At 34.6% G+C, this 72,089-nt stretch overlaps 2 protein-coding genes across 8 annotated transcripts in view; one reads left to right on the forward strand and one right to left on the reverse strand.

Annotated features, from left to right (window-relative positions):
* LOC129789968 (RCC1 domain-containing protein 1) overlaps nucleotides 1–1,315 on the forward strand; it is a 2,758-nt gene extending 1,443 nt beyond the window's left edge. The window contains exons 2-4 of the mRNA XM_055827120.1: nucleotides 19–167; nucleotides 230–716; nucleotides 781–1,315. Coding sequence (XP_055683095.1) covers nucleotides 77–167; nucleotides 230–716; nucleotides 781–1,282 — 1,080 coding nt within the window. The 5' untranslated portion in view covers nucleotides 19–76 and the 3' untranslated portion in view covers nucleotides 1,283–1,315. The remainder of the gene's footprint in view (nucleotides 1–18; nucleotides 168–229; nucleotides 717–780) is intronic.
* A 5,529-nt stretch (nucleotides 1,316–6,844) lies between these two features.
* Nucleotides 6,845–59,658, reverse strand: LOC129788414 (mushroom body large-type Kenyon cell-specific protein 1). 7 transcript variants are annotated; one of them, XM_055824465.1, is made up of 8 exons: nucleotides 58,678–59,658; nucleotides 42,165–43,753; nucleotides 25,413–25,535; nucleotides 25,029–25,187; nucleotides 23,940–24,205; nucleotides 23,650–23,875; nucleotides 23,097–23,325; nucleotides 6,845–16,227 (listed from the first exon to the last, which is right to left on the reverse strand). In XM_055824465.1, the coding sequence occupies exons 2-8, from the start codon at nucleotides 42,256–42,258 to the stop codon at nucleotides 13,794–13,796; spliced, it is 3,531 nt and encodes a 1,176-aa protein (XP_055680440.1). In that variant the 5' UTR covers nucleotides 42,259–43,753; nucleotides 58,678–59,658; the 3' UTR covers nucleotides 6,845–13,793. The 7 variants fall into 7 exon arrangements, with proteins under 7 accessions (XP_055680440.1, XP_055680487.1, XP_055680449.1 ...); XM_055824512.1 differs by lacking the exons at nucleotides 42,165–43,753; nucleotides 58,678–59,658 and adding exons at nucleotides 35,068–35,554; nucleotides 36,924–37,542; XM_055824474.1 differs by lacking the exons at nucleotides 42,165–43,753; nucleotides 58,678–59,658 and adding exons at nucleotides 35,068–35,574; nucleotides 36,924–37,542.
* Nucleotides 59,659–72,089: the final 12,431 nt, after the last annotated feature.

Below are 72,089 nucleotides of genomic sequence, written 5' to 3' on the forward strand. Positions count from 1 at the left end.
GTTATCACACAAACACAGTACCTGTTACCTTGTCTCTCTACGAGCAACTGAACAACACTGCGACTAAGGGGAACCAATGGGGAGGCTTTCAAACGTACTCTATGTTGGTCAAAACGGATTTAAGCAGTTCCGTGACGACACTAGATTGCCATCATTCGATTTTGCCGGTGAGATTCTTTCTATGGAATTAATGACGTGCTCCATAATTAATTGCTTCTATCCGTTTTAGAAATCAATATTGAGCCACAATGTGAGAATTTCGAAGGAAAGTCCATCAAAGTGGACGCAACATTGGCATATAGTGTTGTAGCGGTAGGATGTAGGGTGATTTTCAAAGGATTCCTCGAGGGCAAAGAAATGACGAAATCTCATAAATTTTTGCACGATATACGCGACATTTCTTGCAATTCCAAGCATTGCTTGATTTTATTGGCAAATGGTGAGCTTTTTCGGTACTCCGTGGAAAGGAACCACATGTTGCTGCTAAATTTTATTGCGACTGAGGGAGATTTGAAAACTGGTGAGCATCTAATCACCCACATTGCCTGTGGAGAGACGAAAAATATCGCTGTAACTAATCAGAATGTAATCTACGATATTCCATCTAAGATTTATAAATTCGATAAGCACATTAAAGTTCAAAAAATATCCTGTGGCCATGAACATGCAGTTCTTCTTACGAAGAATGGAGATGTCTTTTCTTGGGGCAATGGACTGTAGGTTTTCTTTTTAATTGCAATTTTCAAAATTAAATTTTATTAATTTATTTTCTCTTTTTAGAAGGGGTCAATTGGGTCATGGAGATCTGGAGAACCGTACGGAGCCTGAATTAATTGAAGCCTTGGCTGGGATAAAGATCATTGATATTTCGGCTGGAGGTTGGCATAATGCAGCTGTATCAGCTTTTGGAGATCTGTACACGTGGGGGTGGAATGTTAATGGACAATTGGGGATTGCTGTATCGAATCCTTCTCTCCCATCTGCAGAATTTACCCCAGTTGTCTTTTCCCTTCCTGAAATTATCGAGCTTCCATGCAACAATGAAGAACTTGACTTGGATTCTCAGTTTAAAATTATTTCCGTTGCATGTGGCAATCAGCATACATTCATCAAGACTGAATGTGGAAAAATTCTTTCATCAGGCCTCAATGCATTCGGTCAATTGAGCGTCCCAAAGAATAATAAACGTAAGTTTCAAGATAAATTTTTAATTGTAAAAGAAGATGCCAGTAAGTGGTCCATTATATGTGGCACCTACTGTACAATTTTACTCTCTCCATGAAATGCAACACATTTTCTATATAATAAAGAATAATAATTGTATTATAAGCTATGCATTTCTACACCGTTGGTTCGATTGCGATGAAATTTGGTACAGAGGCTCCTTATATCAGGCAGTTTTTACCAACGACATTAATTTTCGCCCCAGAGCCCCCCTTCGTAGCGCCCCCATATAAAATTCATGCATTTTTGACTTCTTTTTGAAATTGGCGCCCTTTTTGGTACATTTTGTTGAAGAGAAAATGAAATGGATGCAATTCACCGCTATCTGTCTCCCTCACACATTTAGTTTTTCGCAATTTTCTCGCGTTTTTCCCCTTGTACTAAATTGTAGTACCGACTGAATTTTGCGCTTTTTCAACGGAGATGGCGCGTTCAGAATAATTTTGAATAAAAAGACCGTTGAGAGTAGGGGAGACCGGGGTTAAAAATCGAAATATATAGCTCATTTCTTTAGGAAATTTACTGCCCTATAACTCTTTCTCAGATCATTTTGTTCTATCTAGTTAGGAAATATGATATTTTAGGCTTTTTCCAAACCCTTAAGTGACTTTATTAGCCCCGCCCTCCCCTAAACATAATAAAATCATTGACCGATGAAAGAAAAACGCATGTTCTTGATCCAATTCATGGTCGTTTTGCATAACAAGTGGCTTTTGTTGGCCTGTGGTGTATTACTAGTAAGCGTCGTCGAGCATGAATTTTTTAAGTGAATATAATCATATTTAAGCTGATATTGTTTATAGTTAATTAAAAAATAAAACGATTTTCATTTTTTCAATTTATTGAAAAAAACTCAATTTATTTTTAAGTCTGTCTGAGAAATTACTAGGCAGAAAAGGAGTTCATTCGTTTCTGTTGGGAAAATACCTTATTCAGGGAAATAATTGGGATACGTGTAATAATAATTGGAGAGAATCAAAAGAGAATAAGAAATCGCATAAAAGAATTAATATTTTCCATGGACATCAGCTGAAAAAAGCAGGTATGTACAGATTTGCCAAAACTCATAAACGAAATAATTAATGCGACATAATTTTTGAGAAAATCTTTGATAGCTCAATTGTTATTAATTAAGTCTCTTCTTCTCTTTCTTTAATCATTCAATTTTTGATTCCCTCAAGATAAAGCTTATTCTAAAAAACGAATAAGCTCCTTTGTTCTATATTACTTTGAATTAAATGTAAAGAGTTACTACATATGTAAGTTAATATTCTTCCATATCCTTAAGAAATTGGCAATTTGACAAAAAAAAACAGATCAAAAGAAATAGGTGAGAGAAGAGCAAAGATATGAATGAGAGCCACCACATGGATATTTATGAATAATGCATGAATTATCTCAAGTTTTAGTGAGTTTTATCCACAATATCGCTGATAATGTAACCAATTTCGTCTTATGGAGTTTACATGAATGGAATTTAAATTTGCTGGATTTTGCATATTTTTGCACAGCGTACGCGGGGACCTCAAGGAAAAATGAAAAATTGCTATACGCCAAGAGGCATATTATTCGTACATATTCAAGTGCATAAAAAAAGAGGTGAAATAACGCGTATATATGTGAAAATATACAAGTAAACAGTAATTTTCGATACATATACAGTACACTTTAATTTATTTAAATTACACGTTTCTGGATAAATTTTACATGCTTGTCGTCTTCCGTCTGTGGATGGAAATAGCCAGTAGGAAAAAAAGAGAGGTATTGGACGCATTTCAGTTTTTCATGATTGCCCCAGCTCGTCAGGTCTTGGTGCAGGTTAGTGTCTTCCTCTTTCGATGTTATATATACCTTCTTCGTAGCAGCTAAACAACAACAAAAAATGTGAAATTCCGACGAATTCAGGAGGTCGTACGAGAAAACACGCGCAGATGATCACCATGCAGATCAATCTCAATGAATTATCGCAACACCTCAAGAGGAAATTAACGTTTCAGCTTGAGGTTGACATGAAATTAAATTGGTGCAGCAGTTTGAGCGCGTCTCATAGTCAAGTCATGATGCGTTGACGAAAAATGCTAAATTCCACAACTGATGAGAATTTTTTTCCTATTGACCTTACCTGTTTTTTTTTTAGTTTGTAAAATGTAGTGATACAAAAAAATTAAATAAAATATTTTTGAATATGAAATCTTAATATAAACTTCACATAAAACGATAAAAAATTAATAAAACGAAATTTCTCCATTTATCATAAAACGAAAATTTGGAAAAAATCAAAATTAGAACTTTACACAAAAGACCGAAAGATATTTTCAATTTCTTTTTATTTGATACAGTATAATAAATACTGGTTATTCCAAATTCACATTATAAATATATTACAATATGTTTTTTTTGTTTTAATGTTTAATAATTTATTTATCTTATAAGATTTGTTTTTCATATCTTTTATATTTATTTTTTTTCTATAATTTCTTTCTCATATCAAGACATTGTATTACATGTTTTTTAATGTAATATTATTCTATTTTTTTCTTCCTATGTTTTTTTTTTTTACATTAGCTGTTTTTTTTCTGGAAGAAACCATTCGTCAAATGTTTATAACAATCCCACTAAGCAATGTTCTTATACATTTTTTTTGAATATCTTTTAGTTGATTTTTTTTCTTTAAATTTCCCTTCCGTTCTCCTGTTTTTTTTTTATCTCTTTTTTTTGAAAATACAAAAAGGGGAAAACAATTTTAAAATATCGGCCGTTTTTATGTTAAACAATTTCATTATGTATAATATATTACAATTTTTTTTAGCAATTACATAAATACTTTGATTTCTTTTCCTTACTCTCATTTCAATATTTTTTTAGTGAAAGTTTTGAGTACAAAAATAGGGGTAATTTTACAATAATTTCATTACATATCTTTTTTTTTACTTGACTTTTCATCAAACAGGTCATTTTCATCCGTTTTTTTGCTGAAAGAAAATTAATATTTTATGCTTCTTAATTTGAACAAAAAGGTAGAAGGTTTTCGGAACAAAATCTTACTAAAAAGTCATTTTTATGTTATGAAGTAAAGCCAAAAAAAAATGCTGTCCAGTTCCATCTTAATAATATCTACGACTAAATTTTACTCCGAAGCATACCACAGACATTGAGTTCTTATATTTTTTTTCCATTATAAATTGTAAAGATGATTGGCCGATTTAAAGCAAGAAATGTTGAAAATCAGTGTACCGAACCCCCAGAATTTTCAATTCTTTGCATAATTTCTCTTCTCAAATAGATTATTTTATCTATTTTTTTTTACTGTCCATAATGCAATGTTTTTTATACCTCTTTTTAACACATACTGTGTGAAAAATCACGTCAATTTCATTTCTTAAATGTTGGTTCCTAAATATGTATATTTAAATATGTAAATTTTTTAATATTTTTTTTTTCTTACAATATATCTAATAACAATCCACGATTTTTTCACTTTCATATTAAATATATGTGACACTTAAAGGCAAATATAGTCACCATATAGATATTTTTTTTTATGTATACACTATTTATAATGATATTTATGCAGATGTTTCCCCATAAAATCATTATAATTACCCAAAATAAAAATTTTCCTAACAAAATAATGTCTTTTTTTTCATCTAAATTAAAGAAAAAGTCTTTAATTTCATGGAATGGCCCTGGATTTTAAGAATGGAAAATTCACAAAACAATTACATAAAATTATTTTTTTTACACATTGTGAACTTTGTCCGTTTTTTGTTTCTTTCATACAAAAAGAAAGAAAAGTTCGGGTGAAAATTGAATTGGAAAATGCCGAAAGGTTATATTCTTTCTCTCGTGTTTTTTTTGGTCCCAACTATAGGTAATAAATTGTGTTACTTTTTCTACTTAAGTTTTTCTCATGTAGTTTTTTTTTTAAAGATTTTGTGGTTTTGAATTTAATACCTTTCGCAAAAAATAGAAAAGAAATTTGATAAGTTTTGACGATATGATAAAACTATTTGTTTTTTTTTTCAAAAATAAATGGAGAAATATCGTTTGTTTTTTTTTTCAAAATCACCCTCTTTTTGTTTTATATGTGGCTGTTGAATGTCCTAAAATTATTGGCTTTCTTAACAATTGCATTATGTGTTTAGATTGTTATTGAATGATGTTTTCTTTCTCAAAACTATTGTTTAATTTTGTATTTCCTTTACTAAATGTCATAAAATTTAATATTTTCCAAATTCAGAATGCAACACAAATCTTTTAATTTATTGATTTTTAGCTTTTCAGGTAAAGAAAACAAAGTAATATTTTTTTCTAATAATTTAATTTTTTATCTAATTTTTGTGTTCTTTTAAAAAGGAAGAATTGATATCAATAAAAAAAATGTTTTGCTTTAGTTTCATTTGAATAAGAATAATTTCTGAGATGGCATTGAGAATTTGGAAATATTTTCTTGCTGTTGCTGTAGTTGTTGGTGGGTTTGTATTGTTATAAAACTATTGCTGAATGATGAACTTGCTTTTCCTTCACAGTTTTCTTTATTTCCTTTTTTTTGTATATTAACCAGTTTTTTTTTTGCTGTTTTGTCCTTAAAAAGATTAGTAATATTATAAAAACAATCAGCTGATGTGAAATTTTTTAATGCAAAGGTTACAATAAAATCTTAAAAACTTTTGCAATTATTTTGTGTATGAGTGAATGATTTTCATGATGGATTTTTTTGCGTTTATTTAATCTGCTGCTTTCTGTTGTAATTATAATAATTTACTTATCCTTTTTGTTTGCTTTCATTAAAATATTACAGAGCTATTTTTAAATAACTATTGTTTGGTTTGGTTTTTTTTTATTTTACTTCAACATTTGTGTGGGGGTGTATGAAAAACATAAATTGTATGATAATTTCTGAGGGGGATGACTGTATGGGTGGGTGATTTAAAAATGGGAAAAATGTGTGTTGAAATTCATTTTAAACCTGCTATTGTAATTTATTTTATTGTGAGTTTTGTAACATTTAATAATTATTCTGAGTGTTTTTTCTGCTATGTAGTCATAATGCTGGATGCAATAAAAAGTCCAAAAGTGATCTTCAAAACGTGCGCGAGTTAGATTTTTTTCTCTCAGTGCTATTGGGGCACATTTAAAAATTTCGTTTCTATCACTTTCTGGACTCTTATATTGCTTAGATTATTTTTAGAGTTTACTATTTTAAATTTTATTGTGGAAATTCACGGAAGGAAATTCTGTTTTATTGCTCATCAATCTTTCGTATTTACCTCATTCCGTAACATTTTTTTTCGGAATCTTCGCAATATCAAGACAGAAATTTCCTTAACCGTAAACTTTTTTTTTCTGTATCCTGTTATCGGCTATTGTGTTAGTTATTTTATGGAAAAAACGATTAAAAAATGTTTGTGTGAGTGATAAATTTAATAAAACTGATAAAGATTGAAAAACTTAAAAAAAGAAACAACAATATACATACAGTTGATGCTTAAAATGTAAAAAAAAATCTATGTATAATGATATATTCGCATTCAGTAAACGCACTGTAAATTTTCACCTTTCTACTCTTTCGCTTTACTTCCTTTGGAAAAAAAAATTCAAACGAAAAGGAAACACAACATAAAGGAAAATGTACTTTTATTAACTGATTTCTCATGTAAATGTCTTTTTTTTTCATTCTATATCCATCGCTTTTTTTTTCATCTTATTATAAAAATTTGTCACCTGTATAAATATTCATAACATTATCATCCATTCTTATTTCCTTCTTTTTTTTGTAATATTTAATATACATACATCATGTACATAAAGTGATTGCATGTATGTATATATGTATAATATATAAAAACTCAATAGAGCCAATTACACTGTAATGCCTTCATTTTTTTTACCTATCGACCTGAAAAACTTCTTTAATATTTCTCTCTTTCTTCCGCTTAATCACTCTTTCTCTACTTAATGTAAAAAAAAAATTAAGCAATAAAAGACAATAAAAGTTTTAATTTTTAATTATCTATCATTTAATTTTCTCCTATATACACTATATTAAAAAATATTCATCTTAAAGAAAGTTGATTTTCTTCCGTTTCATTATACATCATCGCGCTATATGTTTTTTTCTGCTTAACCATTCTTTTAATATTAAATTATTTTTATACTACAGATAGTAATCATACTAAAACTTTTTTTTTTACTTTTTTGTTATTTCAATACACAATTATTTCATTCACTTTCACTATTTCATTGCTCAATGCCAACAATAAAGAATGCAAAATAGTTGTTTTTTTCATCTTTCATTAAAATTTATTTTAGCTATAAAAAAAAGTCATTAGAAAAGAAAATTTTATCATTTTCACATTTATAATTAATTACAGAGGTTCTGTGGCATTTTTTTAAAGATATTTTTCATTATTAAATTTTATTTTCACAAAATAAAACAATATATTTGTTTTTACTATTAAGGAATACATTATTGATATCAATAGAGTGTAGAAGGAAAAGTTTTCAAAAATAAAAACAACATTGAAAAATGGAATGAGCAGAATTGAAGAGAAAATAAAATATCCAAAAAATGAAAATATTTGTGTAGTATGTACAATGCTATTTTTTATATCATTTGCCGTAATAGAGATTTTGGACCACGGGTTAGCTTCTTTTTTTTTCTCTTAAATTTTGATACGTTCGATCTTGGATAGAATTTAACTTGTATATGAAAGTGTCCTGCTATGTTTTTTTGGGTGATATCGCTAAATTAGACACATTTTATCAAGTGTTTCTTACAATTTGTTTTTTATACGTTTATGTAAATTGAAATTTAAATATTCTTATTAAATTTCTCAATACATAAGATATTACATGTATCACATAGAGCACATATTTATAAAAATAGAAATACATTTCGGACAGTTTCAATATTCTTACACAGTAATCTCTTCTACAATTATGCCCAAAAAAGCCTTATTTTTGTATGACGGTGGTCACATATAGCTTTTCCTCAACCATAGGGAATAAACAAATTTCCAAAAATTTTCATAGAAATCAAATATTCAATTTTTTTTGGCTAAAAAATATCACAATTCCAAAATGCACTGAAAAATGCTTTATCACAATTTTGAAAAATAAAAATATCACGCCAATTGGTTTGAATTTGGAAAGAATTGAAAAAGTGTGGGAACAATGGAAAATTTTGGTAATTTTCGAATTTCCAAAAATTCTCCTAATTCAAAATGTCCCACAAATTTTCTTGTTCGACTAATGTGTATATCACAAGAATATATAATAAAATTTTGAATTTTCTTTTTCAATTTTAATTGCCATGTGATCACTGTCATTGACAATTTTTTTCTTCTTTAATTTTTAATACATCTTTTTGTTCTATTAAAACAATTGCTACCAAAGAAAAACATGTCCTAGTTCACGATTTAGTTCTATAAATAGTTAAACACTGTTTTCAGCTAAAATGTGTTTTTTCTTTTGTTGTTGTATAATTTTGAGTGTAAAAGATGATCGGTTTGATGATTTTTCTTAAATGTTTTTTTTCTTCTTTTGAAACCGCAATATTTTAAGACGTTTAGTTTGTGTTCAGATCTAACAATCCATTCTACGGAGAGATTTATTAGTTTACTAATAAAATTTTTTAAGTAGGTAATGGAGGTTCTTTTCTTCTTTAAACGTTTTACTAAAAAAAATCCGATTTACTAGATAGCCAAATATATTTCTTTTTACATTTTAGTATACACTTTGTTTATTTTTTTGTCAAGTTTTATTTTTCTTAAAATTCCAAAATGCACAGAAGTTGTTGTGTTTAAGGCGAATAGACCTTTTCTTACTTATTTGGAAAATCTTTTTTTCAGGGGGAGTGGGGGTGTACTGCGTTTGTTTTTCTAATATGGTAATCTGGCACACGGAATATCGTATTTGTTGGAAAAAACACTGCAAAATGTGTGGAATTTATTGTGAAGCAATGTTCAAGTTAAATTCTGCTTATTGTGAATGAATTGCCTTAATTAATTTGTCTATAAAAAAATTCTGTGAAAATGTTAGCTGAGGGTTTTTGATGAATTAAATTGTTTTTGAAATATCCTTTGTGGGGAAAATGAGATTTAATTTTCTGAAAATAGAAGCATTTGGAAATTTTCTTTTTATATGAATTTTTAAAATTGTAGACAATTTTCTTTACACATATAGTAGAGCTGAACGACATTTTCCTCATTCTCTATTCATGGCATGAGGCTATTTCTTTTTTTTTTTTTTACAAATCTTTTCACATCTATCAATTGCTACTGCATTTTTTGTAATCCTGGTTTTCTTGTTCTGTTTGCTTTTTAATGTGTAATTATTTTTTATGAATAATAATTAAAATTTTACGGGCTATTGTAAAGTGGAATTTACTATTTTTATTGATATTCTGTTTAATACAAGTTCTGTTTTTTCACTCTTTTAAAAACTTTCCTTTAACGTAATTATTGTAGTATGATTAAATTGTACTTTTTGTGATTTTTCTTTCTTTAAAAATTATTTTATTGATTTTAATCCTACGTACATTACTCTTTCTCTCAATGTCGTTCCGTGAAATATGTTTTTTTCTTTAAAATTTTATTTCTTTGTCATACTATGCAACAGTTTTTGTCAGCTCATTCAATTGTTTTTTTTAGCTATTTCAAAATATTCCTTTTTTGTAATTTTTTCCTGTGAAATGCATTTTTTTTTGTATGAAAGAATCGCGTGTGTTTCGTTATCCTTTTAAATTAATAATATTTAATTATTTCACCAGCTAAAAATTGAAAACTTTCATTTTATTTTGCTATTTTTTTCTGTGATTTACTTCTTGTAATGTGTTTTGTTATTTAAGATTAAAATTATTTATGTTTAAGTATGAACTGTGTTTTGACTATGAGTCATAGCAAATCTCAATATCATTATGGAGAAACACAAAGTTTATGTGTATGCAATGTTGTGTATGTGGTTCTATTACTATTGTTTCCTTTATATTGTTTAACAAAAATTGTGTATTATGTGTGGTGCTATGTGGAACCTTGGCATGGGAGCCAAGTTTCTTTCCGGTTCTATTTCAGTGTTTTTTTGTTGTTGTCTGTTGAATATGTTTGGTTTCGGTTTAACAATCGACTGTCGGCGTAGATTTATCTGAGGGAGGGTTGTGGTTTGTAGTTTGCAGCTTCTTCACATGATCTTGAAATCTTGTATGTGTTTTTATTTCTTCCTTCTCATCTGTAACTATAACAATTCTGTGGCAAAATTTTTGTTTGTTATTTCCTTTGATTTCTTTTAGGTTTTTACTTTCTTTTCTTCTTTTTTTTTTCTTTAGAAATATTAGCAATTTACCGATAAAAAAGATTTTGGGGTACCATTCCAGTATTTTATTTATATTTTCATTTCTATCTTTCCAAAATTAAGCTTTAAGGAAAAAAACGAACGGAATATAAAATTTTGCAATTTTATTTATAAAATTTCATTTGAAAGAAATTATTAGAAGTATAACAGCAAAAGTAAAATGAAAGAAAATCTTTCTGAGAGAATCGTATGCTTTTTTTGGGTTTTCTTCGCTCTGGTGTCACAGTTATCTGATATGTTTACAATTTTAGTGCCAGGGTATCTAAAAGCGCAATTAAAAAAAAAACAAAAACAGAAAATTATAATTGTAATCATATTTGAAGAGAAAAAATAATCAATTCTGGATATAAATTGATAAAACAAACGTAATATAGGAAAAAATAAATATAAATTCAATTTCTTTTTAAAAGAAGAAGACCTCTCTTTATAATAAAGAATTCAATTGCACTAATTATATCAACTGGACCTATAAATTTGATAAAAATTTGTTTCATCTTTTTTGTGATTTCTTTTCATCATTTTTTTAATAGTCAATCTTATTTCTCTCCGAATATAAAACACATACCCCAAAGGTGATTTTGTTGTTTACTTTTGTTTTTTTTGGGTTTTGATTTCCTTTAAAAAATCTGTCACTTCATTTTTTAAAGTATATTTTTCTAACTTACAACTGCTAATATTTTTTTCATCTTTCACTTATTTAATAAATGTAAATAGAATAATTATGTCTTCCCTATTATTTCATTTTTCATTTTTCTTTTTAAATATTTTCTTTTAACGAATATGTTAGCGTTAAATCGTTCTAATTGCACTTTAATTTTCTTTTTTTTGTTTTTAAACTAAAAAATTTTTATTGTTATGATTTTTTCTCAATACATAAAATTTTGTTGTTTTGTTTCCTTTCTTCTTTTTTCATATTTTATATGTTCTTTTTTTCTTCATTTTAAATATATATAAGAAACTTTAGAAAAACCGTTTGATGTTACTCTTTTTTTTCTCCTATTCTTCTGTTTTGAAATTTTTCTTTTTTTTTTGAATGAATATAGAAAACTTTTTTGTGTCTGATAGAAATATTATATAGCAAAAATATTTTCAAAAATATATCGGTATGTTTCTAAACATAAAAAATATGAAAGAAATTTGTGATAATAGATAAAATTTTGAAGTCTTTTATTTCATCAGACATTTTTTTCTTTTAAAACTTCTTCAAACGTCTGTGCCTAAACAGTTTTGCCCATTTATCTTTTTTGCTTAAACTCTTTATCATTTTTTATTCATCTTCTTTTTTTTGAGAAAATATACATCAAAATTTTGGATTAAAAATCACAGATAGTGTATAATATTTTTATAAATTTTCTTCCCGCTAATCTATTTTCCAAGATTTTTTTGACACTCCATCTTTTATGTTTTCATCAAAATATCATCCATTGAATGTGTTGTTCTAAAATTTTGGGAGATTATTCTCCCCCATTTTTTTTTCTTCCTTTTACTTTGAATGTAAAATTGTGATAGGGTTATGCAATAAGATAAAGATAGAAGAGTAATTTTTTCCGCATTTTACATTCAACACGAATATAGCAAAATTTATAATTTTGTGTTCAAAATGTATATTACCAGTAGTGATAAATGAATATTTTTTTTATTTGTTGGTTGGTTGTTTTTTCATCTTTTTTTTCCTTTCATTAATAAAATTGTTTATGTATACATATAATTTTAAGATTTTGATTTTTTACACTAAATATTTAATAAAAATATTTTTGAGGTATACGCGACGTGAAGACACACACATATATTTTAAATGTATGGATAGTAAAGTGTAAGTTGTCTTTTTTTTTGATAATTTTTTAATTTAGTGTTTAAAATAGTAAATGCGATTTTCCTTGACAATTTTTTAGTGATCATTTTTTTGCTAAATATTCCATGACTTTTATGCGAACATTTATAATTTTTCTTTTAGATATTATTTTCTTACAATCAGTTTTTTTCTTTCACTTTTTTCGTGACTTTTTTTTTTTGCTAAATATGGTTTCAACATCAAATGTGTATTTTTTTGCATAAATATAGTAAACGTCAAACATATAAATGTGTATATTGGAATGCATTGATTACGTTTAATATGTAATATACTTTAATTTCTTGTTTTTTTTTTGATAAATTTTGAACACCAAATTTTTATTTTATATTTTTATTTTTATATTTTATCATTTTTTTCTTTAAATTTTAGTCCTCGAGTAGTAAATTTTGTTTACCAGACGTTCAGGTTTCCGAGAATTCCTAAAATAATATATATTCTTATCATTTACTGCTTTGCAGTTCCTTTTTTTCTCAATAAAACAAATGTTGTCGAATGAAAAACATGCGAGTGTCTTGAGATCGCATAACTAATTACATGGCCAAATGTTGCAAAAATACTAGAAAGTCTACTTTCTTAATAATTTCCTTAAAAATTAAATAAAATCACATAAATACACATAAAATGTATTGTATATAATATAAAAAAAAGATCTCATGATTGGGATTTTCACACAAAAAAGTTGTGACGAGAAAACAATGTTGCACGTTTCCTAGGAAAAAAAATCTATCCTTGCATAGAAGTTACACTCAATCCTTGGGAGATGTCTTGAAGTTAAAAGTTTTTGCTTAATCCGTTTTATTTGGAATATGGAGTGTTTGGTTGTGACATTAAATGTTTGTCATGAGATTGGCAAAATCTACCCTCCTCTTGTGATTATGTTTGATTCAACGCTGAATCTTATAAGGTTTATTTGTCGGCTTATACTCCTCATATTTTTTTTATTGTTTTGTTACTGATGGTTTCGCTTTAGTTTGATTTCTTAATATTTTTGTTTGTTTCCTTTCTATCTTAAAGATTTTTCTTTGATTTTATATAGGTTTCTTTTAAAATCTTTCTTCTTTCTTTTTCTCCAGAAGGGGCCTATGTGTCGATTGTCAGAACGAAAGAAAATATATGTTACTATAAATATAAAATATTCCTCTTAAGTCAACACTTGTACGTCTTATCAGCTAACGTATACGAAAATATATACCTATATATGTGAATAATGTTCTTACGATTAATTTCTTGTTTTCTGTTTCTTTCAAGTTTTTTTTTCATTTATTTTCTTTTTAGCTTATTATTGTGAATTTCTGAGTCACACCGAAGAATGTAAAGATGCTGATTAAATACACTGAATGCAAGGGTTTCGTCCCTGGGAGTGATCCTACGAGCTGTCCTCATTCTCAGATGACATTATCTTTAGTTTATCATCCGTCGACGTTGTACTACCATTGTGGTCTTCGGTTGAACTCCGTCGCAGCGACAGCCCTTCTCGCAGTTTCAACAAATTATCAACAGACTCTTTAGATATATCGGAGAATATGGAGGAATGGTCTTTATCCTGAATTGAACTACCGGGACCACTCATGAGTTGCAGAGGGCTCTTCCGTTCCTTCTTGATGTCGTGCGGAAATGCAGCGGGGCTCGCACTTCGTTTCGTCGACCCACCACCCTCATCGCTCATGGATGTACTTGGTAAACTATTTTTCACTAAATGATCTAATAGGGCTCCGTGTGACATCTCACTGGGCTTCCGATCCAAGCTGTGACGTATAATACCATCCAAGAAGGAGCCATTGGCATTGGCACCATCGTAGAGACTTTCGGCCAATTCACGCGCCGTCTTGGGTACATTGCCCGCAGCTGCTGCTGTTGTAAGGACATTTTTGGAGCTGATACTGGGTGTCGAAGAACTACTGGCCGTAACAGATCCGCTAACATTTTGGTGTCGCACAGATTGCTCCTGTATTCTTTGTATAATGTGTGATGCATAAAAATTGTCAGCTGCATTCGGTGGGAATGATGAGGGACCAGGAGACCGTGTGAAGTCCATTGGGAGACCACTAAAGCTAGATGGATGTGGCCAAAAGAGCTGTGAGGTATATTGAAACTGGGCGGCCATGGCTGGATCCATAAATGGCATTTTCAGCCCATTCGGTGATCCAGTGAATGGTGGTGTCTTCAGGGGTGGCTTTGTTGTTGGAAGGACTTTACTCTTGTCGACACCACTTCGCATACTTGATGCACTTGGAATGTCTGAAGACTTTGTATTTGACGTGGAACCACTGCTAAGTGTGCGATCGTCAAGTGGCTGTGGTTTGGGTTCGCGCTTCCGTGGACGCATAAGATGTCGCTCCTTGACTTTGTACTCAAGAGTGGAATGTGGCACACCGTAGTAGCTACCAGCCCGATGTACGGACATTTCGCCCCGCTGCACCGCTTTTACGGCCTCAACTAAACTATCGCGATCGTAGTTGCGATATTTGCCACGCTTTGGTCGGGTACCTTTTCCACCGGTTCCAGTTGCTGATTGCGCAGCAGCACTGTTAGCCATTAAATTGGCACCACCACCAAAGCGACTCATATCTCCACCTAGGCTCTTAATCACCGAAATACTCGGTCTCTTGTAGTGATCTGACGGGGAGCCTAGGTCGCTGTGATCGGTATGCTTGAGCAGGGGTGGTGGTGCAGGTGGTTCAACGGGCATGTGCTGTTGGAAATTCTTACTGATACTCTGCGCAATAACATCTCGCAGAGATAAGGTACCTTTGGCGGCCATTGGCGGTGACTGTGATTCGCTACTTTGGCGCACAAGCGGAGGCGAAATTCCGAGATGGCTCTGCTGTGGACTCCTTGAGTGGATTGGTGTGGTGGCAGCTGTTTGAGACTGAGGCGTGCTGTCTCCATTCTTGCCTATGCTGGTGATTGGCGTAGAGGAGCCGGCTACAGGTTTGAAGGACGGAATTTTCAATATCACAGCAGAGTCATCTACATTATCATTTGCACTGGCAGCACTTTGGATGGCCGACTCTGGTGGTTCGGTCTTTCCTGTGCGATTTAAGTAAGGACTTGTTGGCTGATGGGTTTGCGGCATTGGCAGATTTTGCATTAGTAGCCGTGGATCGGGAACCGGTGGTTTACCATTATTCAAATGATCACTGGTACCCTGACTCGTACTCTCCATTTGCTTCTTCAGCAACTCCTGCTGCTGCAGCATGAGTGTTCGCAGCAGTTCAGGTAGAACTGCAGCTGCAGCAGCACCATCCTCCGATTTCATCTGCATTAAACCTGGTAGTGCGCCCAGTCCACCGGTGAGTAGTAAACTCTGCAGTAGCATGTGCGGATCTAGCCAGGGTGCCGCAGGGAGGCCCATTTGTGGTGTTGTTGGCGCCTTATTCATCTCACTTGGCATTTCGGGATTTTTCGAACTCGATGCACCATCGTACATTTTTCCATACTTTTGCATCGTTGCCGCCGCCAAGGATTGTGTCTGTGACAAACGAAGAAGTTCCTCTTGTGTCGATGGCAGTGAACTCAGTGCTTTCTCCACCTCCTTCTCGTCCTCACCACCCGACAGATCCTTGTCTTCGTCCTCCAAATCTAGCACCGGACCCACCAGTGGGTGTATATTAGCCTCTCGTTTTTGTTCCATTGCCAACTTATAAACTTTATTCCGAAGTGTAGACCTCGGAATGCCATAGAGGACCGCAGCCCTCCTGGTGCCCAACTTACCGCTTAAGATATCCTGCAAAGCATTTTGCAATTCATCCTCTGTGTACGTTCGCCTACCTGCCACAGCAGACATTCGAGGTTTAGCTCTGTAACAAAGATAAATTAAAAGACGTTACGAGTCGTCAAAGCGATCATAGAAATAATTTCTTAACAAAATTTAAGGAATTGTTACCATTTTAGGACAAAAGGATTTTTCTTATGTACCAAAGGCATTAAAAATTTAATGATGACTTTGCTGAAGCTTTGTTAAAAAAAATGAGGTCAGATATAAGGATAACTTTGGAGATTTTTTTTATTCATGTAAATGTTAGCTTGCTTTTAATACAAAGAAATGTTTATGATAAAGAAAGCATTTTGTAAATAACAATTTATATTAGTCGTAAAATATAAAAGGGAAATCCCATTATTGGGATATTAAAGAAAAAAACAAATTATAGTTCTAACTGTGAGTAACAAGTTTAGCCTCGAAATTGCTTTTATCGCTCCAATACATAGCCTTCCTTTTGGAGAAGGTACGCTGCCCGACGGTCTTTAGCCGCTCGATGTTTCTTAAATAAATATTGTTTAATTTGATAAGGTTAATCAATCACATTCGATGTCGATTTATTCGTGCAAAATATGAGTTCATTGTACTGCATGGATTGTTATACCATAATGTAACATTGTCCTCTAGAATTAGCACAACAATTCCTACAAAAAGATGTATTTTCTATTTTTACTTAATTTATTGCAGTAAAGATTGTATTTCAATAACTATATTTTGTGCCCACAATGCCCAAGACATCCCACTAATATATAATGTCTATATTCGTAAAGATAAATGCTTTTTACCTACAAATACCTACATATCTGCTATATATTTTAGTGAAGATTTACAAATTGTGAGGTTTTGTGCGTTATATGATTTGCATTAAATAATTTGCAGGTACAGCTATATGTATATAAATTGTATTAACAAAATGCAAACAATTTAATTAGCTGAATTGGATTGTATTATTGCCTGTTGCTTCACGAAATGTATTTTGTGGGTATGTAGTGCAAACTACACACGGAATTCTCGGTAGTGTACCCCACTTTTGAGGGGAATGCTACACACTATGACCTTCTTGGCGCAGGCGCTTCGTTGCTTATTATATACTTTCTATGTAAAATTTTGAATTTTTCTTATACTTTTTTTTTCGGTCACCACTGAAAAATTTGCAGTTGATTGCATCCAATAAACTTTGCGATAAGATGGGGGAAAATACTACGAATTTCATGCACAGTTTTTTAATTAAAAGCATACACCTTCGGGTTAGGAAACGTGCAATATTTTTTCGATTCTTAAATGAATTATAGGTGTGATGAAGTTTACAAAAGTGGGTTACACTCATCCCTATGGCTAGGGCGCAAAAAAAAGCTCGCTCGCTCACTATATATGTGTGTGCATTTGCGAGGAAAAATCCCAAGGATAGTGGGTGGCGTTGTGGCTGACGCTACAAAGTTTTCTATAAAATTTTACTTGAGAGATTTGATTAAAAATAAACACACAAAAACTCATTTTGTTGGTAGAACTTTGTTGCAAAAGATAAAATGCAGAAGATTCCTCATTTATGCATTTTTTTTTGCATTGTATTATGCGCATTTTTCTTTGAGAGAGGCACATCATGGAAGGGAAATGAATACAAAAAAGAATCACAGCTAAAAAAGGCATAATATAAAATATATAATTTAAAAATCCTTTGCTAATTCCTCAAATATTTTATCTTGCTCATTTTTTTGAATATGCATGGCAGTTGTATATTATATTTCTTCTGTTGAAATTCACGTCTCGACACTGTTCTTTGAGGTTCGTTAACATTTCACATACAAATATTTGCACACATTTTTGTTGTAAGTAAAATGGGAATGATGACAAATTTCACGTCACCCCTAGAGTTCGAAGAGCGATAAGAATTGCGATATACATACGCTTTCATTGCTGAATGGGCTTTCTTACATTTTACTCAATGTTGTGAAGGAAAAAAAAAAGAGAAGCGAATGAATTTTATTATTGAAATACCCCACACACAAAAAAAAACGGTGCGTAATTCATTTTCTTGTAATATGTACTACAATTTTTGTTGAGCTGATTAGATGAAAGAATTCTTGCAAACTCATGAGAAATACAATTAAATGGGGGGAGAAGATTAATTTAAAGTGAATTATCAACGGGTATAGATGTTGCAATTTATTATAGCTATCATAAAGTAAATGGCGGCATGAAACTGTGAAAAGCATCTTAGTTTCTCGACTTTTCCAACATTAGAATTCATAGATCATTCCGCAAAAGGCTGTGACTCTGCGCAAAAGCTTATTCTTTTTTTTATGCCGTTGCATTCAATCAAATTAGAACAATTTAAACGCTCAACGAAAAAAAAAATTCAATGGTGCATCAGGTAAAATGCGCAATAAAACAAAACAAGAAAACAATCCTGCTATGTATGTTGATACCCGGAAATATCAATTAATTTAATATAGGTAGGTATACTACCAAAAAACACTAAATAAATGATTGAATTTTATAAAAAAAAGCTTTTTTTTTCGGTACATGGATTTAAAATAAAAAAAATAAATTAATTCATGAAATGAAATTCTGCTCATATAAAGCTTTCATTAAATTTTTAACTGAATACCTAAAGAGTTTTAAGAGAATTCTCACAACCAAGTCTTCAAAAACAAAAATAAAAACGTCGCTGCAAAAGTGCATAATGTGGTTTTATTTTCCTTTAAGCATTTTTTGGGTCGTTCAAAATAAATATGAATTAGGGAACATTTAAGACAGTATACAGAACAATCTAAAATTTCAATCTAATAAACTTCATGTGAATACTTTAAATATAGTTCAAATACAGGCATAGTGGTTAAATTGATGGGAAAAGGGATTAGAGAGAAAGATGGTTCCTGACACTCCCGAGTTCATCTCGCAGATGGGAGCTTGAGTGATTTTTTCCCAAAACGCCAGTGTAGAGATGGTGTATAATTGAATTTCAGACAATTTCAGTTCCGCATTTATTGGCAAAAAATCCAGTCATATTTGAGAGCAACGACCCAATCCTGCGCACGTTCTTCTGTCGCGGTTTCCAGAGTTGGAACTTTAGGGTAGTTGCACAGGAAAAAAAGAGCGTGGTGCGCTTTTATCTTCTCTTTCGCCACCTTTCGCAAACCCACCCCCAAACACTCCCTCATCTATCAGTGTGAGCACAAAATAAAACCCAGAAAAATTGGCAATTATTGTGCGCGAGCTCAGATGCTACTGGGGCTTCTGGGCCGGGTCTCTCGCCCCCAATTCCTCATCCCATGAATGAGTGCGAACTCCTCTACACAATCATCCCATTTTCTTTTCACCCAATATCGCCAGAAACTCCCGGTCAGTGACCTGCACCAGTAACGGCGTCGGCAGCTACTATACCGCTCACAGCATTTTCTCTTTCAGAACCATTTCGTCCGCCACTTGTATGCGCGCTAGTCGCTGTTGTTTTAATTTTTGCGGACGATAAAAAGACGATAACCCACCCCATAAACAAAAAAAAAGAGAAAAAGAGTGTCTATCGACAAAAAAAGAAGCGAAGAATTTGCTAGACTTCCGTGAATTTTTATCCTCCTCTCTCACTCTATCTCTTATAGTTGATGTGCCAGTGAGAGCTTTTTTTCCACTACTATATACCAGCCATATATAGCGCTAATTAACAATTCTTCTGAATAAATTTTAATTAAAATCGTGAATTAATTAATTTTTCCCACCCCCATTTGGTGAAATTTTTCAGGCATCCCTCTGAAACCATGGCCTTCCCGAAGGATTCTCATCTTCGTCGTTCCTTCTGGCAGTCAAGGAGTACGAGAGGGGTTTACTCAAAGGGGGGTGTTGTTTATACATACATTACATATATGGATGTATGGCCGAAGAAATGTCTCTCAACACCTGAAAATACCACTACCCCGCCCCTACCCTCACGTCAAGCTCAACCCTTTACCCCAAAACTCCCAGAACACATGAAATATTTGCAGTGTCCGAGGCGAAGTGTATTGTTGGAGAAGCCCAAGTTGGGGTTTTAGAAACCCCAATTTGCACCGAGGGGGTGAGTGTTCTTGGTGACTTGACTTTATCGATCGGTTTTCTTGACACAATAAGGTGGGAGGGCGTCTGTGGGTGGGTTTGGTGGCGTTCTGATGGGCGGGATAACTTCGTTTCTGCTGATCTGGGAACGACCACGTTGGGTGGCGAAGGCGATAGATGGTGAATTTGAGTGACTCTGTCCTATTATGCTCCAAACAACGAGGGATGGTGTTACATAGAATTAATTCTATTATGTGTGTTGCACTATTTTTTTCTTTCACCCATGTCACAAACTCACAGCACTATGTATGTAGCTCATCAATAATCTCATGCCTAAACTTACATCAATTTCCATGAAAATATTAAACAAAGGAAGGAAGATTTTTTATCTCGGTTCGAGAAGTTTTCTTAATCTTGATTTTTTTTAGTGAACAATATTCGATCAATTGCAAATCAATACATGAAACGAAAATTTTCGAAACAACGGATATTGGTAAATTTCCTTGATAATTAATTCTTGATAAAGGTTTAGTAAATTTATTTCCCTTTTATCATTATCCTGCGAGAACAATGCAAGTTAATGAATTATGATTGTTTGTAAAGGAAAGGTGTAAAAAAGTTTTGGATAAAATATGAATTTCTTTATTCTTTCGGTCTAAAAAATATATTGGACAAAATTCTAATTAATAATAAAATTGTATGACATATTCTTTGCTACAACATTTTACCTAGAATAGATACTTTTCCCTAGATCAAAAGGAAAATAATTTTCCGAGGTTATTCGAAAATTTTGAGCTATTTTTTCACAAGAATTTAACCCACTTCTTTCTTTTTTTCCAAGAATCCTACTAGTTTCATATTAATTTTAATTTGGCAAAAATATTGAAATATTTTTTTGTACATTCAATCAGAATAATTGCGTTTTATTAAGAAAAATCTACATATTGATTTAAATTGAAAGTGTTTCTTGAAAATAATTATTTTTTTTCATGGTAAAGCACAGTGTTTGAAATCAATTTTAATTGGAAAGTCTTCAGAGTCATGGCACTTACTGCAGAAAGGTCTTTTTGACCCAATATCAAATGTACTTGCCTAAAAAGTAGAACACAGCTCAAGTGCAATTTGTCTAATCGAAATGCAATATATTGATATACTGCACCCATCTTATCTTTTGGCGACAAATTTAATCTTATCAAATTTTAAAATTACTTTATTTCTCCCCACTAGAAGCCTATATGAGTTCTTGTAATTGGATTTCGGAATATCGTACACCCTTTTAGCTGTGTTTCTTTCAGACACAGCTTTTGTGTACCGAGCAAAATCGAAAGTCGTCAGATCGGGCTCAAACTTGGGATGAGCACGAATTAGGGTCCCCACATTCCAAAAAACGTATGCGCCAAAAAAAAAAATTGTCCGGCCGGCCGGCCGTCTGGCCGGCCGTCCGGCCGGCCGTCCGGATTATAAACTTAAATTGCAAGAGAACGGTAATAGATAGAGACTTGCGGTAAACGGCAAAGTTTAAATATCGACTGGAAGAAATCCGATAATGAGGTCAAATCCACCCCCCCACCCCTCCGTCCGCCATTTTGAATAACCTCAAAATTTTGTTTTCGCTATATCTCAGCCGCTATTATAGCTAGAGGGCTGAAATTTTGATATGTTGTAGGGGCCATCAAGACCTTTCCAACGATACCTCATTTTCGAAAATCGGTCAAGCGGTTTAGTCAATATGGCCGCCACAATTTTTCATCGAAAATCGACCATAACTCAAAAACGGCTTGACCGATTTTGATCAACCCGGGGTCAAATGAAAGATCTCAACAAACCCTACAACTCTCTAGAATATCCGAAGTTTCGAAAGTGACCGCTAGGGGGCCAAAAATCAAAAACAAAATTTTCGATGAGTTTTCGATGAATATCTCGAAAACGCCATTATCGATTTGCTTCATTTTTTGATATGTTGTAGCTGACTATATTATCTAGCTCCATGCCAAAAATGAAGAAAATCTATGTCGCCGTTCTTGAGATATAGCCTTCCAAAGTTGTCATGTCATATCTCGGGTTCTACAAGTCCGATCTTGATCAACTCAAGCGCAAATGAAAGGTTTCGAGAAACCCTACAAATGTCTAGAACATTGCAACTTCGAGAAATGACCGCAAGAGGCGCTAAAGTCAAAAACAAAGTTTTCGAAAATTTCAAACTCGAATTTTTCGAAAATGGCGACATAATTTTTTTTCATTTTTCGATATGTTATAGCTGACTTCAAGACCTTTCAAACAAAAAAAAAATTTATGAAAATCTATGGATCCGTTCTCGAGATATGGCCTTCCAAACATTTCTTAGGGTATGACTTTTCAACTTTTCCCGACTTTGCGCGTATTTAAATTAATTCGCGTTCTAGTTTGCTCTCACAAAATTGGTACACTGAAAGAAACACAGCTCCCGTAAGCTTGGTCAGCTTACCAGTACATTTTTATCATGCAGCTACATGACGAATTATTTAGCAATAATTTTCAAAAAGAAGATTAGCAGCTATATTGTGTCATAAACGGAGTGAAAAGTCATGATTACAGATCGTACACGGATGGGCACGAGCGTTGGAAATACAGATAATATATTATTCCTTTTTCCCATCTCACTTTATCATGTCAGGCACTATCCCAATAGAAATGGGAGAAAAGTTGAGGATTTGAGACGGTCAGAATGTAGGTTAATGATATGAGCAAAATGTACACTGTCTGCGAGAGATAAAAATGGCAACAATTCAAAAATGGGGATTGTAGGAACAATAAAAGGAAAATAAGAGCTATACAATTGGCGAGTGCCAAGTGCAATTCTCAAACAGATATATACACACATAATTGCATTTAGTTACTCACTTGAAAATGTGCTTGGGATCCAGGGCCACCGAGGACGACAGTGATGATTTTGCACTTAAGTCTAACGGCTGCTCGCTATTTGTGATCGTCTCACTGGGGCTAGACGAGGGTTTTATCGTGGGGCTTGTTGTGGCACCACTTGCGGACGATCCTGAAGCCAGCATTTCTCCTGAGTTACCTCCGGAGCTCGTATGAGGCATATGTTGGGAAAATTGTTGGTACCAGAGACCTATAACCGGAAAAAAGAATAATTATTTAGTTTGTTGGCCGATCCTTTATTTCAAACGCATTTTTTGATTTAAGAATATTCTGAATTCCGTTTTTGAAAAAAATTTTGCATTGATAGAAGCTGAATAATTTTTAACAGCAGTAAGAATTAAATTTAAAGGATTTATCTATGAATTTTGTCAAAAAGTTCTAAAAGAATTAAATTTTTATTTATTCAATTTCACGTTTTTTGCGATTGTCATGAAAGGGTTAAATGTCTTTAAAATTGTTAATATTCATAAAATCTTTTATCTGTCTTATCTTCAATCCTACTGCTAGTGCTAACCTGGATAGAATTGAGCTAAACCCGGCATTGTAGGTAGCCCTTGGAGAGACGCTACAGCTGCAAGTTGGGCTGCCATCGACTCCAATGAAGTCATATTTGGAGGTATGGCACCTCGCAATAAGGCAGCCACTGACTTTTGCGTGGCCGCTGCGAGAGCAGCCGCGGGATTTTGTACTTCAGCCTCGGAGCAGCTCTCGCTAGACTCACTATCTGACTCTAGGGGTGTCTGCAAATAAAAAAATTAATTTAGTTTTTTGTACCACGAAAAAATGTGCCAAAAAGTAATTTACCGTGTTGGCGAGATCTGGCTCGGCGTTAACCGGGCCGGACTCAGCCACCAGCTCTCCCCGTTCGTTCACTGCGAGCAGTTTTCCGTCCACACAAAAATAACACTTGTCCTGAGGCCGCCAATCTACCGGCTTTGGCGGTCTCGTGTCCAGTAGCTCCTCTTCAGGTCTAACTGTGATGCCTTTGATATCACTTGAGTTGCTCTCTGATTTCTTCACCTCGGTGTCCGCAGCTGTGTCGCCCGTGGCAAATTGTGCCTGATGATTCTCTGCAATAGCACGAAAAGGTAGCAACGATGAGAAAATGCCACCCCCTATGTAGCCTGAATAACATATATACAGCCCCAACAAAAACTATCCCTCTATAATTCATAGTTCGTGACAAAATTGGAAAAGGGATGTCTCATTTGCATTTCACATATCATTTTCTGAGTTTGTATTGCAAAAAATTACAGGGAGTTGTTGAATTTACGTGGAAGCAAAATTACTTCATAAATGAGAAAATATGCATTTTGTAATTTTTGTCCTCTATTCTGCCTTGGATACATGTTGTTTTTAGATTATATAATAATGAGGAGGATATTTTACGACAAAAGTCCTTCAACATTTTTTTTGTGATTCAGTATTGGATATTTAACTAATTTATGTATAAGTTTTTCAGTAGAATTGTGGATAGAGAATCTATCATTTGGCGATATGGGTAAATCAAACAATCCATAATAGATTTTACAGTGCATTATTACACTGAAAAAAATTTAAATAGTGATTTTTCTTTAGAAAATTGTTTAATATTTTTACGAAATGAAATATTAGGTTTCAATTTATAGTCAAATAAGTACATAATGTCCATCCATACATATAAATTTTACCTATACTTGTTCATAAAATAGAGAGAAATCATAAAAATGACAAATCCCAATAGGAGTTTGTTGTTTAAACAGAAATTTAATTTTACTGTGTACAAGGTGCACACATTATACAGAAAATTTCGTTAAACTTCCTACTCTGTGGGTCTCATTTTCCAATGCAAATTGATGAAAATGCAATATTGTACTTATCCCCATACATACAGGTTTTAAGGCATATATTTACCTGTTTCGTCCTGACTCGTAGTGGTCTCTTTGATTTGGGTATTCTCCGTTGTGTCCCCAATGTCTTTGGAATGATTCTCCAAGTTGGATTGCGTTTGAGAACCCAGTGCTGAATCTTTTTCCACTTGCTCCTGCTTTCCGTTGTTTTGATTCGGAGAATCTATATCATTTTGTGGGTGAAACACACAAGAGAGGGATATATATTGTATAAAATGCATGAATAATAGACGAGCTTGTTATATACACAAAAATAAACTACGATTATATATGTATGTTGTATTATAAACACAGATGCCAAACGAAATGTTCTGCCTTGTTACATGACTTTGTGCAGAAGTTTGCTTTGGAGGAAAACTTTTTCCACAAAATTAAATTTTCCACCCACCTGTTGATGTATTGTTTTGCGCTAAACTTGTTGAATTTGTATTTATATGTGATTGGGCAAGAACTTCTTGGTACAGTTTCCATTTCCTGCGTCCCATCAATTCTTCAGCGACTCGTTCTAAACCTGAAATTAAAACCAAAAACACACAGGAATTTTAGTAAAGGTATATGACGAACTACAAACAGTTAAAATAAATAAGAGGGTTTTGGGGAATTTTCTTGGTTTTCCTTTATGATCATTCGAGTAGCAAAATTTTTCTTAAATTTTTTCTTCTATTTATGCTACATTAAATGTTTTCTTTGCAATTTTGTGTGGTTGTGACTCATGAAAGTGACTTAAGTGGGCACATAAAAAGATTACTCAGTTGGAAAGAGCAGTGTTATATGTGATTTGGTCAGCCGATAGCAAAACAAACTGTTGAAGTGTGATAGAAATCCTTAATTCACATCTATGTACTTGGATACAAATTGTTTGCACCTCTCACCAGCCCACAATACCTTTCCCAATCATATTTACACATATTCAGAAATAACCCTCCCAACAGCCTTTGATGATGGCCTTTGTGTGGTATTATTCAACTATTCCCACCATCCCAACCCTTATGGCTGTCGTCAATTTCAACATATATGCAACTTACAAGGCATACATGTGTACATGGTAGATGTCGGTTCACGCAAAGTCTATAAATGGAAGGAAACAATCAAAATTTAATTCAACCTAACTAACTCCTGCTGTCCCTCGTCCAGTTTATGGATCAACAGCAGAGTGCATGCAGTGATATATGATCATATGCTATACGCTTGCTGATGGCTATACGTATCCTTTGATCCTGCCTCCCGAATACACATCCGCCAGCACCAAATTCAGCACCCTGGCCCACTCTATGTTCTCCTTCTTAGCCTCAAAGTCTCCCCCGGCATGGGAAGTAAGTATGAGGATGAGGAAATAGGAGCGAACCCCCGAAATATGGTTGAACATAGAGCAATTACGGTGCTTCGTATCAATACACACTATACCCCCCTTTTTGGAAATGAAATGTATATACATATCGACGTGCCCGAAGATTATGAACCATATTCCTATCTTTTAATACAGGAGTATGGTTCATAATCTTCGGGCGCGTCGATATGGAAGAATAGAGATACACTTTGGCAAGAAATCCCAGCAGTACCTTTTACTCAAAGTTAGAACTGCACCCAACAGAATTATTCAACACAGTTCGTGAAATAAGAAATGCACAAATCGATAGTTTGGATATTCATTTTTGCCGACCAATAGATAAGCAATACAGCATGATTGTGACTATCCTCTATGTTTTGTGCATTATGTATTTTATGCTATGACATTTTTGTTATTACCTATTTTAGTAACCCATCATTGAACTTTATGAAATTGTTTAAAGAATTTAAACTTTTTAAAATTTTTATTTAGCTTGAAGCATGAATTCATACAGGTATGCAGTGGAGACGCCTGGTAGCTTGATAGCCCTGGTGTTTTTGCGTATTACCGTGACCAAACGATTGATGAAAAAAATATAATCTATCTTTAGACTCAATGGAGGCGCCTAGTTGAGAGGTTCAGTAGGTTTTTATTAAAATTTGCACTTTACAGGTGCAAAAAGGATGAAAAACTGCATTTAAAATTGCATCTTCAATGTAGGCTTATGCATTTTTAGCTGTATTAGTGGTTTTTCCACAACAATTTTCCCTCAGGAGGGCACCAGATAATGTTGACGATGATGAGGACGAGCGAGGAATGAAAAGTTGAAGTGTGTTGAGAGACAGTCCCATAGCTGTGTTTCTTAGCCGGAGCCGGAGGTGAGTGCTATGTACGGCATTTTGTACATGCACGAAGGAGGGAGAGCACTATGTGCAGAGGGAATTCAGTAGTTAGTGGCTGTTCGTATTCACCCCCCGACAATATTTTCCCCATCCCTTGGGGGTTGCCCCATCTTCTTGCCTTTCACCTCGTGTACGTGGAGTGTGTATTCGTGTGGTTCTAAATGGGGGTATTTCTGCCAGTTTTCGTGCGGAAGGGGCACCCTACCGTGCGGGAGGACAGGGAAATGGCCCACGAATCAATACTAGTGCATTTTTTATAGTTCGCGCACCTACTTCAAGAATGATTTCAAAAGGAGTCTCTTAAAAGTTTTCGCTTTTGACCCTCAATCTTCATATGCACCACCACATAATGCTTAATACTTTCGTCAAAGAATTTTTTTTAAATCAATTTTTATTATTTTTTTATCTCAGCATAAAAAATATTAAATATTTAACTGATTCATACAGTGAGTTGCTTTATCATAGAAATTTTCTATTTTTAATTTCTTAAAAATGCATTAGAATGCTTCTAATTTTTATGTGATTATACTTCTTTTTTTTTAAGTAGTTTGTTATAAACTTCTTCATGAACAAAGAATTCTTCTAAGATTTCAAAAGGATCAGAATGTTGTAATCCCGAAAGGGTTCAAAGTTTTTTCTGCAAAAGGAGATCAAGTGTAGGGCTTTAAAAAAATGCAGTTAAGGAAAGTTACGCAAAATTATCACACAAACGTCATTTTATGTTGCACCTTCCACATTCAGCGTCGTTATGGCATGCTTGTACCACAGGCAAAAGTATGCAATTGTAGATGCGAAAAGTTCATGGTGCTACCTTTCATAAATGAATAGAAACCCACTATATAGTTCCTGTATATATGTTTACATAATCATTTACCTCACTTGCGTTTCCATCTGTGTTCGTATATTGAAATGCACGAGAGTTGTATTTATGCGAGCGATTATCAAAAAGCAGTTTTTGGTGTGTGTGCATATTTTTTTCCTGGAAAAGTTCTTCTACGAGGGTTTTCAGAATCACTCTAAATCCCACAAAAGCAGAATATTGTTAATTATTGTGCAGATTAGCTCCACAAGCATAACCGAGAGTAGGGGAATTTTTTGTGATGATGAAATAATTTTTGCAGTATGTTTAAATGATGAGTGAGTTATTGTTTTTGGCATTTTTAAACCAAAAATAAAAACAAAAAAATAGATCTGACTATCAGAAAATGAGTAATATGTTAAATTTACAATATCAAATAAAATATTATAATCTCTCACTAATTTTTAATCCACTCGTCGAGTCATAAGGGGAATCCACTTTGTTTTTAACGGATATTTTAATACAAATAAAAGCAAAAAATAGCGAATAAAACTAACTTAAATATAAATCTTCAGCTTTTAAATTTTCTGGGCTTTAACAGATATGTTTACTTTGAATCTTGAGAGCTACAAAAGCTCTTCATTTATAGAGAATACTAAGACTAGGCATTGCATCAACATAATCCTCATTCAAGTTTTAGGGAGAATTAGGTATGTATGTGAAAATTGAAGTCTTTGTTTTCAAATTTTCGGCACTGATTGCGATGAAAGCTGAAGAAGAATATCTTTTTTTTCTCGATTGTGACCTAATTGAAAAGCAATAAATTTAGTTCAGGCACATTTAATTTCGATCTTTATTTCACTTTTGATTTTAAAAGTTGATTTATGGGTTACGCTTAAGATTTTTCTGTTGAAAAATAATATCTGGCCACTGCTCGATGAACATTTGATTTATCGGTGCACCACGTCGATGTGCGAAAGTTACTTCAAGATCACATTTGAGTGAAAACTCTTGTTTTTCCCGCTTTTCAGCTTCCAACATGATGCCAAAATGCTCAAGTGCTACTTTGCATAATTATTGTCATGTATCTGCCACTGAAGTCCATACATTACTATGTATACCCACAAACGGTACCACATACATACCCGCAGTGTGCAAGAGTAGATACACACCAGAGCGGAGATAAACAACACAAATGCACGCTCGTCCGGTGGGATTTGCCTCACTGTGTCGTGTGTGTCTGGTTTCACATCGCGCGTCGTTACCCCATTGATAGTAACCATGACCTGCCCAAATTCGCGCAGAGAGCCCAGGCTAAACTGGTTAGTAAAATATGCGTGCTGCTACTCGCCATGCTGTGTGTGTACAAATGCCCGTGGATGATGCATTAAATTTGGCGGCATAAACCGTCTGGCTGGGCAGAAAGGAAGCAAGAGAGAGAGAATGGCCGGATTGCGCCAGCTAGAAGGCTGTCTGCCTTTTTTGCGATTTGTTTTGGTGATTATTTTTTGCGAATGATTCATACTACGCGACGAAAAAAAATTTTACGAATGAATTGGATGGACTTATCAAAATTTGCGTGTGGTTCAGTGTGTGGATTCAAAAGCATATTGTATATGTGTACTTGCACACTGCATCGTCGTTAGCGGTACAATGTGAATATCGAGTGAGAATAAAGAAGCGATTGTTGACGGGGAAATGCGTGAATTGGTCATCAGTCGATCATGGAGTCAACGGTCTCGTGTGGGAATCAATGTCTCCGGCAAGGAGAGACAAAGGAAAATATGCACACACTTTCTTATCATTACTTTTTGTTTGAAATTTTGTAGCTTCCTCGCACAATTTCAAGAGTAACGCTTTTGAGATTTTCCATTGTAAAATTCTGGAAAAAAAGTGTCAAATTTGAATTTCCGTCTTTAAACTACTGTCAAATAAGTAATGTCAAAAAAAAAAGATCCTGTCAAATCCTACAGTTAAATTTCCATTTCAATCACTCCTCGTTATTAGATGATTGCTTTATGAAAGCAATGCATTCCATAATTGTCTTATATTGTTGTTAGAGCTTTGTGCAAGCAAAGAATATCAATTTGTATACACATGTTATTAATTGAACATTGTGAAGATTTTATGTGGAAATCCGCAAGATGCTATACATACTATGCGAAATACATAATTGCCACACATTGCAATGCAGTGTAAATTTTTAGGACAATTTCTATACACAATATTCTTGACATTGAGATTATTATAAATGTGGGAAATGCAAAATGCAAACGAAAGAGGGGAAAAACAATTAAATTCAATTTAATGTTAGAATCAGAGAAATTCGAAGTCTCAAACTCACACAATACAATACCAATAATTTGCATTAACAATAAACTAGCAAATTGCACGTAGTTTTTCTCCAAATACCAAATAGCTCCCTTCGTTCAATTAATCAATCGGTATAGCAATTGGCGCTAAATTCAATATAAAAATTTCCTGTATTTTTAATTAAATAAAAAAAAAACTATTGAAAATACGAGAAAAATAAGTGCGTTTTGTGAAATTTTCCATCTTGTTACAGTTATGCATATATTTTCCTTGGCACTCTTTCATCTATTTTCACCGTTTTCACAATGCGTGAATAGTTGTCTGATGTTCTCGGTTGGGAGTGCAATAATGATGAATTTATAATATTTATGGTGTTTTGATTTTGGAATTCCTTCCCAAACTTTTAGTGTCATTAGAATTTTTCAAAAAAATATTTCTTTTTTTTAAATTTTTCCATTATTGGCATTGTCCATCTGCACGTCATATAAATGAAAGAAATAACAACAAAAACTCCTTTGAATAATGTTAAATTATGGCGGAAGAAATGTAAAGAATTAGGGGAAGCTCACAAATAAAAATTGCACTCTCAAAATGAAGTGAAAATTAACACTAATTCATTCTCTTCATACAAAAAGCACTGCAACATTTTTGTGCAGCTCCATCAATTTTTACGAGCACCTCGAAGGAAAATGCTTTTAATTTTCATGGTGCTCTGGAGTAACCATTGCACATTAAATAGATTCTTGTAATAACTATGGTCACGCGAAAAAGACTTTGAGTCTCCTTATTCACCTAAAAATTACTTCTCTCAAAAGACTTGGGCATTCGTAAAGTTACATACATAGTCGAAAAAAGTCCCAAAGAGTGCTGAACATTAATTATTTCGCGCAATAGGGGACGAATGGGTAAGAAAAAAATTCACATGAAAATAAAAATTTATAATTGGAAAAAATTTGTATTTTTATGCAAATTCGATATCTTGTCTTAAACCAGCCATTTAACTAGACAATATCAGAGTTAATTACGTGTGTATTTCGATTTAAACTGTTTCACTGTTTTTTTTTATTTTACTTTTCACAACAATGCACCATAGCATCTCTACGCTGAAAATATTTCTCGATTCAAACTGTATTACAATGTATCTGGAATACATAATTCATAATTTTTTTTCCATTTAACTAATTTCTGAATTCGCACAGGTAAAATGACGATTAAAAATTGTTTGAAAAAAATATATACATATATGGAAAATGTAATGAAAAAAACACGTTTCTTTAATATATAATTGTGCGTTTCCCCCATTATTCGAATGCGTAAGCATAAAAGATGATGTGCATTCGGATGACTCCCCTTTTTTTCCAACAATATCATAGGTATGGTAGGTACCTTCATTATGTTCACAATACATTTATTTTCAGTGTATGGATGTGTGATATTTGCGTCTGCTACCGCTGTGCACTTTTACGCATTTATGGAATTGAATTAAATAAATTATGGAGGCTGAAATTGTTAATATAAAACAAAAAAAAAAACTCCGCGTACACGTTCATCTTCTTCACGTTTTATCTACATAATTTTCACGACTCGCACTAAATAAAAATTGCATTATGATTTGACGGAGATGGTGTGAATAAGGGATGGATGGAATCCATAAATAAATAAATCTCACTAAATAAGAACCTTTATACAATTCTTATATGCGCTATTTTTCTCTTAATATTTTCCTTCAATGAAAATTTTATTGTTTTCGTATCCTTAGTGCTGACGGATATAGTGAATAAAAAAACATATAATTTTATGCTAATTCAAGACAAACAAGGTGAACTAAGGTATTATACAAATAAGTAGTGCCACTTGAAGTTTCGCGAGAATATAATTAAAATAGACATGAATTTATTTTCATCTTAAGTAACTATTTGAAACAAAATTAACACAATGTGCCGATCCTGATGTTGCGGACAATTTCCTTCTGTGATAAAAGGGTCAACCTTTTGAAAAAAATTATGTCAGACTCAATGAAAAGTATTATTAATTTCTTGTTATTCGAGGGGAATTTCTCAAGACAAAAATAATTTTCATTCTACATAAATTTTAAATAAAATTGTATGTTCTTGATACTTTTAAGATGTTGAAAATTCTTGATAATCTTCGAAATATCATAATTAGTAAAAGTATAAAATTTAGAGAAAAATTAATAATTTATTTTTAAAACACCTGCATTTGATGCATTAGTGCATAAAAATTTTTGTTCACAATATTCTAGCATTCTACATTGAAAAAAAAATATGTGAGGCGAGTGCAATAGAATCAATTGGAAAATTCTTATAAAAGTCTAATTAGAGAATAGTTGGAATTTAGCGATGTTTGATGGCCGTGTATGGGCAATTTTATTCAACTTGAGTGCACCTTTTTGCATCTCATGTCAAGCCAAATGGCCACAGTGTTAAGGTGACGGTTGTTAGCAAACCATGTGATTATCTGTTCCTCAAACTGCACACGTAAACACACAAAGAATATTTTTCTACCTCGAAGAAACCAGATTATTTAATTACACAAGGAAACGCAAATTGATCGTTGGATTTCAAGTAAAATTATATTGCAAGAGTTGAAATGCTTAAATGGATTTATTGCAATAATTTGGAACGACGACACAGAAATTTCCTCAATACGAAGGTCATACTATAGAAAATTGCAGCAAATTCAATTTTTAAGACAGTTTTTTCTTTATTTTTTTTTAAATTTTCAATTCCTCCAAAACTTTCTACTTTGTAAAAATATTACAAATTATACTCGTTAACCATTAAAAAAATGAAAGATAACACAGTACAACAATCTTTATAATTTATTTACGTGGCAAGGAAAAGAATACATCAAGACATTCTAAAGTCTAGAGTGACATGTTTTCCGAGGATACAAATATTTGTACGTGATATCAAGTTTCTAATGCTTTTCAATACTCCATTGACTGAAAAATATTTTTCAGTACCAATCTCTTGAATGGGTAAAGTGTGTGAAAATGAGTCTACTCACTATTTTTTACGTAAAGTATCTGGGATTTTGAGGAAAAGACATTTTTGACATTGTTATTCGTATATAGCATAAGATGATGAAAATATTATCGAACTTAAACGTATTGATGGTGTAAGTAAAATAAATAAAATGCGATTTTTGTACTAAAATTTCTACTATTCTAAAGAAGAAATTGCATTTTATTTAATTCTTGTTTTTTTTTTGCATTTTCTTATTGAAAACTTTAAAAACTAAAAAAAATCAGTTATTAGAAAACTTTAAAATATTCTCAATTTATTTCATCTAATCTTTTTTTAAAGATGAAGATGAAAGTTATGGCAACGTTATATTATATTCTAAATTAAAAAAGCTTATGGGATTTTGCAAATGAAATATGTCTACTACCTTCAAGCTCATCTACATATAAAATATTAGTTATGTTTGAAGCTGTTTGATGACGGAAGCTTTAGTAGCGACAACTTTCAGAATGATATTTATAGAACTAACATTTAAATTTATGTATATATCTCTTCAAAAGTTGTTTTCTGTCACCTGGTGAATATTTTTTTCAACATGTGCAAGAGGTATTATAATAATAATTTATTTCACCCTTTTACAGACTAGTGTTTTAGGGACGCAAGAGGTATTATAATTGACGTGAAAATCTGGCGAAAATGTGAGAAAATTTCGCATAAAATTTTCGATTGGATGGTATTGCGGAAAGCTCCAAAATAGCGAAAGTCGTTTATGTGGAAAGGCTTGAGCATTTGAGTGTGGCGATAGTAATGAGAAAGTTACTCCTATATCCTGGAAAATACAGTGTGGCAGTGGAAGCTTCAACATCACAATAATATCTCTTCTCCTATATAGTGCACATGAAGTTCTATATACGAATGCGGTGTATTTACCTAGGAATATTACATATATGTATATGGGGCGTCAAGCAACAAGTGTCACCATACACTCACTATCTCGTCCGCTTTTCTCATTTGAATTCACAAAATCTCAACTTGAAACTACTCTCAAACAGCAATTGTATACAAATATGGGGATACACAGACTGGTGAGAGGGGGTTGAGGAGTGTACCATTTAAATCATTTGTTGATTGATGGGTGAAATATGTTCACTTCTGTTTCTGCCACCCCAACACTCAAAAGCACCATCATGGAACCACTAGACGTCAGGATTCCACAAACTTTCCGCGCTGAAAAGAGGGGCTGAAAGACATTGGATGCCTGTTCGATTGTTGAGACACGAAAATGTCTTCTGCGGACGCATCAAACAGTCAGTGTGATTCAGTGTGGTGGATGATTTCAATGCTGTGAGAATGTGGCTCTTGAGAAATGAGGTATAGGTACAGGGTACATTACATAGCAAGGTAAGTATAGGTATGATTCTAATAAAATATTAATGCGAACATATCGATTGAGAGGGGGAGATAAAAAAAATCCCATTAATTGTACAGAAAACAGAATTGCATGCATATTTTGTATAGCTCTATTTAGTCAGTAGTGTGGTAGCTACTGGATTTTTTTGTCTATATGGAATTGAATGTGATAAATCTATTTGCAATTTGTAGTGTTGATATTTAAGCTAATAATAAGCAGTATATGTAAGTGAATTGGGGAATGCATTTTCGCGATCGAGACGATCATATTCATGAACATTGATAGAATAGTAAAGTAAACATACGTTGCACGTCATGGATATCCATGAACTGGTAAACCTTGGGCACTTGGAATTAATCGCCGTCGTTCGTCGTTACTTGGGCCTGGGTGAAGCCGCCGTTGGTGCTGCTGCAATTTCTGTGATATTGATCGAGAATCGACCGATCGATCTTGGGGATTTTGTCTCGCGATCACAAACTGCGCTGCAACGTTCACAATTTTTATGGTTGATATTCCTCCTCTTGTGCAAATAATATCGGCGAATATTGCAATTTGTACAAGATATTTTTGTTGTTGTTGTTGTTGCTGTTGTTGTATGTAATAATATTTTAGCCGTTCACATCGAGTATTACATTCGTATTATGGCTTTCTTAATTTATTGCAGAAAGAAATCTCTCGCTGCCAAGTACACCACATTAAACTTCAACTTTATTCCGTTCACGCACTGATAACAATTTTAAAGATTTTAGCTTCTTTATCAATTAAGTTTTCTCGCATTTTCCATTGATTTCCTGTATTATATTTTCAATGGCTGCTCTTGGAAAAATGGAAGATTATTGAGAAAAAATAAAACATATAATGTACCGATTGCAATCAATAGATGCATAACACTATCAATAAAATGCAGTTTTCCAGCAATGAGCCGTCACAATTAAATCTCACTTTAATGAATCTCCACGCCTTTCGCAACTATCACCGCTGAGGTTCTGCGCGAAACTAATCAGGTATTTCAGAAAAAATTAACACTTTACGTGGAATTGTCATATTTTGTTGGGAGGAAGTGCATCTGTATTGGGATATTGCAATTTACTTTTCGCGCGCTTACAATCATCGCACATACATGGATGTGTAATTAGATATGAAATAGCAACGAGAGCAATATTGTGCAAAAAAAACTGAAGAATTTATCAAATGATATGAGTGGTTATATAGACGTACGATATATATATTTAAGGCAGTGTCTACACACAAAAAAAGTCGCGAGTGAGGAAGGCGCGCAGAGTGCAAAAAAAAAGAGCCACACGAGAGAAATTGCAATTGCAATCGAAACGCACTTCGGGGATGAGATAAGAAAATGCACAATTTCTGCTGTCGTCACGAGAAAATTTCATATACAACTGCCTTGTGTATCAGCAGACAAATTAAATATTTAAATAAATGTTATCAGGGTTGAAAAAATTTCTTCAACTGCATTTTCGAGCAATTTGACACATGGCACTTTTGTGGGACATTCATACAGTTTATTGCCACAGAACGAGATGCGATGTGGTGAAAACCTTCAAGAACCGCCCGAGATAAGTCGGCGTTATGTATATGTTGAACATTCGCGGGTATTTATTTCAATTTGAGGAGTCATACTCCAGTGGGGCTTTTTTTCTGCCAATTTAAATTTATGAATTGCCCTCCTTGCTCGTCCAATGACCACACACACTCTGGAAATTAAATGCGATCCTCAACGTCTGATGTGTGGTGTATACATTAAAAATTAACTGATAAGAAGGCAACATTGTTAATAAACCCAAACAATGCACTGAGGATAAAATAAATTCTCCGTCTCACAAGGTGATGGACAAAAATTTACCAGGCGCCCCCATCTCACACCCATACCCAAACATATGGTGCCTATCAATGAGCAACCCATAGAATGGGCAGTTTGTCAACTACCAAAGTTAAAAATTATACAAATTCACAGAAAATAGTGAAAAAAACCACAAAACACCCACACAATTTCTGCACTCTGCAAATTCTTAACTAGAACTGTGAAAATTTCGTCTCAAGAATCTTCCAAATGCCAGTTGATTGCAATTTTCTTTTTAAATGCAACTCTGTCAAAGTAATTTTGTCCCCCTACTAAAGCTCCACGAAAATGTCCATATATACCATTAAAGAGCCCTAAGCTCCGTGTGTGATTTTTCCGACAACTTTGTGCTTTCGTGAGAACCGGAAGAAAACTCAAAAACGGTTTTGTATTTTTTTTTCAAAATTTCAAATCACGCAAAACTATGGCCCGGCGGTATGTTAAAATCTCTTCGGAAACGTTCGGACGCACTCGGATCGATTCGGGGCGCGTCCCGAAAAACGTCCCGTTGCATATCGGTGCGTTGCGTTTATGCGACTGAAAATATATCGCATCGACATTCAATTCGGAGCGAAAATCATATAAAAGTGTGTATAGTTACATCTACAGCAAACACTCTTGGCCAACAATACATTGCCACCAACCATATGCCTGTATGCTAAAGTCATATACAAACTGCATCTTTTCCCCAACTCTATCTCCCAATACACTCGCGCATATCAAGAGCAGGACAGACAATGTCGAGTTGACCAAAGTCATAACCCCGCGCGAAAAGGGATAAACATTCATGATTATGCCATAGGATGGGATTTTGGTTAACAAATCCATAGGGAAGACAGGACATCAAAAAATCTAATAAAACATTGGAATTTTCATAATTTTTCTCTCATTAGATTATGTATAATTTCCTTTCTTGTTAACTCTAAAAAAGCTCAACTTTTTATGGGAGCTTTTAAATAAAAATGCATATAAAAAAAAAAGAATTTTTTTAAGAACCTTCCAAAACTTAAGAACTGCATCTATACTTGAGAATTCGTCACACTTCACGCTAGAGGTGAACTCTTCTAACCCGTAGCTTTTTAATGTTTTTTTTTCGCGTTCGCACAGAGTGAGATGACTATAGAAGCTTTGCGCATATGATTGCAAAAATTGCATACTGCAAGTGAGTGGAAGTGCATCGATTGCGATGTGTGAGTGTGGTTGTGCTTGAAGTATGGTGGAATGGGGAAAATGAGATGTGTGTGTGTGTGAATGGAAAGTGACAATGCATCGCGTCGTCGCCGTGTGTAATTACAGAGTAGGACAGCAATAGCTGAAGATTTTCCTTATCATCATCATCGTCATTGTGTCGTTTGGAGTTTCTTGTCGCTCTTACCGATCATCATCAGTGGAGTACTGAAAATGTGCAATTGCTGATGACGTGTTTTTTTCTTCTTATTTTTTTTCGCTACTGTGTGTGCCTTTCGCGCAAGAGAGATGTTCTCAAAGGGGGTAGAAAGTGTGAGTGACCATTTTTCGCGTCTGTATGTGAAGATTTTCTTCATTGCTCGGTTACAACTATATATATATGCCCTCTCCTCTTAAGCTTTACTCACAAGGGGAACGGTGAGGGGGGGGGAATATGTATATAAATTTAATATTCACAAGTCACTGCAGAATATTCGAGAAGTACGCGCAAGGAAGAGGAAAAAATTATATTTCGTTCCATTCGTCGTTAATTTTTTTTTACTTTTATGAATTCATTTTTTTGTTTCTATGTTTTTCACATATTTCACATAAGTTAAAAATTCCAAGGAGGTGCCGATAGATTTGCGATAAGGATGGAATTTTCAATGTTTTCCTCTGCCATATTCTAAAACATGTTGATTTTGCCGCATACCAATATCATAAATATTGTATTAACATTTGGTTCATATCTCACAAGAACAGATAGTTACATATACATACATATAATGTAGTAATTTTTGTCTATTTATATTTCCTCGAAACAATTGTGTCAATTGTAATTTTTCAGCGAAATAGAAAATAAATGCAGTAGACGATGCGCTATTTGTATACATATCTTGTAGGGCGAGCTTATCTACATGTGTATATACAGAGTCAGTGCAATTCTCTGAAAACTATCATGATGCTAAACAATTTCACTACTTGTTGATCCACACTCTGTATCTTTCTCATTCACCCTCCCAATGCAAGAGTCGATGATTCAACAGCATGCCGCTACACTGCACAACGTTCCTCCAGCTTCCACATCATCATTAACATCATGGAAATCATGGTGAAACGGCATTATCAAAATCAGTGTACATACGTGCACGGGATGGGGGAGGTACCCCCTTTTTTTTTAGAGATACATACATATCCTCCACAAGAAGAACTTTTGCATGTACATAATTCGAGGGTTGGAAAATACACTATACTAAGTCGAGTTAGTATAGTATATTTTTAACGCATTTTTCGATAGCTTTTGATGTCCTTCATCTTCCCTCAAAAGGACAAATTTGAATATTTGTTCCCTACAAAGTTACAGCGAAAACTGTAAAAAAATTTACATAAGAAGCAATGTAAATCTCAAACTTCAAATCGCTCTCCTGAAAATCAACAAAAATGAGTTAGTATAGTATATTTTCCAACCCTCGAATTCCAAACGCCAAAAGCTTTTCAATAGATTTCATCCTTTTTATCCCAAATGCAGATGTAACAATTTGTAACACATCCACCAAATGGAATTGGAACTGACTACTGGTTGCGCGCTCTCTACATTTACATCGTCTTATCCCTCTTTTCATTTTCTATGATCTCTTATCGTTCTCCATACTACATGCTACCACTCAAAAGTCTTATGTGGAAGGTGTCGCATTTTTTATGGCAATCGTATAAGAGCGATGGTACACCGGGCTACAACATTTCTTGCGGTGACAAAGGGCAGTTACTTGTGACTGTAAATTGATCGGTGCTTTAAGAAAATACGAAAGAATAAAGAAAACATAATGATAGAAAATGTTTTTGCTTTTAGAACGTTACACAAACTTTGGGTAAAAAAAGTTCGTAAACATTTACCACTATAGTTGCATTATTTACCGTTTAAGTTTATGCTATCTCACTAGAAAAATGATCTTCAAAAATTGTCGGCTTTGTTGATTACAATGAATTCTCAGGACTCTGAATATCTATATTATCTTTATTTGTAAAAGTAGTCAGGATTTACATAAATTGGCGCCTTTAATCGAACATTCTGAATTAGCTAAAACAGACGCTAGAAAACTAGGCGACTCCGTTGAAAAAAAAATCCTTTCTAATGATAATGTAGTTCAAAGTCTAGAATTCATTAGATCTTTTGCCGTAAAATTTATATCCTACATACACTATATATAATGGAAGTAGACATTGGTATGTAATAAGCTACATAACTGTAATATATAGGTATTTTAAGTTATCATTTTTGAAACTTGAACAGGACAAATATGGTTGAAGAGACACCTTAAGGGAATGGTGTTCTTAGTGCGCCGGAAGATATACTGGTTCAGGTCTGTAGATGTGCAACGGCGCCTTAAATTGACGAAGGACTTCCACCATATACACTTAAGGGGAGTTGGGTAATAATAACGACGAAAAAAAAGTCATCTCCTCTAATGATTTTTCCGCATATACTGCAGAAGTGGCAGACGCAGAAAAAACGCGTCTGTCCTCTTTCCGAAAATGAAATAATCCCTACTGCGAAAATAGCCTGCCCACTCACCCACCACCCACCCTTATACAACCACCAAACGTCGTCGTCGCAGTCGTCGCCCTGAGGAGACGAGTGAGAGAGAACACTACAAACGCACGCATCCTTCTCTTATGGGTTGCAAGTGCCTCTCAAAGCTAGGCCGGGGGTGGTGGTGCGGCATGCTGGGGAACCTCAAACTTTGGGCAGCGCATCGAGGAGGAGAGACTTGACTGTATTTGGCGTTATATCGAAATGGGGATATCGGATCGGTTCAAAAGAGTTCGATCACCTCCCCAGCCTATCGCCTTTGAGCGTTACACTGGGAGTTTTTGACTGCTATTAGTGGTATATCTCACTTATTTTAAAGTAATATACCTGTCATTTACAATATTCTGCGACAGATTTAATTGTGGCATGAGGAACGAATTAAATATGGAATTGACAACTAAAAAATCAATATATTCTCAAAATACAAATTCAAAGTCGTTTTATGGAAAAAATAAACATTTTAAAGCAATAAACTTACAAGAGCAATTCTCCAAAATCTTTTACAATTTTGAGAAAATTCGTGATTTCCTCAAATAATGAGCTGTGGTCCCTGTGTGCCACAGTGACATATAATAAGTAGTAAGTAGTATAACATTGTAAGAAACTAATGCATCATTCATTGCAATTTAAGACAGTGTCATTCAAAATATCGCTAATGAAGTTTTCCCTAATGGTATTTCTTGGAAAACCTCTTATGATTTATGATGATCAATTGTGGTTTCCATACCTATTTTCGAGTGATTTATTATGAAATGCGAATATATTTTGAGGTGTCTCGAAAGGTGAGATCTTATACCCACCTTTGGTATAAGAACTAATATTAGTAAGTAATGAAACACATTCTTACAATGATTAGTGAATGAGCAATGGCAAAGAGTCGTGCCAATACAGCTCTTCATGTGCGATGAATGGGTAAGTTGGGATTTTTGCGGGAAGAGGAAGAGAGATGGTGAGATGATAAAGAGACACTGAAAGGGGAAACACATAGAAGTTATCTGCTTTTATCACATTTTCTGGTTCAATTGAGGTAATATTGCAAGAGACCCGATTCCACCGCAAATTCCTGGTGCGATGGGGTAGAAATTTTCGATACATTTATGCTGAAAATTCAGGGAATTTTTACTTTTTAGAACTTTCAGTATAAAGCAAAAAGAAATTGCAAATAATTAACGATACTCATGTTGCAGTGGAAAAATACTCAACTCATATCTTTGCATTTACTACACACCGCAATATTCCAAAGTGCATGTACGTACACATCTCACAGTGTTGGGTGAATATAATTCTTTTGCCGTCTCGTAATACTTTGGACAGACATTACCCAGACATTTTGGGGTGAGGACTTGAATTTTCTCAGCATTTTCGACTCTCAGCGGTAGTATAGAGATATATGTATGTGACTACATTATATTATATAGAGAGTTGTGTACACAATGAATACAGGAACATTTTGGCAACAGGTCTCCTCCATATATAGCAATGTGATGTGCTCTGCCTCAACAGAGAGAGACGAAGAGCGTGAGATGAACAGGACTCTAAGGTTTCATACATATGTCGGGGGATGTTTGTTGTATCTAATGTTTCATGGCAATGAAATAATTGCATTGATTCTAACTTTGTCTTCCAATCAAAAAGTTTTTAGATTTCGTTTTGACCACAAACGCCATCTTCATTTAAAACAAAATAAAAACGGGTTAGGGTAAGCATTCAAATATTTACAAAAAAGGGATCATAAAGGATAACGCAATAATAAATAGTTAAATTGCATTTTCTTTTCGAAACTTACCTACAATATAAACCATGCTTTTAGTCCATTTCTGTAGTTCACGCTTTATAAATCTTCTCTCTTGAACACAACGTGCATAAGAACAATCCGCCATTTTTGTTGGCTACCAATATATTTTTCGTTAACTTCACTTATTGATTTAGTGTCTTTGTTACTTTTAGCGGTAGCCGTGTTATTTACGAAAAATTGTCCAAATAGTGGCAACGGTGAAATGAAAAATGCGTTTCCGTCTGACGTCACAGCACAGTGTGACGCAACAAGTAATGGCACGAACATTTGCGACGACTTTGTGTGCATCTGATATGATCGTAGAAATTATTTATCGCATTTCACGACAGTCAAAGCTAAATAGAACTTTTTGAATTTCCACAATTCACTGCCAGAATGTCTCTATAACTGTGGCTTATCCCGATGAATTCAAGGATGCTAATATCCTGCACTGTCGGACACTTGTTCGCGAACGACGTCAAACACGTGATGTTGCTCTCTGTTGCACTTCTTGAGCACTTCTTGGGTGCTGCCGCTGAAAAACTTTGTACACCACAAACACCCACTATCGATTACTTTTTTTCCACCCTTCTCGGGGCAATTTCTGGGAAAATGTCTCTCTCTGCTTTTTTTTTCGTCACCGAAGGAACAGTGCAATACAGAATCGTAGTTCTTATAGTCTCTCGCCTGGTTAAAATAGTCTCACACACAGTGTATGAAAATGTTCCTGCGCTATGGAAAAATCACTGAAAAATATTTCTCGTAACACGAAAATCGGGGAAGAAAGTCATACTTTTTTATCCTGTTGCCTCAGTTTTTCTTGCACACACAAAAATTGCGTTTTTTCCCTTCTAGGATAGGACTGCTCAGCGGGGTGGGGGTGGGGATGTACGGGAGGTTAAGGGGAGGGAGGGTTTTAAAAAAAGAAACGAATGGAGGAGCAAACAAAAAACTCTAACTCAACAAATGGGAATCACCAAACATTTTCACGTTGCGGCTGTGTGTGCCAAGTACTTTGGGTGCAAGGGATAGTTAGAGCTCAGGATATATACGGAGGCCAAGTACGAACTAGGGGGTGGCTTGGTGCTCAGTAGTTGTCTCTATTGCAACCACTCGGTGGATGCACATTACCCTCAACGGGGTGGCTTCTGAATGCACTTATATGCTCATCTCCTTTGCCCCAATTGCCGGCAACTGCCAAACACCACTGTCGCCTCCACTGTTGCTGCACTACTCCCGCTGCCGGTGGTTCTGGCAGTACTTGTGGATTTCTTCATCGCGTCGCTATACCATCATCAGCAACATCCACTCTATTCATTCGCACTTGTTCCGTTGACATCGATTTGTGAGCGACACAACGACGCCGTATGCACTTTTGGCATATAAAACCGTTGCACTTGTATTAACCGTACTATACGACACTTACTCTAATCTATATCCACTGCTCTACACTCGATAGCTCTTTTTTTCCGGGAAAATTTCGTTTCTGGGAAACGTATAATTCAATCAGAAAAAATTATCCTTCTCGTCCAAATGAGTGTCTTTCATGGAATTTTTCTCTTCGAGTCGCTCCTTTTTGCGTATACACGTCGCTCGATAAGCTGTGGAATAGAAAAGAAAATTCATTAAATTTTTCTCAATTTTCCATATTTGTATATATAGAAGATGGATGATCTTCAATTTTGTTATAGTTTTAAATATTTGAAAATTAATATTTTTTGCCGAAATTCCTTGCTGCGAAATATGAGTTATGCAGTTACTTGAAAAGCTCGTAAGTTGATTGATTAGGAAAATTCTAAGTTCTGGCTATATGTCTTTAGATCTTATATCGATAATTTCCTTTTTTAATTTAGAATCCTTGTTAACCCTCCTAAAACTGGAAAAATTATTTGATAAGTTTGCTTGACGACGCACCTAACTTATTTTTACGTAAAATGTACTTTGCGTTCTATGCTGCTATAAATATTCTACCAAGTTTTCTGCAAACGTATTTAGGGCCAGTTTAGGGATTCAAGTTTCAGTCAGTTTTAATATTTTTCGAAGAATTTTTATTTATAATTTTTTTTTGTAATACAACTAGAATCTTCATTATGTTCCGTGGATTAAGTTATTTACTTTTTTATGAAAACAAAAACATAGAAAATATACGCTCCCAATCATAAAACGAGGTTTTACTTTTAGTTTCTTATATCACAGACGATTTATATATACAAAATGTTATGGTCTCGTTTAGCAAAGTGACATAGACTCCACAAAAAATCATATATAATACATTCATAACACCACATACATATAATTTCCCTCTGGATTATTTTTGGTGGCACAGTCGGGAGTTGCAAGTGAGAGGGACGCAGTTGTGAAATTGCATATTTGCATCTCTGGGTTGACGAAACAATACGTCACGTGTTTGGATGTGTACGAAGACTGCGTATATGTCTAATAAAGTGTACAGTACGTATAAAGTAATATGGTAAGGAAGGGTACTACATATCAACATACATATATATAGAATATGATGTGTACATCAAATTTTCGACAAGTAATCTCATATGAGTGTGTGCAAAATGCTACTGCATTTTGAACAAATGGTGGCATTCAGTATATTCGCGAAAACACAAAGAAGGAACACCAAGTGGTACTGAAATGGGAGACGCGCGAGGGGGACAAAATTCACGTTGCACATATTCATGCAAACTTTATTTATTTTAAACACTCAATGCACATTTTCCAACAAATCGCATCGGAACAAGTCACCAGATAGGTTTCGGTCATGTTTGGATGACGATTCTTTTTAATACAATTTGGCTTTGTGTGTCACATTGCCATTCTATACGGCCGTCTCGAGTGCATGGCGAAATTGAAATTTTATCGCGCTGCACTTGGGACTCAAGGCGAGATAATTGGCGAGTGGAGTACACCAAAGTGTTCGTTTAGAATCATCGAAAATGTATATGAGTTGCCTTGGTTTAGTGAATACAGTGGGAACGCCTGGTAGTTAAGTATACTTAATGATCCTTAAGAATTTTCGAGTAATTTCGTGTATTGAATTTTTTTTAACTTTAAATGGGGTGAATTAAGACAGTATAGGGAGAATAGGAATGACCCTCTTTATAAAGTTTTTTTATACATACCTATATGAATGAAAACATCGCTACTTAAATCGTTTAAAGACATAATTTTTGTACACAGATCTATCAAGTTTGGATAACAAAACTATATTATTACGTCCTTAATAAATCATTACCTACCTACTTATAAAAAAATGAATCATATTCGGATTTCACTTTTATTTCCAAAGCTATAAACTTAGAAAACTTTGCCCTTGTCAGTAAATTATATTTTATGACGATTCTAACAATAACAAATCATACACAATATTTTTTAGCTCTTAATAATAATGTATAAAAGTCAATCATAACGCGTCCAGTTATAAGAGTTGGTGTTCCACAACGTGTAGAAGTTTGTTTATGCGTTGTAATACTATTTGTGAGCAGAATTAGTAGACAAATTTGATTTTTTTTGTAAAATTCGGCAATTTGATGGATAAAAATGGTCATATCTCTTGTTCTATAAGACCTACAGAAATTTCTTGACTAGTTTTGGAAAGGTATTAAAACAGGCTATAAATTGACATGAATTTCAATAATTTTCAAGGTCACCTTCAGAACACAAAATGGCGGATTTTTGTTTTACTAAAACAGTTTTGTCATTTTTTGTTTCGAAGAAGTGGTTCTAGAGGGTTCTGATGTTCTAGAAAGTTGTAGAGTTTTGCAAAACCTTTAATTTGATACTAAGATGAGCAAAATCGGACAAGCAGTTCAGGAGATATGGCTCTTGGAACTTTTCAAATTCAAGAATTTTTCAAATGGCTATATCTTCTAAACGGCGTCATAGAATTTCTTCATTTTCGGGCTGGTGAAAGATATTGAGTCAGGCTACAACATATTAAATTTTAAAAGATTTGCCTAATGGGGATTCGGAGATATTGCCCCTTAAAGTTAGGCAATTTTTGTTTTTGATTTTAGCGCCTCTTGCAGATGTTTTTGGAACTTGAAATGTTCTAGACAGTTGTAGGGATTCGCAATACCTTTCATTTGATACCAAGATGATCAAAATCGGTCAAGCCGTTCTCGAGTTATATTGATAAAACACTTTTTGCTTTAGGCCGCCATATTTGCTAAACCGCTTGACCGATTTTCAAGTATGATTTGTTGATGAAAACGTCTTACTAAGCCCTACAACATACTAAAATTTCAGACCTCTAGCTACAAGAGAACTGGTTGACGGTGTTTCAAAATGGCGGACGGCGGCCATCTTGGATTTCTAAAATGCGAAAAAATGAAATTTTACACCCACATTTCTATAGAAAACTTCAAACCCGAAGTCTCTATCTGTTACCGTTCTCGAGCTATGAAGCAAAGTATAGCGCAGAGGCCGGCAGGCCGGCCGGCGGGCCGGCCGGCCGGATCAAAAATTTTCCACCACCATTTTCGTAATGTGGGATGTCTAAAACGTGCTCATACCAAGTTTGAGCCCGATCTGAGGAGGTCGGGTTTTCCGACGATTACAATACTTGGTGTTGGCCACGAAGTGGAACACCAACTAATTCTTGTGAAAATGGAACTTCTTGGAAATCTTCGTAAATTGTGATTTTATTCAAAAAATTTCATTTCTATATTTTTAGAAGAACAAAAGTTTTTTTTTCAACATAAATTGTAGCACATTTGGGCGTGTGTTCTGTAACTGAACACTTGCATGAGAAAATTGTTCTTGGGCAGCGCACCAAGAAAGGTCTCCTAAATCAATTTAGTGTGAAATAAAATAAGTCCGAATCAAAATTCGATTTGCTTCGCTGCAACGGCTATCTGTCATCTTGGAGCTTAAGAATTGTGACACTCTCATATACCTATAAAGAACCAACACGATGCCTGAAGTCTCGCACAATAGCTGTGTGCATACATATGTTAGCTTATGGGTGCATTCTCTTTTAGAGAGTATGGCATAATTGTTATTGCATTCTCAAAGGTCACCATGTTCTGAATTTGCCCAATTACTCGCGGTCATTTGTACACACAAAAAGCACCTCAAAGTGTGCATTTTTATGCACACTGCCATATGCATATTGTGATGTATATATTTCGCATTTGCCCTGAACTACATTTTGATTATGGATTTATGGTAGATGTATACAAATGCTTCCTTTCTAAAACTAAACCGAAGCCACCTTGAAATCATACGAAACTTGTTGTGCACGGCGATTCTGCATTTTAGACGCGACTACTGCCATGCAGTAATGCCCAGGTATAATGCATGTGTTTAGAGGAGAAGCACGGTGATCTCACACGATCTCCCTCTTGCCATTGCATTGCTAAAGCTAAACTAGGCTTATGGCGCTAATATCTCAATTGATGAATAGTAAAACGACATGAGCGGAAAATGTAAACGCATATTTTGAGTGCAAATTGAAAGTTTTCAGTCAACATCATATCGAGTCATTTATTGCAATTTATTGCATCAAAGCAGGGTTATACATGATTTCCTGATTCATTTTCTCAACTGTGAAAAATGTGTGTTGTATACACATTTTATTGGTTGTGAGATAAATATATTTTTAAGGTCTTTTGTGCTGGTTGGAGAAACATTTTGTTGTCTTTCTTCTAGCTTGATATATGTATGCACCATATATACATATATTTTTGCTAGAAGAGATAAATTTATGATTTTTTTTCAGCAAAAATTACCAAATGGGGTTAATTTTGTTTGTCATTTCACAATTTGTTATCTTCTGAAAAGATTGCATTTATTTTGTTTTTAACAAAAGCTTCCATATATGGAGATAAAATTTAACCAAATTGTCACATTTATGTGTAAATTTAATTTATTGCACAAAGAATAAAGTGCTAATTAAAGGTGTTAATTAAAAATATATATATTCTGCTGAAACAATAAAAATTCAACGTGCATCAATTAAAAATCAATTAAAAATATAAAATTTATATTTTGTATTTTAAAGTCAAACGTAGATAATTTTAATAACATAGATTGATATTTTATTTGTATGAATTTCATTCAATTAAATTTTGAGGTTCATTTTTCCTCATTGTAGAGCGAATGCTGTGTGGAAGGTAATGTGGAAGAAATGTTAAGTACAAGTTCATGTAGCAAGAGCATGAACAGCAACATAAAGAGTTTGTGTTGGAAAATCATCCCCATCTTGGTTAAATGCCAGTGTGGAAGCACAAAATTTGATTCAAAATCTCAACGGGGTATGTCCCAGCACTGGGTTGATACAGTGTATAGTAATAGTAAATACAATATTGCATAATATACATATCCGTGGCATGAAATGAAAACGTATGGTGCACAGTTGAACTGCTGCATGGTGCCTATGTGCTTCGAAAATGTACACACAGGCGGATACATGATGTTTGGTGGAGGTAGATGAAACTGATGAAACTAACTCAACTTCACTGCTCAATGAGTAAATTCAGTTTGGTGAGACGATCAACAGGTACCACTATATTGATGCTACCCAATCTCATTCTAGCGATTGTGGCAGAGCTGCTAAGTGAATATAGATGAATGCAAATCACGTCAAAACGGTTACAGCGTGTGGAAATGCAATTTTGGGCCATATAAGCTGCCTCACCTCCATCTCACTGCCACACATAGTGCAAACATTGCTAAATAGGCGCTCAATTTCACACTTCAACCCGGCGTCCCCACCGAAAATTATAGTGAGGTGCATCCCTAAAATGGTGCACATAACCCGAAGGCGGACACTTTTGCACACACACGGTCTATGTGTAATGTATGACCATGAACACAGGGAGGGAAAGAAGGGAGGATAGTGTCACTGGCGATGGGAATTATTCTGGGATTAAGAATATTCTGTATGCATTTAATTTCTGAGAAACAGGCAAAGGTAATTGTGAGATTGAGGTATCTCGAGTGACCATTCAAGTTCAGGTGCTGTCATTAGCATAAAATTGCCAATCGGACGCCCATTTTGAGCTCACGTAAAATGATCATTAACATTCAAATCAGAACCTGTGTATATAGTGTTACATACAAAAATAATTTGATTACCCATAATAAGAGACTCATTTGATAGATTGGTGGCGACGCGATCGAAGAGGAAACTAGACTAGTTTTCTAGCTGGAAGAGCTCCGGTCGCGTACCGTGATGGTGGTAGAAGAGTGATCCTCCCGCCTTGCTGGCAATTTTCAGCACAGCGTTCATTCATAAATTGGCTTTCATTGAGTTGTTTTAGTCGTGTAGTGTGTAGTTATAGATTGCTCACATATGTGGCATGGGTTGTATCATGGCAAAGAAAATGTATAATACCTCAACTGAAAAGCGCCAAGCAATTCACCTTGTTAATGGTGAACTTTTATCGTTTTTTTTTCTCCTTCTGCATCCAACCTCAAGATCTATAACCACATACAAGTGAACCTTAAATATAGTGAGATAGAGAGGTCCCGTGCAAGATACTTTTCTTCCCATTTCTGATTTTATTCATATATGTATTTTATATGTAGGTATACATATCTATGTACATAATATACCCAACTTTATACCGTCCAAGAGTAATACTGCCTAAGTACATATGGTTGTACCAGGCTAAACAGGTTTTATGCACTCCAACCATCATACCTCTATGCTTTTGTATAGTTAACCTAACAAGTTAGAATGATCTTGACGAATGATCTTTCAATTTTTCTCAGTAATCGATATTTGCAACGCAATATGGCAAAATTTGAGATGTTAAGAAAAGCCCCCTGTTCGATCATCTCTCACCCAGCGGCTGTGCGGCGGCTAAAGTGCAGCACGATCCCATAAGAAACATCAACCATTCTTTGAGGTCTTTTTTAAAATTATATTTGCAAGGCTGCACCTGCACCAATAACTTTGCAATGCTTTTGCTAAAAAAAAATCCAGTTGTTGAATTATGGGGATATGTGCAAAAGCATCTTTGCCAGAGTTGATGGCACTTTTTTCCATGAATTTACTGTGTCTTTGCCTTCATAATACAAATATGGGTGTCAAGAAAACTTGTGAGATTAGTCGGTGTGATACGAGTGGATTTCAATTGGAATATGTGAGAAAAATAAGAGGTTTTAGATTGTAATTTCCGTTTTCTCACGCTTATCTTTCTCTCTTTCTCTCGCTGTAGGCACGCAAAATTTATTGCATTTGTCATCAAAAATTTTTGCTGTAACATTTGAAAATGATCCCTAATTAGTTAGTTTGAAATTCATGCAGCACTTTATGATTATTGCGGATTTGTTCTTGTTATGGAAAAATTTGCACTGTTGCGAAAAACTCATTACTCCGGGGCGTATTGTTACCATTTTCTACTCCCACACAACCTGCTGAAAGAGAAAACATTTTTCATGCTAGTTTCAGATTTTTTTGAAGTTTATTTTGTATATTAACTAAATGATCTAGTAGGGTGAAAGCAATGTATACCACCAGGCGTCTCCACTTGCAATTATCCAATTGCAGAGTGTGAAAGGGAATTTCATTAGCGGAAGAAATGCAAATATTTTTTTTTGATCGCATAAATTTATTCTGCGAATGGATATTTTCCTTCAGTAGTGTAATGCCAAAATTAGGCATCTGTCCCTCAGTTTGAGGAAAAATGGTAGAATATATGTACATAATGTAGTAGTTATATATCTGCATGAAGCAGGTGCATGGAGAGAAAACAATCGGAATCTAATCATATTTTCACTTTTCACGGCATTCAAGCCATTTATAAACTCGATCATTGAAATACATTTGAATCACTTTTTATATACATATATACTTTAGCACTGCAGGTATTGAATTGCTTCCTGAATATTTGCTGCTTAAAGTGATCACCCAGTGCTTTAGCATATGATATTAAGCATGTATTACTTGTCCATGTACATTGGGTGCAGTGTATTTAGTAAATAAGAGTTCCTTTTAATAGATGTTGAAGCATTAGCAAACAGTATACTACACAAATAGGCATATTACATTACTTTACATTTATACATTTAGAGTTTGTTATCTGTCGTCGATCGCTATACAGGTGACTTAGCACATAAATACTATGCTTTCAGCTGTGTGCTAAACTTAAGCACAATCGTGTATTTTATATCGTTTTTTTTCCAATAAGTAAATGCACATAATGAATTATACGATTGCAATATAGGTCAAGGACAATGCAAAAGATTGCAGAGTATGAGCAAAAGTTTCAGAATCACACATAAACTTACATGATATAACCATAAATTGAAAATTCTAAAATGTGGCTTAAATGTCAATTTCATGCCATTAAATGCGTTGTATCAAAAATTGCATCAAATTAAACTTTGAAGCACAAATCATTCTGTGTGAATCGCGATCTTACAATTTTCCACACATGAGTCACAATCTTGTCTTCAAGAACCGCCATTTTAAGAAGGCTAACACACACCATTAAATTGCGCACAAAATCGCCCCACTGAAATATTTTACAAGCACAATTCCTTTTTACTTTATGACATTCAATGATGCAGCGGGTTTATCGTAAAGTCAGCAAAATGTGTGATAAGTAAACACCAAAACTCCATGGTAGTACTTAAATTTGGGTAAAGCTGAATTAAAAGAAAATTGGCCAATTTTGTTTTTTTATGATAAAAAGTTAATTTCTAATTTAACCAATTTTTCAAAAAAGTTATAGTTCTAAATATTATTTCAAAGAACTTTCCTCATTATGATAAACAAATTCAGATATGTAGAGCTTTTCTAATTATCAGGTTTCAATACAGAAGGAAATTTTCTCTGTTTACGCGGTTTACGCTTACTTTATCACACTATTTTCACATTCTCTTACATTTTTATGTAAGCTCCCTAAAAGTTCAGAGAAAAAAGGAAAATTGTCAGTCTCTACATATTACTTACATACTTTATTGCTGAAGTGCATACTCATTTTTGCAACAAAATTTATTTCTTATGCTTCTTTTCTCAATCTTTCCTGATTTTTCATTTCTATAATTATATTCAAATTAGATACAAGACTTTTTACCGTCGGTGTATAAAAGAATTTTTCACTGCGTTCTCCATTTTGTCGTTTTCTCATAGATAACACCCCGAAATTGGAGTGTGTGTTTATACATATATTTTTATAAAATATTTTCAACATGAGACAGTTTTTTTTGCAGTACAGTCACGAACACTAATTTTCTGGTGGAGTGCGCAAAAAAATAAGATGCGGGTATAAAATTTCAGAATTCATAACGAAAAAAAAAGTTTTGTGAAGAAGATTTGTTGTACATCCCCGAGTTTATACTCATTTTGCGGATGTTGTCGGCGGTGCTTCAGTTTTCAGTGAATTTCAATGAAAATTCCACTGAAGCTCCTATTGCTCTGGCAATGAATTTAATTATTGTTCATGCATTTTTGAATTAGTGATATTTTGCTGAATTCCCTGTATGCAAATTCACTTTAGATATTTTTGCATGATAAATTGAGCTTTTTTCTCTAACTTATTATTTCGCCTTATAAGACGTAGATTCAAGGCGAAACGAAGATTCTAGTGGGAGGGAGAAATAAAATGAATTAGATAGGAATGCAGGAGAACAAAAAAAATGTTCTCAGTGTTCTCAATAGAATTAGGGAAAAAGCTTTAGATACCTGTATGGTTAACATAGGAGTACGTATGTCGAAGTGGGTGGGATGGAAATTTTGGTTGTAATGCTGAAGGTAGTTAACAAAATTGCGATCGTTTGCTGAAAACATGAGCACCACAAGCATTTACAATTAATGGCATTGTCATGACCGTCGAACTAAAAGTCCCTATATTGGTCATATTGTTTCCGTGGCTTGAGCATCCAGCCCTCGAAGCGGCAATGGCGACAATGACGCGAAAAATAAAACTTAAAAAGAAGCACTCGGGAGTCGCGCACATGGATGGGAGATGCCTCCATTAGTGGGGAGGAAAAAGAATGTGGTGTGGTATATTTTTACAGAAAAGTTGGGGCTGTGGGTGCGGGGTTCGGGGGCTGCGCTGGTGATGTGCAGCTACAGAATTCTGGATTTAAGCATCATCGACCCCACAGGGCCTCACTACACACCCCGCAAATCCACCCACCACCTCTGACGATGTCGCCTGTAGTTGTCGTTGTTACTTCACCCACCACCCCCCAAAGCAAGGCGAGTGCAGTGGCATTATTGGTGGTGTTGGGTGTCAGGGTGGTTTTCCAATTAAAAAAGCGGATTGTGTAATTTTTCAAGAGACCCGGGCACACTGGAGGTGTTCCATTTTGCTATGTATGTCCCCCGCCCCTCTCATACCGTTGGGGGACGAAACTCACAGCTCGAAATGGGGTGCACTTGCGGAGAAAGGCTCACAACGAGCGACGATGGGGAAGACAGAACCCAGAATATGCTCGCATATTTTTATCCCTCCACTTTTCGTCTATGTGCACAGCCAAGTGACAAGTAGAGCTTTTAGATAAAAAACCGAGTATATTGGGGTGTATACGTACGTACATGGAGCTATAAGTATTGGAGGTACCGAGTTTTCCGATAAGCTTCTCCGACAATATGCATAAAGCATATAAATAGAGAAAATATTCTCACTACGGTTTAGCATTACATACATACATAACAGTCGACTTCCTATAGGCTTATCAGGTCATATCATGGCCCGTTTCCACAAACCACAAAGCGAGTTATTTGGATACGTTAAGTGGATTTTCAAATATATTATTTTATCGAAAAAATATATTTCTTTTTAAAAATCATTCATATTCATCATTTTAGAACAAAAAAAAAAACAAAACAAAATTTAACGATTCTTTTCTTCTGATTTTTCCTCGTTTTATTTTCTGTTTTTTTTACAAAGATTTTTTTTTTCAAATTTATTTAAACCTTGCTTGTAAAATCTTACATAGTATTACAATTTCTTAGAAAGTTGCAGTCATGAAAGTACAATAGCAGTGTAATTACTCGTAAATCCTCTTACATGAGGTAGATTCTAAATTATTCATTTTGAATTTCAATAGCATAAATGATGCCACAAATATTTCTTGTTTTTGTAATTAATCATCGTCAGCTCTGATATGTTTTCTTTTCAATTCCATGAAATAATTAAACATCGAATATATATTTATGTTGTCTATTAACTTGGTTTTAGTTGAAATTAAATAAATAAGAGATGATTATATCGACTCATTTCATATTATATACATACATTACATAGGTACATTCATGAGCAATTAGTGACGGAAGTTGAGTAACATATAGTGGCAAAAGAATTTTTAAATACCTATGGCTTCGTCTTTTGGTTGAAAAGTGATTTTTTTGGTATATAGCAAAGTTAAAAATTATACATAGGTAGTGCTCATATGGAAGTTATATCTATGAAAAAGTGTCAGTGCACGAAAATGAGATGGATTTTTTGTGTTAGTGCTGAAATTACAGGAGCGTGTTGAAAATTAAAAATATTCTACCCGCTTTGCTTTCCTTCACGTGAAATACTGCACCACGACCCACCCCAGCAATTTTCTTCATGAATTTTTTATCAGTGTTTTTCACACAGGGTGTCACCGAGATTTATTTCGTATGTGAATTTCATTTCAAGATATCTTCAATTTTACATGAGTCACACCATATCCAGGGATGGCTAGGGGGTGGTGGAGAGAGTTTGACTTTTTTGTATGTGAAGAAATATATATATATATATATATAGCATATTTAATGCACTAGCATTTCTCGAAGAGACTGTCATGTGTGTTTTTAGTGCGAAGTCCCCGTGCACACACCTTACTCAATTATTGATCGTGAATTTTTTGGCGCGGCTTCGGTCGTTGCTATGTCAGGTTATATATGGTTGTGTGTAGTTGATACATAGTAAACGGCACGGATGCATTTTGGGTTACACTTCCGGAAGTGTGTACTGTGTAGATGGTACTATACCACGTATTAAATTATAATACAGAATTTCTTTTGTTTTCCTTCGTAAATTTTCGCTTTAGAATCCTTATTTGAATTTCTTTATCATTGCGAAGGCTACAGGAAAAAATCCATTTAAAAAATTTTTATATTTGTTTCTTTTTTTTTATATTTACATTTTTTCACAAAGTATAAAGAAAATCGAGAGAGTTTTTTTAACCTTATCTTGACGTTAAATGTTCAATTAAATAAAAAAAAATTATAATAAAAAAGTATATTAAAGATTTTTAGATTGCTTGAAGATTGATTTTGAATTGTGCTAAATTCCTTATTAAAGAATTCCATTTTGTTATTTTCCATGTTGCTAAATTATATGTGAAAACTAAACCCGATATCAAAGGAAGAATTTTAAATTTTGTAAGAAAATTCTACTTTTTGGAAAATAGGAAGGGTTGATTTTCAATCCTACAATTTCTGAGACTATATACAAAATTTAACAATTCTTATAAAAAGCACATTCTATTGTTCTAAATTTTGGGAAGTCCCACCTCTTCTTTTGTGCTAAAATTAGCAAAGAAATGGGTAAACTCTTTATCTGTACATTCTTCCGTGTATTTATCCCACGAGAGGTGGTCATGAATGTGAGAGAAGTTATGGTAATTTAGTTTTTTTTTAATTAAAAATGATTGTGGTACCCGTCCTGCAGTCTTACAATTTTAAAACTGATTTATTTCACCGGTTTCATCGCTGCATCCAACGAAAGCATCAGATATGCACGAATTAATCTTAAAACTCCTACTTTTTTCTCCTTAATTAAAAACGCTAAAACTTTAATATAGAACCATAAAATTTATAAGACTCCCGCGTGCGTATATGCATGTGTGCAATTTGAGATGCGGTAAGTGTGCTAAATTCAATATGATATTGTTGGATATATCTCGGTTATAATGGTTTGTTTCCATAAAAAAGGCATTTGAGTGTTTTTAATGTGTTAAAATTGAGAAAATATTGCTCTATGCACAAAAAAAACTCTCGTCGAAATTAAAGTACAATCCACATCATCATAATACTTGAAGAACCTTCCTTTACCACTGATTCTTACCTTTCGCGTATTATGCTGTTTACTGTTAGATGCAATTTTTCATTTACCGTTTGTTTTTCATTGAGATAAGCTTGTTTCACTCAAAACTTGAGAAAATAGTCACGAAAAAAAATGTGAACGATATCTAATGCACTAAATTCCAAACGAAATGCACAACTCCGCGTTAGCCACCATGAGTCGCATGTGATGTGGCGAAACATCTCAAATTATTCATTTTCGTGCAATCGAATTTACCACCGGGTGCATCAAAAGTTTTTCTTCCCATATTGACGGAAGAGAAGAGTATTGTAGGTAGTTACTGTATGATACCTACAATGATACATAATATTACTTGTCGTATGTGAGGAACGCCGCGAGCGAGAGTTTATGTATGGGGTGTCGCATGATAATAAATTATCAAAAAAAAAATTCCATTCATGGACACAAAAATTAGGACACAGTCGCGGTTAATTATTTTAAATTGCACTGCAGCAGGAGAGAGAGAAAGAGATGATATCGTTTTAAATTCCGCCAGATGATAAGTCAATGCATTGAGGCAAAAATTTTTTGGGGTTACAGACGGTTGATCTGTTTTCATGGTTGTCCAGAAATGAAAATATTATATACATATATAACATAAAGTGCGAGCGACACAAAGGCGACCTCAGACACGCTTTTGTCCTGGCCTTTTTTTGCATATACATGTAGGTATATAATGCTGTGCGGAAGGGGAAAATGGGGGAAAATGCTATATATGTAAAGTATACCGCGGGATGATTTGGCAGAAAAAAATAGAAATGTGATCGAAAATGTGCAGTTTTAATATTGTTTCACCAAACAGGCACAATTAGCACCATTCTGATGGATTTTAATTGCATTAAGGTCCCCCATTGCGTCGCACCCTCTTCGCGAAGTCTCAAAAGAAGGCATCGTCGTATATATATAAAATGTGTGTGATTGCACCGCGAATGCACTTTATGGGTTTGTATGTGTATGAGTGCGCGTATGCGTAAGTGTGTGTGTGTAAAAGCTAACTTGGTAGCCATTTGCACGTGTAGTGGTTGAGAGCTTTTTCGACAGAGAGGAAAAGTGTGGTGTGTACGTGCAGAAAATGCAGTTGCAGTCACGTGTAAGTGAGTATGTGGTAGTTGCGTAAGATTTCATTCGCCTATAGCTCCATTTGCCATGTCGTATACGTATATGCCAGGGAATTGTTATAAAAAAGTGTGTTTTTTTCGCGTTTCGTTTAGCTATTTTACGATAGAAAATTAAGTATAATATTTTAGGCAGCCATTTTGTTTTACTTAGCACAATCAAGGACGCTTACTTTGGTGTACACACTGAATAAATTATTTCTTGTTTGGAAAATTTTCAAATATTCTTTGTTCCCTGTGTGCATATCATTAAATGCATAAATTGATTTTTGTTCAATGCAATAACTTTTTTTTGTGTTCAATCAAACTATGTATCTTTATGGCGAATTGGCCGTTGGATGTGTGATTTTTTTGATCATTCTCTACTTGGACTTTTCCTCTCCGCGTACTCTTCGCATCGCGGTTGATGCATCAAAAAAGCCTCGCAAAGCGACATCGGCCGAATGTCGTAAGAATCGCGTACCGAACACTTTGTCCTTGTGACTGCGCTCAAAGTTGAGCGTCTTGGACGAAAAAAAAAAATTTCGACTTTAAAATATTATTTTCACGAGCTTCAAAATTGACTCCCGAGAATGCACAATCAACATGGTACATATGTAGATGTGAAATTATGCATGCGAATAAGAGCTTGTACATTTTCAAGGCTGTCGATTTTTTTTTACATCCAGTTGAAATTCTTTTTGAATGACCATGGCATGACAATGGGGAGTTTTGTCCACAAAGCCCATCTCAATTGCACCTTTGACAATTTCTACCCCAGACACCATCTCTCCTGCTATATATAAATCAACCAGCCCTTTTTTTCCACCGCTCTGTGTCGCTTAAATTGCCATATTGATTGTTTTACTAATTCATTTGCAAGTTTCATTACGTCGGAGTGTTTTGTGTGGCGGTTATTGCACAAAAAAAAGAAGCTCTCCAACTCCCCAATGTGGCGGTTCTCAAAATGGAAGCCATTTTGATTTCCAAATTGATATAATGTCGTCAAAAGTACTTAAGCGTTTTTTTTTCTTTATTTCCTTTCAGTAGTTGTGTAGCATGAAAATGTCCTCCAAAATAGTACTGAAATGTGTGACATTTTGGAGGTAAGTTTTCGTGAAAATACATTTTCATGGGTGGTTTTTGTGGGCCCTATTTCGCAATATTCCAAAAGTAGTTTAAAACCATTGAGTGACATCGACGCAACTTCTATGCAGCTTTATATTTGGCGGTGAAACGCAAAATGTGTGTCTAAATATGTCACATCGCGTTTCATCCAAAATGGCATTATAATTTATCGCGTAGAAAGGATTTCGTGGCAAGAAAATCACGTAACTGGCAAAAATTTCAGCAAAAATATAGAAAGTTTTTTTTTCTCTGAAATTTGAAATCAAAATTTACCTGTTTTAGCAATTATCGGTTTCACTTGTGAAGAACTTTCGGGTCTTAAATGCACTTTTAAAGAATGTTTAAGATTTTTTTTGTCAAAAAATTAAATTTTTTCGGTTGATTAATTTCCTATTTGTTTCCAGTAATTGTCTTGGATTTTTTTTAGATAGGTACCTAAAAGTGTGGATTTTTACCAAAAAAAAAAGGCACTACTTTTTCACCAATGTTCAGCAGTTTCTTCCTTTTTTCTTCAAAGAGCTTTTAAAAATTCAAGTTTTTTTTGTATAAATGTTCACTTTCACAATTTAAATTTTCAATATATCATGATTTTTTTTAATCAACAATAATTTGCACATTTTCTTATCACTTCCGGAGTGTTTCTAAGTTTTTCTTCTTCTCTAATGTTGCTGTGGGTAATGCATAAGAAAACGTACAATTCGTGGTCGTTTTATCAATGAGCCTTCTTAACGAAATAGTCTTGAATTTGCAAAGAAAAGTTCACTGGATTTATTTTTTTTATTACTGATAAAAATTATGTCACTGGTTCTTAATGCATTTGAATGTTTTTTTTCATTAAAAATGCATTGATTTCTTTATTAAACAACAGCTGTACATTTTTTGAATTATTTTTTTTTTAATTGTGGCAAGGAGGATTGCAAACAACAGCGACGGCAGGCGTTTTGTATTGTGGCGTCTTGAACAGCGACATTATACGAAGAAAATGCGTTCCTCACAAGATGCCGTACGGACTTGGTGTGGCGAAAAAATCCATTTTATCCGAAACAACACTGCACATCGAGATATTTGGCGAAAAAGTACATTTTTTCTCACAATTTTTCCACAAATTACACATTATACGACATATTGGTGGTTTAGATTGGACTTGGATGGTGATATGGTGGAAGATGAGTGGAAAAACCGACGCCACATGTAAAAAATATTGGGATTTATGTATTTTAGTTCTTCACAATTTTAGAGCGACTCAGTAACTAAAAGTATTATATACATTACATATAACGAGAAGCGAGTGTAACCTTCATTGCCCACGTCCCAAGTCCCACCTCAGCACCATGACCTACGAATTGGTCCGCGAGCAATGCAGCCGCGTTGCATGCTACACTCATCACTACATGCACATGGAAATGTGTACAGATAGTGTAGAGTTGCGCGAAAAGGGGTAAATAGGTGTGTATGGGTGGGTAGAGAGGAGCGTGAATGCACCGCCAAAATGCACTTCTTACGCATACAAGAAGAGGAAAAATCGCGTAAGTACACAAGTACAGCAAATGTGTGCAACCGAAATGCTGCGCCGCGCATCGTGCGAATGAAATAGACTTAAGCAATTGCACGATGCGCTCGCGACAGATGACATGGTAGCCCGTTGTGGTGGGAAGAGTGCAGCCATCGGGTGCACCACAAATGGTGGTGGCTTTTCCTCTAACTCCGCGAACCGCACCAGCAAGCAAATTTGAATGCAATTTTTCAAGGAGTTGCAATACCACTGCACAACACATCCACACAATCCGCTGCCTCACTAAATTGGGTGAATTGGGTACATTTGACTGCTGGGGAAGTGTGGTTGTGCTTCTCTCCAGTTAATTTTCTCGTATAGCTATGGAGCCTCCAATTGGTGGCTTCTTCATTGTCAAAATTCTCCACAACTTCCGTTGCTGCTATGTACATTACGCATAGATATGTATCCACATATCTCTCCCGTACAAGCGTCACAAAATATTTCCTACGACGTCCCCATACCCTCTTCCCCCTTTTAAAAAAAACTTTTGCGGTACCCAAGAAAATTATTCAATAGTAATTCTTTCTTTTTTATTTTGCATCACCCAAGTTTAATATCCACCAATATTGAAGATTGTTATGTGAGGAATTTTTGCCATGTAAAATATAAAATTTTATATTTGAGAAACTTTCTAAAATGTGCAAATAGGCAATCAGAGTTGCGCGGTAGGTGCATTGGGAGAATATTAGGAAAAAAAGCCACATATTGGAATTTATTTGCGAATTAGCTAAAAAATTTATTGCACACACTTGTTGCATCCTACTCTAAATTTTTCACCAGATAAATGTAGCCCATAGTCCCCATTCAATTCACACCAATTGACCATTGAGAAAATTGAGCCCGCAGCCTCGAAGCGACATGCCACGAAAAAGTCATAGACCAAAGGAAAAAGCTTCGGTTGTTCTTTGTTGTGTTGGATATTCTAGAAAAATCAAGAATAGCTGCTCGACGACTCAATCGTTTCAATTAAATCGAAAATAATACCCATCAAATATATGTTTTTATATAATATGCAATGGAGACGCCTGGTGATTTAGTTCTGATAAGGATTTGTAAGTGAAAAATGCAAATATTCATCATTAAATTAATTTTATGCACCAAAAGCGTCTATTCACGATGCAATTTCAGAATGTATTCCAGCGACGTTTTGGTATTAAATGTTACATTGCAAAAAAGGTATAAAAATACAAAGTATTGATACTTGATTAATTTTTGTAGAGTAGATATAGAAAAAAGTCTAAATATATTTAAATTAATTAAAATCGATAAATTGCAAAAGTACATTACACAAGGAGTTTTCGCTGCGAGTTTAACTCAATGAAATTCACCATATCGCACCATCAGATCCACCAAGTCGACTCATTGGAACATGGAACGACAAAAATCTCTTCTATGCAACTTTTATTGCATTTGACATTATGCGATAACCTTCATATGGTAAAATACTATTGACCTAATGTTCAATTGGAAAATTCGCTGAAAAAAAAAGGAAGATAATTTTCATGTGACGTCCATATGAATGTGGTGGGGCTGTAAACTTTTAAGGTATAAAATTTGCATGGAAATTTGCACAAAGGTCACGGTGGGATCGTTTACAATACACAGAAGGTTCTCGTGACCCGCAAGCTGCCATATACCGCAGACGCGACTGTATTTGCCTTTTGATGATTTTTGCACTTATCTACATAGGCACGGTTACCGTGCATCTGTAGCTCCACTAAAGTAAAAACTAAAAAAGCACCAAAGCACTTTCGGCTACGGTAATACACTGCAAATATCGTATGATTGTAGTGTATTAGTGATGCGATATTATAGTTGTTAGCCCCAGTTAAATTAGAAGATCGTGACGATTATGACGTGGTGATTGAGAATTCAAACTGAACGATTTATCGCTTTTTGGATCTCAAGGAGGGAAAAGTTCCATGGCAATTTAGTTAGATACTACTGGACTTGGAAAATTTAGAACATTTCATTTTTGGTTTGAAGTTTGAATGCGAAAAAAAATCAGGTAAAAAAGATGCAAAAATATTCAATTTTTACTGAGGCCAAATTGATTGAAAAACACCCCCATGTATGAGCAAAAGCAAAACCCGATTAGTTCGGTCGTTTTAGCATTTCGACCCATAATGCTTTGGCATGTGAAAATTAAATCGGGCGTGGAGATCGGTGCAGTTCATTGGCAATATTCAATATTGACAATCTTGTCACGATGATGAACCACTGCGCTATATATAATACCTATAATGACTATAGAGCAGTGCTACTGCCTCCCGGACTATCGCAATGAGAGACGAACGAAACATTGTTGCAGGATTTTACCAAAATACTCACACCATTTAGGGTTTGTGGAATTTTCCTGAAAGAGTTGTAAGTTTCAAATTATAAATAAAATTTTTTAAAGAGCTTTTTGTGGGAGCTTTTTATCTTAATGCAATATAACGTAGTCAATTTGGTGTCTAATCAATTAAATTAAAATTTTATAAAGGATTGGTTTATAAAGCATTTATGCAATCATTTGGAAAATTTTCTAACAATCAATGAAAAAATTAAATTAATTTTCATAATGCTACGTATATGTTTTTATTGAAATGCACAACACCGGTTTTGTTTTGCAGACTTTATACTTCTAATAGGTGGGTAATACTTATCAGAAAAGCATTCCTAGTAGATAAATCAAGAAGCAATTGTCAGTATACATATTTTTAAATTATCATAAATTACAGTTTTACGTCAAAGACACCGATTAGCAATTAAATATTAATAAAGAATCTATAGATTTCAAGTAGTTCATCAGGTTGTTGATTAACAATAATTAATTTACATTTACTTTGTTGTAGAGTATATAGCCAATTTTCCATTCCTTCTTTGTGCGCAGTGTAATTAGAAATTCCAAATTAGGGAAATCCCAAGTAAGCAAATAATAAAAAAAACTTACAACTTTTGATTTTCTTAAAGTTTCCTAATAAACATGTAATTATTTGAAATGAAATGTGAAACTTTTCACAAATTTGCACATACAGGAAAACATACATATATATTGCTATATGGTTGGAAAATGAATGATAGTGAAGAAATAGGTATATGTATAATATTATAACGCATATAAACCAGCCTCCCACGTAATTTGTGATGCGAATGAATAAAACTCGATGCCCAACAACCCCTGGCGATATCAGTAGGTGAGTAGGTATGCATGTGGCTGGAGTGTTACAAAAAAGGAGCAAAAACGCAATATGAGGGGAACATTGCTGATGGGTGCACAAAAAGGCTCTGCTGGAGCTAAAACAGCGCTATATCCCTTACAGAAACGCAAAAAAAACGCGCGGTATATGTGAATAAATGAAACGCACCGGAAACCAACGCATCAGCAAATACAGTGATGCGATTTATTCAGCAAACTTGGCATGGTGGAATAAAAAAAAGTTTTAAATGAGAAAAAAGTGCTTCTATTTGGTAAATTGGTTGGAGGAACAAGGAACTTTAATGAGCTTGGGGGGGGGGGATTCAAGGGGGAGTTATTTTGAAAAATTAGTTGTGGTACACAACTGCCTCGTGTGGTTGCTTACTGTCCTAGTAGTATGGAGGATATATGTAAATAACTTCATATTGTGCGTTGCAGTTGCGCCGGGTTTTTTGTGCAACCAGAATTTTCTCTAATTCTTTTTTTTAGCCACCACATCTCCCAGCAATAATGCTTATTTTACACATGGCGGTGAATTAATGGGCCACAGAGAGTGGATGCGGAGAAAAGGCGGGAAAACTGAGAAAACATATACATATGTACCAGATGTGATATGAAATGAAAATAATTCTGATGTGTTCCACTTATATGCATAATGTATTTTGGGAGTTTGGAGAATTTTGAGCAACATAATGTACCCCCGAATGTATATGGTGCCTACTTATGTATGTATACATACAAACTGAATGCAATTTTCGACGGTTTTGGACTTCAGCAGAGTGCAGTGAACGGTTTCACTTTCGTTCGTCACACTTTCATTGCCAAACTAAATTGAAACTGAAAAGCGGGAGGCAACCCAAAGCAGACGGCTGGGTAGCGTCAGTGAATTTTGGCACAGAACCTACTCCACTCTCTTTTCGCTCATATGTATTGAAAAGCCAAAGTATATTTTATTTTGAACATACCCGAAATTGCATACATATATATATTGACTTTTGCTCGAAAGTATCGTATTATATGTACGTTGGGAGTATGTGTGCCGTCAACGTATTGCCTTCGTCAGGAGCTTTGGCCTGGGTGCTGCCGAAAATTTCTCATGTGTGTCTGCCATGGCTGGGGTCAATGCGCCACCGGAGGCGACCTAGGCCAACGACAGTCGTGGTAGACACCCAATGTTGTGCATTTTTTGGCGAGCCCCACCAAAATACGTTCAACTCTGCGACGACGCGTTGGGAGGAAGAGAAACGCAAAGGCACAATACCCAAGTATTGCGGTCATAAATCAACTAGTGACATATTCCAATTAATCGCCTTACTTCTTTTTGACTAACGAACAAATGGAGGGCTGCATGATGGCGAGATGGAATTCAAAATTCAACAGTTGCCAATTTATCTTCATAAATTACCATACCCCTAAATACAAAATATTTCATCTGCCCTATAACTTATATTGAATTTGATTCTTTTATTGGGAGATTAATTGTAAAATCGTTTAAGAATATCGCTGGCTCAACGAGAGCTTTCTTATAGATAAAGATAGATAGATAGATAAATTTTATTACTTCCAACAGCAAAAGAAATGCATTTTTTGACCCACCCCCCATGCGACCATCGTCGTCTTAGCGTTGATTACCAACCTCAAGGACCAAACGATGGAAAGATCCTATCACTGGTTGTATATGCCAGGGGTACAAATTTTTGGGTTTACTTATAAATACAATGCAAAAACATTCGCATTATTAAATTCAATTTCCTGCTGTTAGTTGGAATCGGAGAGCAATTAAAAGAAGTTCATCCATTTTTAAGCCTTAATCCTTTCGCGACCGCATAAAACATAAAAATTTTTTTTGGCATTATTAATGCATCTCGTATTTGGAAAAAAAAAACAAATAACCCTTTCACGTTTTTTGGGTCATACGCTGACCCAAACGTGAAACATTTTATTTTTTTCAATTATTTATGAATGTAATTGTTTTTCCATTACAAATGCATCAAATCAAATTCACGCATAAGGGGTCAAAGAAAACGTTCTGAGTGAGAAAAGTCCTCTAAAAAAATTCATAGAATAAAAGTCACGATAAAAGAGCGCATGTTTCAATGCTTTTATGTTTCACGTTGGACGTTAAAGGGTTAAATTAACTTTAATTCAAAGAAACATCGTATTTCACATTTTGGGTCAGGAACTAATGGACGCGAAAGGGTTATGATATAAAAACAATCGTTCAAAGTAATTAAAAAAAAAGGATTTATGCAATTATTAGTGAATGAAATTCTGCAATCAGACCAAAAGCTTTTTAAGGGAAAAACTCCGATATATGCAAAGGAACTTTATCTCACCTTGCATACCTACCTATATATTTCAATGCTGTGCCACTAGTGCAATCAAAAGACGATAAGAATATGGCCTTGGACATGCCGAATCAACAATTTTTGTCTGTACAAGAAATTTTTTTCCTGCGATGCTTCTCTTTTTTTCGAGCCGTGTGGTTTGGAGCACATTGTAAATTGTTTACGAAGTTTCAACCCGTAAAATTGCATTCGTTTGTGTCGTCTGCGAATTTCGACTTCAAGGTCTCCCTTCTTTTTAGTATCAATTTTCGTTCATGTGAATAAATAAATAAAATGCTACATGCTGAAAAAAAATAAAGAAGAACGAGTGCCAAGAGGCAATTTTGGGTTGAAACAGACACAACAAAAATATGTGGTGGAGACTGAAATCGAAATTGCACTCCATTCACTTGCATTAAACTTTGATTCAATTTTTTGATATATAGGTGTTGTTTGGGAAAATTGGATTATTTCCATGAGCACAAAAGCCAGTGGGCCTCGTATGGCGGGGAAAGTGGGCTTTTTGCAGTGACCGGATGGTCACAACGGCAGAATACTGGTCATTGTTGAATTGAGTGGCATTTTGTGTATTTTAACTCCACCCACTCAGGCCACTCAAATGCACCACCACCGATTGAGAATTCAATTCGGTGCACTCCCGATGCTCATCCACTGTTCTATCAATTGTGACTAAATTATTGGCCTCGATTACGCAACCCCAAATGGTCCTCAACACCTGTTGCTCCTCTATTTGGCCCAAGCTAAGCCAATTCAGCAATCAGATAGGTATTTTAGTTTATGTATTTCGAATATTTCGGCGCATAAACAAAGAATTCACCGAATTGCCTGTTATGCTATCTCCTCTATTTCCATCAAATTTACTAAACTACGTAATTTGCAAAAAAATATTGCAACGTTTACTTTATTTATAATACGGAGAATTCACATAGAAATGTACAAATACGACGTAAGCGTAAGCTAATAAATTTTCTATTACTTTTTCTTCCTTCACAAACTCCAAAGATATTTTAAATTCAAAATAATTAGGCGTTCTATAAAATTGAAGAAGGATAAAAAGGATATTTTTTACACTTGAAAATAAAATCCTCACACATCTTACGCAACATAAAATGAATATATACATATAAAAATGCAAAGATAAATATTAAATAAAAATATAGCATGGATGGAACAGTATAAAGCGAAAGAACGGTAAGTAAAACTTACGGGCTGTGATTCTTTCTTTGTCAGTGAAATGTGAAGATGACTGAAAATTGAGGATGAGCAAATTTTGAGGAGAGACTTACTCGCGAGCCGAATCACAGCCAACGCGCAGAAATTTTGAAGAAAGTCTTAATCGTGGTGGGCGTTGGCTGTGATTCGGCTCACGAGTAGGTCTCTCCTCAAAATTTGCTCATCCTCAATTTTCAGTCATCTTCACATTTCACTGACAAAGAAAGAATCACAGCCCGTAAGTTTTACTTACCGTTCTTTCGCTTTATACTGTTCCATCCATGCTATATTTTTATTTAATATTTATCTTTGCATTTTTATATGTATATATAATGTGTATATCTATGCATTTATATATATTTTATTTTACTTTTATATATGTATATATAAAACGCCCCGCTTCGCGGGGCGTTGGTCTTATGCAACTCAAGATATGACATGTTAACTTTAAAACGCAATATCTCCGGAACGGCTACATAGATTCTCTTCATTTTTGGCATGATGAAAGATATTATAGCCAACTATTACATATCAAAATATGAAGCAATTCTATAAAGCCGTGCTCGAGATATTCATCGAAAACTCATCGAAAATTTTGTTTTCGATTTTAGCGCCACTTGCGGTCATTTTTGGAACTTGAAATGTTCCGAGCAGTTGTAGGGCTCGTTAATATCTTTCATTTGAGCCCGAGTTGATCAAAATCGGCCAAGCCGTTCTCGAGTTATGGCCGATTTTCGATGAAAAATTGTGGCAGCCATATTGGCTAAACGGCTTGACCGATTTTAGAAAATGATGTATCGTTGGATGTACCGGGATCGGTGTGCAACGGTCTGCTGTATTGCCGCAATAGAGACGGTGGCCTGGCGGTCCCCAAATTTGAGACACTAGTAGTCTCAACCGCTATAAAGTCTGGCCTAAGATACTTCGAATCCGAGGACCCGGTCATAAAACACCTCGCACCAGTATCAAGCCTAAACAGCAGACTAAAACAGCTTGCACTAGCTGCAAGACTGCCGTGGCCAATCGAGTCCTCTCAAACAATCGCGGATTATAAATCGCGAGAGGAGAAGAAAACCATAGAAGAGTGGAAGTCGAGTGTGGCGCAGGGAAGAGCAGTGGATGCCTTCCTGGATTCCCGCGAAGGGAACCAGTGGTTATGTCGTCCACAAATGCTGAAACCGTGCCGTTACATTTCGGCACTAAGGGCGCGTACAAACACACTTTCAACAAAAGTCACAACAAAAAAATACGTCGCCCACACCGATGTAATGTGCAGGAAGTGCAAAGTCCTGCCAGAGACTCTTGGCCACATAATGGGTCAGTGTACCCACAACAAATCCACTAGGATCCATCGCCACAATAAAATCCTCGACGTCGTCATAGAGGAGGTGGCGAAGAAGGATCCCGGGGCTGTACTTTCAAAGGAACCATCTGTCTCCCTCCCTGAAGGCGGTTATCTTAAACCCGACCTGATTGTAAAGAATCGGGAAGGGGTCCTCGTGGTCGATGTTACCGTCCGCCACGAGGATATGGATGGCCTCGCCGAGGGGTTTAGAGATAAGATGGTGAAATACACGCCCCTTCTTCCCATTGCCCAGGAGCAATTTAATGCTCCCTCAGGGCTAGTGTTGCCCATTGTAGTGGGCACACGGGGTGCACTCCCCAAGGAGACCATCGAAGGCTTAAAACGGCTGAAAATTTACACAAAAAAGCTGGCCATTCGACTCTCCATGATCGCGCTTCGTAGATCCATTGAAATCTACCACCAATTCATGGACTACGATGGGCGATCAGAGCCGGACGATCATTAGATCTCTAGGCTACCTCTGTACCTGCCATGCAACATTTATCGTTCGTCAACTGTGTTTCTACAATGTGGAACGTCACTAAGTGTTAATTGTATACCCTGACTTTTGAAGGGTACTTTTAACTATTTATTTGTGACGTCCTATTTATTACTATTTTAGCATTTTAAAACCGTGACCAATTGACAATAACGAGCTGTGATACCCCATCTGTGATATCACCTGTGATAATTATCTGTGATAATTAAATAGTAGCATGGTAGGCCGAAGACGCGACCTTGGAGGACACAGAAAAAGGCCCCTATCAGGTGGTAAGGGTAAGGCAAAGAGATATGTGTGGGGAAACTAAAAGACACACATATGGGGTAACAAACAAAGCCTACCCTAAAAGACATCGGCAACCGGGCCGCAAGAAACCGGCAAGTCCAGACCAGTGCCATTGCCTGGTCTGCAGTAAATCTTGATGGTCCCTACAACATATCAAAATTTCAGATTTTTAGCTGTTACAGGGGCTGAGATATATCGAAAACAAAATTTGACAGTTATTCAAAATGGCGGACGTGGGGGTGGGGGGTTGGATTTGACTTCATAATCGGATGTCTTCCACCCGATATATGAACTTTGCCGTTGACCGCAAGTCTCTATCTATTACCGTTCTCTTGTAGTTTAGCAAAAGGTTCCGGACGGCCGGACGGACGGACGGCCGGACGGACGGACGGCCGGCCGGCCGGACGGAAAGATTTTTGGCGCATACGTTTTTTGAAATGTAGGGACCCTAATTCGTGCTCATCCCAAGTTTGAGCCCGATCTGACGACTTTGCATTTTTGAGTGTACACAGAAGCTGTGCTTCTTTGAAGAAAGAATCACAGCTAAAAAGAAAACACCATGAAAAAGATTAAAAATCCCATTGAAACGATTCAGAATTAGTTGGTATTTAAAATAAATGTGCTACATCAACTTTTAATAAAAACATGTCTCACTTTCAAGTGTCACCTCTAAATGTGATTGAAATCGTCACATAGAAATTTTTAATTTCCGCATTTCTATCAAATGTGTAAGTTTTTAGTGTGTGTCGTAAAATGCATTTTGTTTGCAAAAGGAAGAAGTATATACATAGCGAAGAGCAAATACGGTGAAAGATATCAAAGGAAATGAAAAGCATTTCACTATATATGTATGTATTTTTGTATTAAATGCAGCACTTTCAAATTTACGCTCAATGTGGGATTTTTTTTTTTGAAAATTGTTAGTGTAGTTGCGTAATTTTTTTCCTGCAAAATACCCACGTCAGAACAACTTTTTTTTGTGCTTGTTGAAAATGCAAAAGAATTTCCGCGATTTGTGCTCTAGGTTCTACATTCTAAATCATAAATGAGAAGAAAAAAATGCAAAGGTGTACACAGGCGAGTCACATTGATATGTGCAGTAAATGAAAGAGGCGAAGTGTATGAATTTCGTGCCACCAATTATATTAGTCATTCATTTGGTGTGTGTCTTGCTGGAAAAATATTCTGAAAAGTTTTTTTTTTCAAGCAGTCAGCAATGGAAGCAGTAATCACTGCCTGGCACAAGGACAAGTAGAGGCGATAAATTATTTCAGATATTTCTCCTCTATACTCATTTACTATGTACAAAAGTCATGTCGATATTTTAATGCAATTATCGCGATAAAATTTTACACAGAAGAATATTTGAAATTCTACTGAAAAAAAAACGCCACAACACAAAAATGATTTTTGTTTATCAAAATCGTGTTGATGTATGAAATAATGGGGGGATAATTAAAATAATTGCTTTTATTTTTAATTTTTTTTGTTTACATGTACATAGAGAATTTCTAAATGAGTTTCCTCGTGACTTGTGTGGGTAAACATATTTTTTTTAGAAATAGTTTTCCATCTCGGAAAAATGTTGCATAATTATGCTTTTAGATGCTACTTCTTTTTTATGATTTGCTTTAAAATCATTCCTAAGGAAAGCTTTTGTTTTCCTTTATTTGCTTGTTTGAATTTTAAAGTATTCAAGAATTTTTTTTAACAATATCTCGGATTCTACAAAAAATATAAAACAAATTATCATTTTTATCATGGAAATTCTTAAGTAAATTTTCTTTTAAAAAAACTTGTAAAATATGTGCGAATAAAAACTTTTAAACAACCAATGCAGCTGAAGGTTGATTTTTCTGAGTGCAAAATATAGCTAAGCTAAACTGGGGGAAAATTCAAAACGTTTCTTGCGACGCAATAGAATTTTGACGCGACTTTTGGTGCACCAATTTAATAAATTATTTTTCAATCTTATCTTATCAATTTTGATAGTGTGGCATGCACTAAATTTGCTGCGAGTAAAACGAAATGACTTGATTGCATTATGGCATTTTCACAATTTTTTTGTGGCCAAACTATCAAGTGTTTTTGCACACATTTGCACGTCTTTTGGTGCTATATTTGAAGCCTCAATGTTTGTGCCACAGATAACATTTTGCGATAAAATACACATGAAAAAAAAAATCAATGTAGTGCTGCACTCCTAAAAATGGAAATATATAGTGTTCTGTACTTTGCCAGTAAACAAAAGAAAAATTAGCTATATAGAGTTGTGTGGCTGAAAAAAAAGAGTTTACATGTGGGTGGCTTATTTCCAACAAACAAAAAATTGCACAATTGCGTGATTGCAGAACAAGTCCACACTAATACATAAATTTTAAAATTTTATAATTTTGGATATGTGCAGTGCATGGTGAATATTGCATGTAGCCTCTTTTCAGCTTTCCAACTGCCCCGCAGACATGAATATTCTTTTTTATTCCACATTTTGTGATTCTTAGGAAATGAGGTAGTAATTGAAATATATGTAGATTGTACAATAGACTCCGCTGTACGGCGTCCAGTCCTTTTTCTGTCGTGCCCCATGGAAATTTGACTGAATTCGTGGAATTGGAAATTGGTCATCAAAAGGTGATTTTCCACACAATGTATGGGGCTTTTACGAAAAAAAAACAACAACTCAAAATGTTATTGAGAAATTGCATGTGCGAGTGTGTGTGTGATGGAAAATTGAGAATTAGCTCATTGAGAATTCAGAATTTTTCGCAGTATTCATTTCACCACAAAAGTGAATAGAAATTCAAATGAAATACACTGACGATGGGCTTTCAATTTGAAAATGGGAAGGCGATGGGGAAAAAAGTTCTCCGTAGCAAAAAAAAATATGGAAGAGATAAATAATTTAGCAAGAAAATTCGCACACAAGTTCACACATTGGGAAAAATTTAAAACAACATGGTATAGCATTTATCCAATGACTCAAACTATTCATTTTTGTTATAACCAATATTCAATTGAATGCATTCTCAATTCAAGGCTAATGCAGTCATTTCCTGATACTTCGAATCGTTTATAAATAAATTTGTATATTATCTTGCCAATATTCTCAAATAACTTCGCACGTTGTTTCCATTGAATGCATATTAAATATTTAACAGGATTGCTGAACAAATCGCCCATATGCTGAAGAATATACCTTCCTCTTTGTATATTTACCTACTAAAAAAATAAAATAAAATAAACTGGAAAACTGGTAG

The sequence above is a fragment of the Lutzomyia longipalpis genome, chromosome 1, assembly GCF_024334085.1.
Source record: "Lutzomyia longipalpis isolate SR_M1_2022 chromosome 1, ASM2433408v1".
NCBI classification, from domain to species: Eukaryota; Metazoa; Arthropoda; class Insecta; order Diptera; family Psychodidae; genus Lutzomyia; species Lutzomyia longipalpis.

Excerpts from the sequence above, each read along its gene's own strand:
- LOC129788414 (XM_055824465.1), bottom strand. The coding sequence starts at position 42,258 with ATGGCGGATTGTTCTTATGCACGTTGTGTTCAAGAGAGAAGATTTATA. Across the intron at positions 25,536-42,164 it reads AAGCATGGTTTATATTGTAG|GTTTAGAACGAGTCGCTGAA; the intron begins GTAAGTTTCGAA and ends TTTTAATTTCAG. Across the intron at positions 23,876-23,939 it reads AGCCAGATCTCGCCAACACG|ACACCCCTAGAGTCAGATAG; the intron begins GTAAATTACTTT and ends TTTTATTTGCAG.